At 39.7% G+C, this 52,437-nt stretch overlaps 2 protein-coding genes across 5 annotated transcripts in view; one reads left to right on the top strand and one right to left on the bottom strand.

The window, feature by feature from the left end:
• LOC117960302 (high-affinity choline transporter 1-like) overlaps window positions 1-1,618 on the bottom strand; it is a 9,977-nt gene extending 8,359 nt beyond the window's left edge. Inside the window, exons 1-2 of the mRNA XM_034898126.1 lie at window positions 1,353-1,618; window positions 1,017-1,133 (exon numbers count right to left, since the gene is read on the bottom strand). Coding sequence (XP_034754017.1) covers window positions 1,017-1,133; window positions 1,353-1,536 — 301 coding nt within the window. The 5' untranslated portion in view covers window positions 1,537-1,618. The remainder of the gene's footprint in view (window positions 1-1,016; window positions 1,134-1,352) is intronic.
• Window positions 1,619-5,138: 3,520 nt separating this feature from the next.
• On the top strand, window positions 5,139-49,578 carry LOC117960292 (kinesin-like protein KIF20B). 4 transcript variants are annotated; one of them, XM_034898105.1, is made up of 35 exons: window positions 5,139-5,275; window positions 6,656-6,764; window positions 7,409-7,498; window positions 7,779-7,901; window positions 8,189-8,327; window positions 9,220-9,404; window positions 9,636-9,687; window positions 9,878-10,084; window positions 10,740-10,851; window positions 11,320-11,391; window positions 11,592-11,738; window positions 12,202-12,364; window positions 12,563-12,712; window positions 12,840-12,920; window positions 13,263-13,402; window positions 13,479-13,599; window positions 13,869-14,040; window positions 15,201-15,385; window positions 16,843-17,319; window positions 18,191-19,359; window positions 20,429-20,567; window positions 20,791-20,913; window positions 22,178-22,232; window positions 22,740-22,865; window positions 23,069-23,202; window positions 23,735-23,890; window positions 24,808-24,984; window positions 27,527-27,652; window positions 28,776-28,883; window positions 29,250-29,459; window positions 39,259-39,300; window positions 45,047-45,121; window positions 46,841-46,958; window positions 47,959-48,113; window positions 49,257-49,578. In XM_034898105.1, exons 2-35 carry the CDS (start codon window positions 6,657-6,659, stop codon window positions 49,335-49,337), a joined length of 5,718 nt encoding a protein of 1,905 aa, XP_034753996.1. In that variant the 5' UTR covers window positions 5,139-5,275; window position 6,656; the 3' UTR covers window positions 49,338-49,578. The 4 variants fall into 4 exon arrangements, with proteins under 4 accessions (XP_034753996.1, XP_034753994.1, XP_034753993.1 ...); XM_034898103.1 differs by having other exon boundaries at window positions 12,840-12,962; window positions 27,527-27,621; window positions 28,772-28,883; XM_034898102.1 differs by having other exon boundaries at window positions 12,840-12,962.
• The last annotated feature ends 2,859 nt before the right edge of the window (window positions 49,579-52,437 follow it).

The following is a 52,437-nucleotide window of genomic DNA, read 5'->3' as shown; positions in this document are numbered from 1 at the left end:
GGAAACTGCAGCATGTTTTAGGGGGTAAAAATTTAGGCGAGAAAATCATATATTTTCCAGTGAATTTCAAGAGGCTAGCAAACAATGGAATGTTTTTTTAAGGAATATAGCTACAGGCTAACTAAGTGGTTTCTAGCTAGCTAGCAAACAATGGAATGTTTTTTTAAGGAATATAGCTACAGGCTAAGTAAGTGGTTTCTAGCTAGCTAGCAAACAATGAAATGTACAATACAACATTATTAAAGGCTCCCTCTAATATTAAAAGCATTAAAGCTGTAATTTTAAGGACTTTAATTTAATTGAAATGTCTGTTAAGTCACTATGCATGCATATTTACAACTATAGAATCAACCGGACTTAAACATTTGGCATGTGAGTGGCACGGGAGTGCCGACCAACTGGCCAACAGGCTACCATAGAAACTAAGACAAGACATTTTTGAAAGAAGGCAGACTCCTCTGCTCTTTCTCACATATATTTGACACCACAAACCACACCAACGCGTTTGTCAGAGAGCTTTTTCTTTGGTGATAACAATAAACAAGAGTATAAGGGAATGGTTTCTAACATCGCTGTGATATAAGCACTGGGATGTCCACCAAGTAGCAGGCACACTGTTGAAAAATTGTGAAATGTTGTAGTTCCATTTACTACCATTTCACATTATTTGTGTCTCCTGCTTTGCATTATAAATACAGTTTTTATTTAATTTAAAGACACACCAGTTGACACCTAAACTTGGTATTCTTATTATTATCAGGGAGACATGGAATCATTTGTGCAGGTCAGGTTGTGCTTTAACAATTTTCTTGTCTTTACAAGACACAAGTGATTTCCCTTAAACTGTTAGAACACTCTCTCACTTCACCTTATTTAATTACATACACAAACACACACACTCACACACACACACACACACACACACACACCCACACACATATACGTATATATAGTATATATACTGTATATTTACGTACATATACAGTATCCTTTCAAATGTAATTCCAAACTCTTACCAATAATAAAAGATGAGCTGTGTGCCGTGAGCATCATTATAACCCAGGTTAGTCCCAAAGAAGGTGTGTACACCAGCTCAGCTGTGCCAACAATGATGCCCCCTCCAACGAATGTAGCTGCGGGATGGAGTAACACATGTACAAGTCATTTGGTGAACAAACGGCAGCTATTTGGACCATACAGGTTTTCTTCTACACATTCAAAGATATCTCCCTGATGTCTCCCTCTGTAATACAGAGGAAGATAGTTCATTGCATACATTTGACATTTATATTTTTTTGCAAATATCTCCCTTATCCTAAAACTCTGTCCTGTGTCCGCGGTTCTCTCCTCACCTGTCATTGTGAAGATCCCCACCACCAGGCCAATGCTCCGGTTCCCCAGCAGCGCCATCTCCATTCCACTGGCTGCACTTTTCTTCCGTTCCCTTCTGGACTTGAAAGAAGCCCAGATGCCGGTCCCAAGGACCAGCAGGTAGAAAACCACCATCGCTATGACTCCTGGGATGTTAACAGCCATGATGGATGCTGACTGGCTTCTTCACTCGCTGATGTCCAACCGACTGACTGACTGTTATAGAAAAAGGGGAAAACATGAAAGCGAAAAAAAGGGCAGCTTCTCCACTTTATGTATTTGTTAACGCCCTCTGGTGAAATAGATTCTTACAGGTTTAGGTACTTGTCAGCGGTTAGAAAAGTAAAACAATGCCACGATTAAATATTTGTGTTAGCGAGCAGCCGAACCAGAGTGTATAGAACACACTGTACCGTTCGGCAGGATGTTATCCTATACTGACTGCTCTGCTCTGAAGCAATGCAAATGGCACAGGCACTCATATGGGCCCTTGAGCATTTGGCCTTCAGTCTGCAACATGGTATCTAAGGATATTCTTCTCCTGAAGAGTGTTTAATATTGCACCAACATGAAACAAATCATAAATACACATTTTAATATGTGTCGTTTACGTCCAGCATCCACACCCCTACCCCTGAAAAAGAGATGACACGGGACATCAGATTATATGTATATATCAGAATAGCTGTAGTTTTTTTTGTGGTCTTGTGTCTTTTTTTTGTGTGTGCCTTTTTAATATCTGTGCCTTTGTAACATGTGTACCTTTGTAATATGTGTGCCTTTGTAATATGTGTGTACGTTGTGGTTCTACTAGTAGATAATGGTTCTGTGATATAAAACATTCTGATGTATTTTTTTTTTGCCTGTTATTTTATTGTGCAATAAATACAGACTTTTATTAAAGAAAGTGTTTCTGAACATCAATTTCATTCACAACAGTGAAACAGATATACAACACACCATACAGTGTGTATAAAACTATTTACTCCAAACAGACCTAAGTAGTTAGACCATTTGGACTATTTGGACCGTACAATTTAATAATTAACTAAAAAAACGTTCTTCATTCATACCATGTTGTTGGTTTGGATAATGCTGTCCAAATTAATGATTCCAAGACAATTGTGTCTAATAGAAAACACAACCTATTACAGGTTTTATTTCACACATTCAAAGAGATCTGTCTAATGTAAGGAAGAAGATGTTCTCCATGTTCATGTTCATTATATACATCTGACTATTTTGTGGTTTGCAGATATCGTCCTTATCCTAATATTTATTGAGCCCTGGAGTTTTGCAGTAATTCCTACGCCTTGGAAGCTTTTGATGTTCACTTTGTCGAACCTGTTTTTATTGAACTTTAAGATCATTTTGGCGGCTGCTGTTTGCGTTGCGTGTGTTTTAATGTGTGCTATACTGAGAGGAGTTTCCAATATTTTATCCTCCCAAATCATATCAGGGAGGCCTGACTATGGACTACCTTGTTCCCTTGACTGTGTGTGCGTTGTGTATAAATGTGTATCGAAAGTATCCTTCAAGTCAGCTGGAACCTGGTTTGTAGTGTTAATTCAACACTAATGCAAAAGGCAAATATATACTGAAAATAATAAAGGTATTGGAACTCCATTTTTTTTAAAGATTATTTTGTGGGCATTTTTGGCCATTATTTTTGACAGGACAGCTGAAGACATGACAGGAGGGAGAGACGCTGTCCAAACTACATGCCATCTTGGACAATGTCTCGCACCCACTTCATGGCTTGTTGCTCAATCACAGGAGCACTTTCAGGGACAGACTCATTCTCCCAAAATGCACCACAGAGCACCACAGGAAGTCATTCCTGCCTGTGGCCATCACACTTTTTAACTCCTCCCTCAAAGTGTCTGACACACACACACTTAGAGAGGTTGAAACTGGACAATATTATCTGTATTATCCGTTTTGTGCAGTAACACTAGCCTGACATGTGTGCAATTTCAACTACTACAATTATTATTATTATTATTATTATTATTATTATTATTATTATTTTACTTTTTACCATTCCAAATCCTTAATTATGTTAATTATGTAAATAATGTATAATAACATTCCTTTATGTAAATACCGTACATATCCAATTCCTTATATTTCTTTATTTCTTTGTATTTCTACTCTTTTTATAACATTTGTGCAACTGCAACACAGAGTTTCCCTTCGGGGATCAATAAAAGCATTGGAGAAACGTGAGGAAATCATGTGAGGAGAGAGGACACAAGGAAATGTGGTTTTACTCCCTCCATGTCCACATACTCACCTACTTTCTACTTCCCTAATCAGCCTTGGAGTATACAGTATACTACTGCCCATCTCTACTCATTCCTTGCCAGATTGTCTATTCAGCACCTCAAGCTTTCCAGGCTTAGTTTCTGCCAGCTCGATTCTGCCTTCCGGACACACAGATTCATGATGTGGCCTGGCAGTCAGAAAATGTATGACTACTAATCTCTTTAAAGTGCCCATAGGATAAAAAAAAATCATATCACCCTTTGTTAAATTACCATAAAGGCAGGCAGATTTTGATTTTTAAAGGCTAGTTATTTCATGGATCCTAGATACTCTGCATCCTGATGAAGTTCCCTTGACCTTTGGAATTAAAATAGTCCCCCATCATCACTTACCCTTCACCATAGGTGCTGTCTTTTTCTTTCTTTTCTGAATTCAATATTTATGTTTTTATAGTCGGCAATCATTATCATCACATACCCTTTACCATACCATACCCAATACCCCCATTGGCATGGGGAACTTTCCATAAAATCATCTCTCAATACAAATCAAACCAGCCATTAGGCTAACTAAAAGAACACCATGCCAATCTCTAGGTTTGATTGACACCATGTTAAAGTATGGTGAAGGGAATATAAGGGTATAATGATGATGATTTCCGACCATAAAAATAAATAAATATTGAATGCAGAAAAGCATGAAAAAGACAGCATCAGACAGGAAGCTGTTGTGTGTTGTTAGGTTGTAGGAAGTTTAAGCACTGTTAGAGACAGGGGAAAACAAGTACAGGTTAAACGTGTAGTATACAAGTATTTGAATGAATATAAAATATCCCTAATATAAATACTATATTACGTTTTTATGCATTAGGGTTGGTTGCAAACATTAGACTGTATGGTTGTTTAACCCTTGTGTTGTCAGAAAATCAACACTTTTGTTGAGGCTTTTTATCGATGTTTTTAACTTTTCTTACGCTTTTGTCCCTTTTTTTGAATACTTTTAATGCTTTTTTCAATGTTAGCCTACTGTCAATTTTACATTTATTTTTAATGACAATGAAAAAAATCATACCTGATGTTTGAGTTAGAAAAGCAGAAATTAGGAATTATTTAGACTAAAATTAAAGGAATGGATGCTGATGGATAATATCTGGAATATGTCAACTTTTGATCAATACTGTTTCAAAACCACTTCAAGTTGTTTTTTCAAATGCTATAAATTGAATAGGACGCCCCAAAATTAATGAAAGTAGAGATTTGTACTTGCCAAAGAGCGTTGTGTGGAATCACTCATGTTGTTTTGGGGAATTAAAAAGAACATTGATATAGGAAAACGGGTCAATTTGACCCGAGGACAACATGAGGGTTAAAGTGTGTGTGTGTGTGTGTGTGTGTGTGTGTGTGTGTGTGTGTGTGTGTTACATACTCCGGTTCAGTAGGTGGCGGAATGCACTCACAACGTTTTGCGGCCTGAAAAGAAAAACACGGAAATGACGCATGCGCAGTTTCTGCTCGAATCCGATTGGTCCGTTTCAAACTGAGACCGCGGGTGTGTTTTTGTGTTTAACGTTAGTTAGCTATCACACAAAAGCAAATAATTCTGTCTCAGTATCTAATGTCCCAAACATAACTGCCAGGTAAGTGTTTTGTAGACTAATATCCCAGTTCGACTGTCATCCTTTTGTTCTTTTTGTACAAGTAAACCGACATTTTAAACCATGTTAACGTTAACGTTGCTAGTATCAGTTGACAGGTGCGGCTGCGCGTCAGCTGAACATTTCTAGCTAACCAGTTAGCTTGTTTGCTGGTTAAACGTTAGCAGGTGGACATTTGAAGCGAGTTAACTTTTGTAAACAAAACTTAAAACTTTAAACTTATTTATATTTTGGCTGACACAGATAACGTCAACGAAGCACCGCTAATAGCAATGCTTGGCTTTATAGTCGACACTTTCGTATCAACGTCAACTGTTGTTGACGTTAAGTAGCTGAAGTTAAATCTAATTATCTAACTAACGTTAAGTTTCACCATGGTCCGTGAACTCGCGTTGTCTCTGGTGTAACGTTAGGGAAACGTGTGGCCACTGCTTGGCTTTTTGGTGCTGCCTTGGTTACCTTTTCAGGGTTTTCAGGGTTTAGGAGCAGCACCTAAGCTGAACGAATTCAACTAAAAGACTCAGCTAGACTTGTCTTTATTAACACTCATGTTGCCCCATTTTCCTATACCAATGTTCTTTTTAATTACACAAAATAACATGGTTGATTCCGCACAACGCTCTTTGGCATGTACAAATCTCTACTTTCATTTATTTTCGGGTGTTTTATTCAATTGTATAGCATTTGAAAAAAATCATTTGGTTTTGAAATGGTGTAAAAGTTAACATATTCCAGTCTGTGATTATCCATTAACATACATTCCTTTCAATTTTAGTCAAAATAATTCCTTGTTGGTGCTTTTATAAGTCAATCATTAGGTATATTTTCCTATAAATTAAGTCAATTAAAAATTCCAAAAACTGTAACTGTAAAACTAAAGTTAATAAGTTAGTTTTACGTAGTGTTGAAAACGTCAAAAAGTGACAAATATCTGAAAAAAGAGTCAAAAGTGTTGAACAATGGGACAAAAACGTAAGAAAAAGTTAAAAACATTGATTAAAATGAGGGTTAATCATTTTGGGATGTCTTTAAACTTTTTGAGTGTTTAAAGGATCCGTTCTAGCTTTTCCAACGTCTAGACACAGATATGGTGAGGATAACGGTCCAGATTGATGGGAAAGAGAGACTCAAAACTACCAGAAAGGAATGCAAACAGAATACAAAGAGACGTCAAATGACCGATGAATACCAAAACCCCCAAAGAGACACAAAATGTAAAATAAGGAAAATTAAAATAGAAAATGTAACGTTATTTCCAGGGAAGTATTCCTTAAATCACCGCCGAATACGTGTAGTAAAGTCTTCCACAAAATGAAGAAAAACACAGCTTTTTATCCTTTTATGCTTGTTTATTTGTTGCAGGATGATGGAATCATTCCTGAACCACGAGGCTGACGAACGGGAACAGGTAGAGGTCGGCGACTTGAAGAGGGATCTCTCATCAGAGTTCAGCACCCTAGCAGACCCACAGGTGACCTGGACGGGCCCTAATCACAACAATACCCACAATTAATCTGCAATCAATCATATGTTATCTGTATACTAGGGTTCCACGATATCGACAAAATGTGATACTGTACTGTACTTAAAATTACAAAAGTTACGTGAAAAACACATAATATTCATAGATTCATAACAATGTTTTTATTAATTGTCGCTTCTATTCAATTTTAATACGTTTACTAAATTCGCAAGTACTTTTGGGACTAAATTTAGTTATACTTTTATGTCGTGATATACTGTAGGTCTTAAATTAAAGCCATAAAGGTATCAAAAGGTTTTAAAAAGTCTTAAATTTGACTTGTTGAAACCTTGTTTCCTGAGCAGAAGAACCGAAAGAAAGTATTTTTGTATTAAAAAGACTTCTGAAGGTAAATCACTCGATTTGTTTAACCCTGTGCGGACAGCTCGTGTTAACGTCAGGAAAAACTGACAAATATATTCACGCCGAACATGGAAAGATTGTTGGTTTTGTCCCCCCATGCCTTACATTAGAAGTGCATTAGGAAGGGATTTGTTAATGTCTTGTATAAACAGGAGGAACTACACCAAGAAAAACCTGACTATTGTTTTTAGATAGACTTCTGGAATAAATTGTGTGTGTGTGTTGCGCAGCATTCCAGCATGGAAGAGAAAGAACACCTTCAGGTCTACCTCCGCATCCGACCCTTCAGCTCAGCAGAGAGCGACAGCGGAGAGTCACAGGTAAAAATAATTACAAATAAAAGAATGAAAGCGGTTTGGTTTTTTCTTTTACAAAGTCAGTTTATGGGATAATTCACTCTGAATCACTTTAATACTTCAAAAACAGTCCTTGCTTTACAGCTCAAATGTTCTGCTGTCAAAAGTCAGTGACTGATAACTTAGTTGATGATGCTGCAGACCACTTAAATAAATGTTAACGGAATAATTCTTATAGAGATATGATAATATTTTGGTCTTCTGTCTCCCTCTTCTGAACCCTCTTCCCTCTTGTTTCTAACAGGACTGTGTTACCATAGAGTCCCCAGACACAGTTTTGCTGAAGCCTCCACGTTTGTCCCTCTCAGCGAGGCTTAGCTCCGACAAATCCCTTCCACAGACTGGACAGCGCTTCCAGTTCTCTCAGGTCGGTGTTTCCTGGCACATAACAAAACCAAAGTTGTTTATTGTAATGATCTTGGGCATATACATTTTAATAGGAATTCTTTTTGAAGATATTATCACTTGTATGTATGTATGTATATATGTATGTAGGAATGCATTTTGGTCTACCTCCCTTCATTTATTAACCTGAAAACAGGGCCAAAGGCCAGGAAAGGTTGAGAAATCCTGATGTAAAAGATGGGAGTGTTGTCATTATAATTTTTTTAAGTAATAAAACAGAATGTCGTACTCATTCCCTCCTTTCAATAGGTGTATGGTCCTGAAACAACACAGAGAGAGCTCTTTCAGGGCACCGTAAAGGATCTTGTGAAAGATGTTCTCGATGGGGGAAACTCTCTGGTTTTCACTTATGGAGTCACCAACGCTGGGAAGACCTTCACATTCTTAGGTGTGTTCCACACTCTCAGACATTTAGTTCGTGCTGCTATTTAAATGAAGCAAAACAATTACTGCCGCAGTTTAGAATGTATTCCTTCTTGGGAGGAAGTTTTAGATTAGATGCAGGAAAGCATCTGCCACCACATTGTGTATGTCAGATCTCATGTTGTCTGATGAGTTAAAGCCACATGGAGTTACATGATTGTCAGTTCAGGGAATCACTGATTTATGAAAACGCGTAATTCAGCTTAGTTTGTACCACATACCTAGCTCTCCCAATACCCCGGATGAAATCCCGGATTGAAACCTTGTTAATAAATACATGGTAGAAGTAGATGAACTTTTAAGGGGACTTTTAATTCTTTCCCTGCCTGTGCTGAAACTGATTGTTAGTCATTGTGTGTGCTATACTTAGTTGAAACATCTTTTCAGAACAGTACATAGCTTTTCTAAAAAAAAAAATTACAAAATCACATTGACGACAGACGTGCAGGTGGCAACGTTCTTTTTCTACTCTTGCAAAGTAGTTATTCCATTTTTCAATTCAAGAAAGCCCCCTTGTAAGCAAGTGGTTATATAATTTTTTTCTTTTTGTGCAGCTGTAGTTCTTTTATTTAAAAGACAAAAGTTTGTGACAAAATGAGCCTTGCTGCAGGCGGCCCGCACATTTATTCTTTCCATCGTTCCTTCCTTTATTCGGATCCCAGTTAGCTGCTTACAAAGTAACAGCTACTCTTCTTGGGGTCCACATCATCATTGCTTGGATGACAATGCATGCTCGCACCTGTTATCAAGGAAGCAATGACCCTGCGGTATTTCAGACATATTTCTGTCTTGAGATTTAATGATAATAGAAGCACCTTGACTCATAACGATCCAACAATGCGCTTTTGTCACCCCAGGTCCAGATGCCGATGCCGGTATCCTGCCCAGGTCTCTTGATGTTATTTTCAGCAGTATTGATGAACAGGTTTTCACTGGGATGAGCATCAAACCTCACCGCTGCCAAGAGTTCACAAGGCTCACCATGAAGCAGCAGGCTGAGGAAGTGGCGTTCAAGAGAAACTTCTTCAGACAACTTAAAGAGGTAAGCCATCCATCCACAGCTGCTGCAGACGACAACAAAAAAACTGGCAGCAGGATATCTGAGCAACAGCAGCTCTAGTCCTTCATAAGTGTCTACACAGGATTTATTCAGGCACCTACTCTTGTTATTACTCTGGTATATCTCTCCCACCTTTGCTGTCAATCCACTGTATGAATGTGTATAGTGACTGTGATTCATTTTTAACTTTTTCATCTTGACTTTGTCTCTTAGAGCGATAGGAGCAATGCCAGCGTGAACTCGACCCATAGGACCCTTCTTGAAGGTAAGATCTAGATTACCCTTTTACTTTGATTATTTTCAGATTTTTGTTTTACGCGCTTCAGTTTCTGCAAATCTGACTCTGAAACCACCGGTGAAATGTGATAATAATGGTACTAATTCTGATAGATCGCACTGTAAACTCCAGCGTTGTTCCTACAAGCAAGGATGGTAAACGTTTGTGTCCATTGCAGGCTTTTCCATGTTGGACACAACTGTTGCAGCGGAGGACAAAATCAGCCTCGGGGTGGGAGCGCACACCAAGTTCTCTGTTTGGGTTTCTTTCTGTGAAATCTACAATGAGAACATTCACGACCTCCTGGAGGTGATACCCAGCGGGGCCCTGAGGAGGGCCGCACTGCGCCTCTCACAGGACGTCAAGGGCAACGCCTTTGTCAAAGGTTTGTAGGCTCAGCGAGGGGCAGACACATGCCACAAAAGTTGACAGAAGTCAGAAGATGTTTTTATATCATTAAGGTTTCCTCGTGGGGGGCTACTTTTATTCCAAAGGCCAAGGGAACTATAAGAAGAAGCATAGTATCCTGGATCCATGAAATAACTGGCCTTTAATAAGATGCATTATTCATTCACAAAGAAAATTGGTGTCCTAAAGGTTGTATTTTTCCATTTTTTTTTTTAAGTAAGGCATTAAGATCAATTTCCAAAAGATGGTTTTTATATTCCTTTTTAGTCAACTTCAGCATGGGTTCATAAACTTATGTACAGATTATCATTACTTTTTTTTATTTGAATCCATTTAATTACTCTTTTGTGACTGCATTTCGTTGTACTTTTAATGTAAATATAAAATGTCATCAGTAAAGGTCTTAAATTTGACTCGTTGAAACCTGCAGTAACCAGATTTAAAATAATGCAGGGAAAGTATTTGCAAATAGTTTGAACAAAATGCACATCACTTTAAAGTAACTAATGCGTAGTTTTGGTTCTGCCTGTTTCCAAAAGTGTTTGAAAGTTAAGTAGGGGAAAAAATCAAAAGTTAGAGAGGGAAATTTCAAATCGGTTTGACTGTCCTGTTTTTTGTGCGTTTGTATGTAGATTTGCGTTGGGTCCAGGTAAATAGTGCAGAAGAGGCTTATAAGGTGATGAAGCTAGGAAAGAAGAACCAGAGCTTCTCCTCCACCCGACTCAACCAGCTCTCCAGCAGGAGGTGAGGGTGAAAGTCACCAGCTTTAAATATGCCTCACACATCTACTTAACGCAAGCGCAAAAGTCGAATAAGCATTGATTGCAAGATCACCAGCTTTACCTGGTACAATAAGAAACCTCGTATGTTATTCTGATAGATGAATGTTGATGTATGTTGTCATACCTCAATACTGTTCTTTAGGCAAGAGAATGTTCATATTATCCATTCCATCTTATCTTGGTTATTGATGTGGAAGGTCCCATGGCATGAAAACCTCTCTTTATGAGGAATATGAGTTCCCCCAGCCTGCCTATGGTCTCCAGTGGCTAGACATTGTGATAGGTGTAAACGGAAACGTACGTATTCTGCTCTGCCTTTGAGAAAATGAAAGCTCAGATAGGCCCATCTGGAATCTGGATACCTCCCCATTCTCTGCTTTGCCCACCCAAGCTGAAATGAATTTAATTTTTTTTGTTTGTCATTTTGCAGTCACAGTGTATTCTCCGTTCGCATATTGAGGATCGAAGATATTGGGACTCCGAGGGTCCATTCAGTCAGCGAGTGAGTGACACTTTAGATTCAGATGGCATAGATAGACATGGCTTTCTGTGTATAACTGTATGCTTGTCAAAAAAGGCAGCATTAAAGTGTGCATATGTGCAAAATAGTCTTGTCAGAAGTTTAGTAAATTCTGACATGTTGAACATGAGTATACAGATTTTGTCTGTAAGTCTTTAATGTGGATGAATATTTGTCAACAGGTTGTGTCTGTGTGACCTGGCTGGCTCAGAGAGATGCGCCAAGACCCAGAATATAGGAGAGCGCCTGAAAGAGGCCGGAAACATCAACACCTCACTGCTCATCCTGGGAAAATGCATCAACGCTCTACGACACAATCAGCAGGCCAAGTGAGATTATTACCTGTCCGTCGTCCTTTCTGTGTTCAATTCCTTTTCCATCAAAAGGCTTTATGGAATATGAAAGGATTACTGGATAGTTTGGAATTCGCAGACAGTTAACACCTAACTCTGAAATCCTTTTAGTGCCTTTTATCCTCCTTTTTAGTAAACTTGTTTTGGTTAACTATATCTAGCAAATTAAGAGACTGAAACTTCTTGCGGAGGAGTTGGCAGAGACCAAACCAGAGTTAAAAAAGACAATGTAAATTGGACTTGAATTCATCAAGTGGATACAAACCAGACTTTAATTGGATGATAAAGTTGCTTATGTGGATAAACATGTTGTTCTACCTCTTAAAAAAATATCTAGAAAAGTCTGCACAAATTCACCTTCAAGAGTGTTGCCTCAAAAAACATCTTAGAATGCAAAGTATACACACATCAATGCTAACTAAGCTGTTCCCTCCCTCAGGCTGCTTCATCATGTCCCCTTCAGGGAAAGCAAGCTAACCCACTACCTGCAGGGCTTCTTCTGCGGACGTGGTAAAGCCTGTATGATCGTCAACATCAACCAGTGTGCCTCCATGTACGATGAGACTCTCAACGTCCTCCGGTTCTCTGCTGTGGCACAGAAGGTACATACACACTTTTATTTTCTCTCTTATGTGCTTGCTCTCTGAGAGTGTTCTCTCATTTTTAATTCAGCTGCAGACCTTACAAACACACACACTCACGCTAGGGTTTTGCCGATGGACGATATCATAAAAAAACACAAACGGCAAGGAAAAAGTGTTGAAAAAGATCTTTTATTGATTTTGTTTGTCTGTTTTCAGGTTGTGGTTCTGTCCACCAGGCCCCCTCCCATCCTGCCCCAGAGGTCCGCCAGTGATGTGTCAATCAAAAACAGTGTTGACAGGAAGGCTCTGCGGGGCAGCAGGAGGAGCTCCCTGATTGGCTGGGATAGTAGCCTGGAGGATGTACAGGTGGGGTGGCGGTTGCTTTGGCTTTTCTTTATTGGTTGGTATAATATCTTACTGCTGAGGTTTGATTCTTGGCCTGAATTATCAGTAGATACATTTTGTCAACATGATGTTAAAATCCTTTGTGCAGGAGGATGAAGATGACGAGGATGAGGAAGAAAACAGCCTGATGGACACAATGGATCTGACGTGCAATGAAGAGGACAGCGATGTAAGTGATGATAAAATTCTCGCCGGTAAAAAGACGCACCAGGTCAGTTTCACCATGTCTATGTGAAGTGCTTTTAAAAAAAAAAGTTGCTTTTAACTGCTTGACTTATCAATAAAAAAGATACGTAGATATTAAAAACTAGCAGCAGGACCTGCTGGTAAATAACCGTTTTTGATGGCTTAACAGCCACACATTTAATACGTACCGCTGTAAAGTTTGCATTAGTTTCACCCTAAATGGTCTTAAAAATGTAATTTGGAGAGTCCTGGGGGTATATAGAAAGATTTAACATCTTATTTTTAATCAACAGGTACTTAACAAATTCACTGTTCCGTTCCTCAGAGGCAGGTGGTGCTGTTGAAACAGCTGCAGGTTCAGCTGAAGAAGGAGCGAGCGGAGAGCCTGCTCATGGAGGCGCGGGTCAGAGAGGAAATCAGCAGAGAGTTCTCAGAGCTCTTCTCTGAGATGCAGAATGACTACAAGTGAGTAGTTCTTTTTTTGACTGTTTTAGATAAAGAGAGAGAGAGAGAGACCTATGTAATTTGTGTGTGTTTTCAGTGACCGCTTGGCGAGGGAGAGAGAAATCTTGGAGGAGCGAGCAGAAAGGAGGATGGAGATCTTCAAGAACCTCATTGACAAAATGGCCAACGCTGGACCAAGTCAAAATGCACAAGCCATGGTAACACAATCTCTCATTTCCTTTACTTGTTGGCTAGGTACATGTCGGAACAATCTTTGAATTTATTTCCTTTCTGAAGCTCTTTTGCAGAGGCTCCATCTGGCGCTTAGCGCCACCCATGTCAATTGTGATCGCAAGAAATGTCAATAAACCAGATCACGTTTTTCTCCTATCCAGGAAGCAAAGACTAGTTGCGGTTGAACCGCCTCAGGGCAATGTGCCCACTAATCTCCCGGACTAACTTCTCTGTTGTTTCCTCCCTCCTGCAGGACACATCTTTGGACTCCTCTGAATTGGCGGGCATAAAGAAGGCCGCTGAGGCTGCTCATAAATGTCTGGGTTTGGGCCGAGCAGGGGCTCAGGGAGACAGAGGAGACTTTGTGGAGGAGCTGGAGAGAGAGGTGTTGAAACTCCAAGAGCAGATGGTTCTCAAACCCAATAGTAAGAACACACATGAATGCTTTAATGTGTCTGAATCGCAGATGGGACGAAGGAAAGACAAACTGAGCTGTGCTCCTTTCACTCGGAGTTTGGGGTCTGGAGCACTGATCCACAGATAAATGTAATCCAACAGTATGACTTCATGGCCTCCGTGGGTATTTTGTTAGACCTAGCACACATCATCAAAGATGAACTCACTCATATCACAATTGTGTTTCTCTCCTCCAACAGTTCACAATGTATCCAGAGTGACAGAGAATGTCCTTGGAAAATAGATAACATCCTTTTGAGCACCATTAATGACATTCTTTTCACCACATAGATCTGAAAACCTTCTCAAATAAACCAGAACTACTCTATGCATGGACTGGTACCAGTAATGGTAGAGCAACACTAGGTTATTTCTTTGTAGGGATCGGAATCACCGGAGGCCCAACGAGACAATATAATCACAAAACTTAAATCACAATACGCTATTAATGCAATTTCAAACATATTGTGATATTTTGCAATGTATTACCTTTTTCTACAAATGTCTAATTATATTCCCAAAAGAAAACGTTGTCAACATATTTTTTTCATCTAAAAAGGTTTATTTCTTTAAATGAAGAAACTGTAAAGAATTGAACAGTTGATCTTATTATTCTAGTACCAAAAAGCAAAATTATATTATATTATAAATTATGTGCAATTTATACAACAGAAGATCTATAGATAAATAAAAGAAGACTATTACTTAGTGTATGTATTGATACAATTTTGGCCTGGATTATCCTTAAACCATGAATAATGTGGAAAATATTTCCAAAAAATTAAAGATTTACCGTCACTGACAATAACACATTTGATATAGGAATGTCATGTTTTATAATAGAAATGTCAAAATTGTGTCAGCCTTTATCTGATTTCTCTCTCTCTCTCTCTCTCTCTCTCTCTCTCTCTCTCTCTCTCTCTATATATATATATACACATACATATATATACACATACATATATATACACATACATACATACATTTGTTTGACAGTGTAAAATGTATGTTTAAAGAGGTAAATGGCAACATGTCTGTCTTTCAAAATAGACTCTGATTCCAGCGTGACAGCTCTAACCTACTTTTCACATCCAGTTTTTGTATCTTCATTTTTTGTGTTATTTCCTAGGTGAGGCCAGTGGAGTCGATGCCGAGGAGAAAAGGAGGCTTCTCATTCATCTCCAAGAGAAGGCGTCAGAGATTGCCCGACTGGAGAAACGAGTGGGAGGCCTTCAGAGGGCGGTGGAGCCGGGCTCACAGGGCTGCTCCTTGCTGGTCGAGGAGGGGAGTCCATGTGAGAGAGAGCGGCTGCAGGTAAAAACCCTGTGGAAGTACCCTGAACAAGTTGTTAATTACTTTTCGCTGAAATGCTTTCTGCGCTGCTCTCTAATGCTAAGAGACGGACAGTAAGTGAGACATCACCACTTGCTAATGCTATTAAACCCGACACTTTGCAGCAGATAACGTTAGGCTAACGTTAGCTAGCAGCTGGATAAACACGGTTAAAATGCAGCTAAACAGTGTAGATATTTGTCTGTATTTCACTGGAGAGAATTCCAACAACAGTCTGTAGCTGCTGTTGTCTGAAAAATAACACAAACTCAGCCTCGAATTGTTCTAGAGAGAATTGAGATGCATCTAAGAATTTATTTTTTATTTTATTTTTCTTTATTATTACTATTAGTGTTGTAGCTAATTTTTAATAATACACAGTAGTATTAAAATAATACAATAGTGAAATCTAGATAAATACATTTTCCGTGATGTAGAGTGACAGACCGCCCCTACAGTTCGGCATGCATGTGAACTGCAGATTGTTGCAAATGTAACCATTATAGTGTGAAATACAGTTTACCTGCTGCTGTCCCTTCAGCAGCAGTTTCTTGAGCAACGCTTGTCCTCAGAGCAGCATGTTCACCTGGAGAGTCAGGTACACTCTGACTCTGCAAACGCTAGCTGCTGAAAAGCAGGTGTTTTGTGTTATTCCTCGGCGCTGGCTAAAACCTATTTAACGGGCGCCAAAACTTTCTGTAAGCAGTATAAACCCTTAAAAAACACTGCTAATAACTTCATAATTCTAACCATTAAACTCTGCATTGACTCTAGCCTTCTTTTCTGCGGGGATAAAGATCGATGTGAGTTGATGTCTTCTGTGTGTTAATTGGCACTTCGCAAACCAAGTTTAAGGCTCATTTCACCACCTACATTACTGTATTGGAGTGTGTAGAATATTAATGGCATTCATTAGTCTACACTTTGTGTGTTTGTTTTTGTGTGTGTGTGTGTGTGTGTGTCAGTCAACATTGATTGTGTATCAATGTATGTGAAACACTGTGTATTCATTCCCACAAATTCTCCCCCCCCCCCCACGGCTAAGTGCCCTTTAAATGTTTCCGTTTCAGTTTGTGCACTGACATTTCTATGTGTTCATGTATGTAAACCAATGACCTGTTCCTCAGCTTGTTTTTGTAGCCCCCAGGCTGTCACTGGTCTTTATAGTATTAACCTGGTTTGTTATGCCCTGCAGGTATGTCTAGGGCTCACCTAGGTTAGCAGAAAGAATATTTAACATTTATTGAATTGAATTTTGCAGTCACTGGTGTTACCAGGAAAAGAAGAATTTACCACAAACTATAAATTACCAAATGAATAAAGTGTTTATCACCCGCAAGACTTGTTAATCACTGTTTTTACTGACACTCTTCCCACCCTTACGTTATTTTTTTCCTTGAACATTAAAATAGAAATTAACGGTCACTCCTATTACGTAGGAGGCGTTGGTGGCCCTTGAGAAAGAGAAGAGAGGCAAAGAAGACGCCCTTGCTGCTTTGGAGTACCAGACTATGGGAAGAGAGGAGGCACTCACGTCCTTAGATGATGAGAGGAAAGCAAGGGAGGAGGCCCTTGCCACACTCGGAGAGCTAAAGCGAAGCAAAGGGGAATTGCTAGCATCCCTTACAGAAGAAAGAGAAAACAAAGAGAAAGCAATGGCAGCTCTTGATGCCGAGAGGAGAGCCAAGGAGGATGCCATTGCTGCCCATTTGGAAGAGAAGCAAAGCCGAGAACACATGGTTGCTGCACTTGGTCTAGAGAGGAGTGGCAAAGAGGACGCTCGGGCTGTTCTGGAGGCGGAGAGGAAGGAGATGGACCGGCTGGTTGAGGAGACGGTAAAGAGGCAACAGGAGGGTGATGCACTTCGACGAGAAGTCCAAGAGCTGACTTCTAGACTAGAAACAACAGAGCGCCAGGTAGGCCACAGTATGAGATTGATCTGTAAAACCACCACCCAAATCTTTGATTTGCGAAAACAATTATATGTATCCATAAGTGATGGTACGGTTCATGGAAAAACATCCTAAACGTTTGAAACGTGTGTGTGTCGCACAGTTTGTCAGTACACAGCTAACGTGCACTAACCAATTAGTGCCGGAGTGCCCACCATCGACACTTATGTTAAAACGCTTACTAGAAATGACGAGTGCAAGGACAAACGCATCAATTGGGTCTTGCTTCTCCCAAATTTCAAATGGCGTCTCGTTCTGAATACGATCTTGTAATTTACTAAATAGTTTACGTGCTTCTGAAAACATTTTAAGCGAGAAGTAGGCCAAGCAGTTGCTGAATCTTTCTGTTTTTCTGATCAACAAAGGTCAGTTTAAAAGATTTTCATTAGATTTTGAGAGCCACAGAGCCAACTGCTCCTCAAGTGGAGTGCATGGATGTATTAAGAGAACGACAGAGTGCTGCAGGTCACGCGTAGAAATGTCTACAGACAGACACACACACACACACACACACACACATACACACACACACACACACACATATATATAAATATATACACACACACAGTACCAGTCCAAGGTTTAGAGACACTTTCTAATTCACTTAAATAAGTGCTGCCTGCTAATGACAGCTACTGTATACTATTTTTGTTAAATGTGGATTTTTCCAGGAAATGTATTGAGTCTAATATTTGAGTTCCCTGACAAAAGCTTTGATATTTGTCTGCCAGAAAGTTGTTTGGCGTATGTCTTGGAATAATGGTTATTTATGTTTTATTAAATGTTCTGAGTGCCACATGAATACAGTAGGTGATATCCATGGAAATGATCACAGGTGTCCAGCAAGACGGAGAGAGCGGAAAAAGTGTTGGTCCAACTTCAAACTGCTCATGCACAACTGGGCTATCACTCCAAGGAACTCCAGGAGAAGACTTCGCAGATCCACACCCTGACACAGGAGGTTCAAAGCCTGAAACAGCAACTGCTGGCTTCAGCAGCGTCCGACGGTGTCAGTGAGCAGCTGGGAGTGGAAGCTTCGGAGCTTAGGAAGAACCAGGCTGTGGAAGAGGAGAAAAGTGAGAGCCAGCGCTGGCAAATGCTGGAGCTGGAGCGTGAGCTTGGACAGGCAAAAGAACAGTTGGCAGTCAAGCAGCAGATCTTCGACCAGCAGTTGGAGCGGTTAACCGAGAGGTGGAATCAACAAGAAGCAGCTTTAAAATGGCAAGTAGAAGAGCTGGAAAAGAAGCTTCAGGACGGAGTGACGTCGCAGCTAACGCTGGATGACCTCCGGTCCAAGCTCGGATGCCAAGAACGTGCTTCTGAAGAAGCAAAACAGCTGAGAGCAAAACTTGAGGAACAATCACAGGCCTCGGAAAAGCAGGAACAGGAGCTCAATGAGAAGCTGCGAGAACAAGAACTGATGTCACAACAGCAGCTGGAGGATTTAAAACACAAACTGAGTGAACAAAAAGATGCTTTAGATGATCTAAAACAAAAGCTCAGTGCGCGGGAGCAAACTGCACAGCTGCTCAAAAGCAATGTAGAAGATGCTAACTTTAAAGGTTCAGACAATTCCTCTAGGTCTTGTGCTGAAGAGGATCTCAAGAGGTTGAACTGTGATCTCCAAACTGAGATTGCATTCCTGAAGTCAACGGTTTCCAACATGGTAGAAACTGCCAGTAAAGCAGAAGCTCAGCAAGCTCCTTCAGAGATGGAGACAATGCAAAAAGAAGAGGTGGAAGAGAAGCTAGCAGAGGAGACGAAAGCATCTGCAGAGAGATCCGCGGAGCTGCAGAGAAAGCTGCTGGAGAAGGAGGCCCAGGTGACATCCCTGCAGAAGAGCCTGCAGAAGGCGCTGGAGCAGCGGGAGGAGGAGGAGAGCCAGGCGGTCCAGGAGGCCCGGCGCAGGGAGGTGGAAAGGCGCCGGGAGCTGCTGTCTGTGGCGCATGAGGCCATCGCTCAGAAGGACTCAGAGCTGGAGAAGAAAGCCGAGGAGATAAACAGGTAACCGGTCAATTCCTTTGCATGTTTGGGTGGGGACTTTCATGTCCAGCAGGGGGCGACTCCACTGGCACAAGTTTTTGACAAAATTAGTTTACTTCTCGCTTGATTCCTTACCTTAATAAACACTTTTATAATGAGTTTATGGTCACAATCGCTAGTTTCAAGTCTTCTTCAATACAGCGTGATTCTCATTTTGTAAACGTTGGTCCCATTTATTTTAAATTAAGTTTTTTTTCCTGGTCAGAGGTCCAAAGGATTGGCACTAACAAATCAACACTTAATCCCTTTAAAGTTTTAAGCTACATATATTTAAGTAAGATATTCTATTTTCCTTCTCAACTTTAGTACCGATGCACAGAACTTTTTTCCCTGCTTTTCTTTTAAATTTCTTTGTGTATATTCAACATTACTTCTATGATGTAATGTATTTGTTAAACAAGGTATGGGCTGGGTCCAGATTGACTTGCTGTTTGGTCCGGACTTTAAGAAGCCCTGCTTTAGGGCCTGTCAGGACAGAGGCTTAGCAATGGTAACCATGGCACTGTGGACATTAAAATAGACCCAAACTTGTTTTTAGTGTTGTCTTTGTTTTTGTCTTCAACTTTGACCCTCTCACCGTGTGTTTTACTTTATCAAAGTTGATTGGAACATTTTTGTCGGCTAAATGTCAAATATCTAAATACCATTATAATGGACTCTATTTATTCTATTTATAAGGTGTGTTGTCCTGTTATGCTGTTATAGAGTTATTCATTATCCTTCCCTGACTCAGACTATTTCCCCTGGGCTGCAGAGAAAACTAAGAAATGGTGAGATGCGGTAATACCTCGTCTTATTGTTGTGTACTAGACAATTGCTCTGTGATTGTGGAAAAACATTTTCTCTGTATTATCTTGTCTTTCATCTCCAAGAACCTTGGTGTCCAGGGAGAGTTACATCATCCTCCATCCACCCACTGTATTAAAGAGTCAGAGGAGCGATGTTGTTGTTGTGGACCAAAATGTAATCCCTTGTCTTTTTTTAAGTAATTGGTTGCAGTTCATTTTTTTATCTTGTCTCATTTTCCCAGACTAAAAGAGAATGCTATGCGGGACTTGGACACTGTCAAGAGCCTCAGGCTCGACCTTCAGAGAAAAGAAGACGACACTTCGGACCTCAGAGAGAAACTAGCCGACTATAAGAAGCAGATCCAGCAGGTCCAGAAAGAGGTTAACATGTTTTAAAACCTATGCATTCTTTAAAGTAGTGTTAAAGTCTTGTCTCGTTCTTGTGAATCCTGTATCTTCACACCTCTATTGTTCAGTTTAAGAAAGTTAAATTCAGGGAAACTTTAACCCAAACATTGGATCACTGTGTAGCGATATTATTTGGATGCAAACAGCAGACAGCTTAAATCCAACTTTAAGCTTCCAACTTTTTTAAATATTATAGATCTCAGCCATGAGGGAAGAAGAACTGGCTTTGAGACAGAAGCTGGCTGACGCGGAGAAAGTCAAGAAGCAGCTTCAGTCCGACGTTGCCAACAGAGACAGAGCTATTAAGCAACTCAAAGTGGTGAGCTAGTCTGGCTGTCTTTCACTTTTCCATTTGCCAAACCCAGGGTGCTTGATCGGTCCGCGTTCAGTGAAGTTAATTAGTCTGTTTCCTTATTTGACAGAAATATATGCATTTACCTGTGATTTCTGTCAATTTGATGAACAAAAATGGGAAACCCTTTACTTGAAGGTATCTACATAAGATTGACATGACTGTGTCATGAACACATGACACAGTCATGTCATGTGAACCCTAACTCAAACCCTAACTTGTCACGACAAAACTGAATCACACTTAGTAAAAGAAGCGTTATGTCATAATTGTTTATGACATGTTAATGTTTAGGACACGTGCAGTGTTATGTCATTTATGTAGATACCTTCAAGTAAAGTGTAACCCCAAAATGTATATTATGCTTGAGTAAATTAAACTCCAATTAACAAAACTGCCTAAAGATATAATTTTTGAATTGTCACTGGGAGTGTCCGGTACAGGCTTACTCTAGAGATAATATTGAGATTAGTTCTCATATACAAGTTCTTGTTCTGCTTGTTCAACAATTTGGTAAATTGCTCTTAAAGGTGCTCTAAGCTATGTGGCACCTTTTTTAGGCTACACATTTTTTTTTCACACAAAGCCAACATCTTCTCACTATCCTCTAACTGCCTGTCCCCTGAACACACTGTAAAACAGCGCGGTCTCTGTAGACAGCCAAGGCTCCCCAAACGGCAACAAACTGCGCCAACGTGCACCACGTAACATACACAATCCAGCCTATAATTGACTAGAAGGAGTTGGTTGAACGTGCCTTGTGGAAATAGCCTACATGCTAACGCTGCTGCTGTAATGGCTCAACAAACTCCTTTTTGGCAGTTATAGGCTGGAACATTGTTTGTGTATGTTTTTGTGGTGCTGGCTGGCGCAATTTATTTTTGTTGCCGTTTGTAGAGCTCGGGCTGTCTACAGAGACTGCGTTGTTTTTTTAGTGTGTTCAGGTGATAGACAACTGTTGATGATGATAGACAAAAAAAATGTTTTAATGCAGATAAACCCTGCAAATCTTTGCCTAAAAGAGCAATGATCTCTTCCTGTTGGTGTGCCAGTATCTTCTGGGTATCACTAGACCAAGCCTTGCTCAATAAATCTGAGATTGAGCATTGAGCTTACCCAGTCTAGTGCCAGTACACAATCAAACAGATTTCCCTTTGGCTGGTTCCATACTGATATACTGCTTTGCCATCTTCATGCTCAAATCATGTCCTCATCCCATCCTTTCCTTTAGGAACAATCGTCTGACGCCAAGTCTGACCAGACGCGCTACCAGAACGCCTGTACAGGTAAACAATGTGTGTCTTTGTGCGTGCTTCATTCGAGGTAAAGCATTTTTGTCATGTTTGTTGAGGAGATCTGCCTTCAAAATCCTCATGGCCAGTCTTTTTTTTTTTAGGGCTGCAACTGATGGCTATTGTCAAACTGATCTGTTATTCCCATCACAAGTTTCCAGAGCCGAATGATAATATATTGATATATTTCTCAGATTGCTTGTGAACAATTTTCAATTTATGATCAGATAAAATGGAAAAGCAGCAAAACCTCACTTGTGAGATCTTGTCACAGCCTTCATCAGGTACGGTATTTCCTGTGCCCAAAGTGAATCTCCCGAGCAGCTTTTCGGTTTAAGGGGTCTTTGGGTAAAACTGTAAACACGCTCTGTGGCTGACCTTTGACCTGTTTTGTGAAAGGCCCTCCACCAGGAGATTGACATATGTTTTTTTTAGGTTGAATCTGGCTTCCTGCGTGTAAACCTGGACTGTCCGTGTGTGTCTGTGTGTGTTGATTCGTAGACCTTGAAGCCAAAGAGCGTGTGATAGAGGCCATGCGTTTGGCTCTGACAGAGCAGGAGGAGACGCAGGACCAGATGGAGCAGGTCTTGGGGGAGAAATTTAACGTCATCCAGGAGCTCTCCAGCGGTAAAGATCTAAAAAAAATTATTATAATAATCCAAGTAAGAAGATGTAGTCTGTAACTTAAATCTATAGTTGCAAAAAACAACAACTTGATAAGTGAATATTAAAGTTATACTAAAAGTACTTAGTTTGTCTCTTTGAATGTACATATGCCTTCTTTAAACAGTTTCCTTCAGTGTCTTGTTCCCTGGTTTCAACCATTTCAGAATTGGAGAAATTGAAAGGGATGTTGTTGAAGCAGGACCGACGTGGAAAGGACACCCACTCCTTCGTCGACAGCCCATCGGATGACCTCAAACTGGCCAAACAGGAAACTGCCCAGACTCAGGAAAGCTTGAAGGTAATGAGGGGAAGTAACATTCAAATATTGTTTTAGATGCAAGGACCAGAAATGTTCTCAAAGTGATGGAAACTTTAAAAAGATAACATTCCAGTAGGAACACGGACTATTAATAGATATTCGTGGTTAAAAATAAAAACTAATGGGTCTGTAAGGATCCTTAATCATCCACAAAGTTGTCCCAACAGTATTTGTACATCTCTCCTTTCGATTCCTACCTTTTGAAATACTTCAAGCAGATCCTTCAATAAAAGAAGACTGACACATGTTCAGAGCGGAGACCACTTTTTTCATTGAAGTAAACTAACAGCTTACCCTGGTCACATATACATGTGCTGAGGTTCTTTAATAACAACTTGTAAGACTGATGCCTATCGTTGATTGAGCGTAGCTTGTCTTATATTTCTGCCTACAATTGCCTTGTTGTAGGCAATTGTAGGCACCACCCTTGTGGTTGATATATTTCATCTAAAAGATTACTTAATAACTTAACACAGACATCCTCATTACAAAAACAACGCTTTTTGTTCAGCTGTGTGCAGAGAAACACCAGGCCGAACGCAAAAAGTGGCTGGAGGAGAAGCTGTCACTGATTGGCCAAGCTAAAGAGGCGGAGGACAAGAGGAACCAGGAAATGAGGAAGTTTGCTGAAGACAGAGAGCGCTACACTCGTCAGCAGAGCCAGCTGGTAGGGAGAGGGTGACATGCAAAACACACATAAGGCCATTTTATGTCAGTTTCGGTCCGAGTAGCGGTGGCTTGGTAGTGTCACATTTCACCCTACTCACTCTCTTTCTCCATAGTCTATTTCTACAACTTTCCCCTTCCGTGATTGCGGAAATTCTGTATATGCCATTTTTTCCCCCTGGAAATCAGTTACCTTCCGCTTTCTTTTTTGTTGGAATTTTATTTTCCGGTGGATTTCTGAGGACTATGGTCAACTGCTCCTCAGATGTCTGCAGGGTAAATCCAGACAGATAGACTGTCTGTCCAATCTGAGTTTTCTGTTGTACAACTAAAACAACCTCTGAACGTACACACGTTCCACCAAAACGTCCTTCCGGAGGCTATTTTGCAGAGGCAGAGGAAATGCCATTAAGCACGTTATTCTCCCATCCCGTAATGCTGTGTGGACTAGCCAGACCTTCTTCCGCAGCGCTGTGGAGGACGGTCAGGCAATGTAAGACTACCTACATATTTCCCATCGTGGTCAGAAAGCACAGGCGAGACACTTTGTTTCCCCGACTATGCCTCTACAGTCGGTTCTCGCTCCGAAGATAGTCACCATCACTCTCTCACTCGCTATTCCACACACTCCACACACACGCCGGCCCTGCCGTCCTCTTATTTTCGCAGAACCAATAATCCCTCTAAAACACGAGATAAATACGTAAACAGTGTTTGAATTCATCTCAAAGGTCCTGTAAAGACTGATAACAGTTGAACCAAGTCTGACACTATAAAGCTGAGCTTGAGAAGCTGATTCTGAAATGTCCACCAAACAGAGGAAAAAAACATTTTAAATAATGTTCCTTTTATTTTCTTATACTTATAATCATTTCTCTTTCTGCATCTGTTTTTGGTGTACATTTCCCTCTTCTTCAGGAGTCCTTGTCATCCCAGCTGGCTGAAAAGGAGCAGATCATGGAGAAGTGGAGGACGGAGAGAGACACTCTGGTAGCGGCTTTGGAGGTACAGCTACAGAAGCTTCTCTCGAGCCAAGCAGACAAAGACAAACTCATCCAGCAGCTTCGCCAAAGTACCTCACAGCCACCACAGGAGGTCAGTATAACATAAAGATGATAACAGAAACAGAGGCCACAACATTGAAGATGCTGCACGCTGAACTGTAAGAATTTAAAAAAGCAGCAAGAAAGATTACTGTCACACTTTGATGAATAAGGTCTTGAGGCTTTTATTAGATTAATTAACCTTAAGTAACAAATAAAAAGACAAAAGAGAAACAAAAAACTAGCTGCTCTCCTCTATGTAAGGCATCCTAGTAGTTTGTTTCACCACGACTACACACTCCAATCAACGATATCAGATAAATTAATTCGTATCATCCGTCAAGGCAAAACACCTGCTGTGAAATCATCATTTTTTGTTGATTTACCCTTTAGATAGGAGTGATGTTTGAAAGGAGGGAGCTTAAACTGCAGAGGAGTGTACATCCAGTTTTGTCACACTTCTGCAGGCTTCGGGACACTAATTTGACTCGTTCTATTTTTTCTGTCCTTCTCTGGTAAATCACAGAAGGTTTGGTAAGTGAATCCGCATTGACATGGCGATGTATCTCTGTTTCACATGTTACATTTTGGTAATTTTTCACTTTGCTCTCTTACATTTCTTCCTCGCTGAGCTTTTGTTTGAAATAAATTATGTTATTTCGAAAAACCAATGTGGCAAGACAGCCTTCCCAGGATAACTACAGAACACATTGTGAAGAGCAGGCTGTAATGATTCTCCAAATCAAATTGACGCTTGTCTGGCAGAGCTGTATTGATTAAAACATTTGGGAGAGAGTTGCAGCTAATTTAATGCAGGCGTCTCTTGGTATCTAAAAAACAAAAATTATATGAAGGAAACTCTATCCGTGTGACAGAGCAGTAAAATAGCCAAGTTTATAATCATACAAGGGTTATTGAAAGCAATAAGGGGGGCAGTTGGATGGCTAGCTAATATTTAAAAGACAAGTTTTTTAAACAGTCTGATGCAGTCACTCGACATTCACATTTACTTCCAGCTTACTGCACTGAGAACAGGCCAGCACGATTTATGGAAAAATATGAATCACAATTTAACAATTTTTTAGACTAGAATTGATATCATGACTTCTCTACCAAGATTTTTTTTTTCTCACAAATTGTAATGTTGATTGCACACATGAACCATGACAAAACAAATTGGCAGTACTAGACAGATATTTTTTTGGCACCTATAGCACATCCCCACAAGCCTGTAAAAATAGAGGCTTCAATGAAGAGAAGGGAGAGCATGGCAGCACTTAAACACCTATTTTATACAGTCTATGTTCAAAACTCGAAAGTTTGTGATGGAGTCGGCTCGTAAAATTAAGAAAATCAAAGTCATAAAAAAAAATGTTATTTAAAAATTAAGTCGTGAACAGGGTAAGTCAAGACCTAGATTGGCCTACTAAGAACCATGAGGACAAAACAGCATCACTAATTTAGTTTAACTAAATATTGTCTGTCTAGCTCAGCTAAAAATACCAGATCTTTAGACGTGTAACTCAATATTATCCATTATATTGTTCAAGGCTAGAAGGAAAAGTGCAATGAAAAGCATCCAGTGTTGGTGATGACCACATCCGAGGAGGGTTAATGCTTGGAAACCATTTGAAGATTGATAGCAACTACAGTGGAGTGGTTTGTTCATACATTTAATGGATATGTCTTGTTTTGTTTCCCTTCATTTTATCCATATGTCGATCCATGCAAACACTATGTTCTGCTCCAGGACGACACTGCTGTCCGTCACGGCTAATGCATGTCAGGTTTTCAGGGTGAGATGAGAGCTAGGGACCAGAGTCATGGTGCATTTGGAACAGTTTCATCACTTTATTCACTTACAGCACAATCTTTCTAGAGCTTTCCATTGACTGTGATGTGGTGTACATTTGCCCAAGGATGTTGGCCATGCCTGTATACTTTAGGTTTCCATGGTCCAGTGCTTGTCAAAATGTTCTCTAGTTTTATTTATTCCTGACTTTGAGATGGATAAATATGTATTTGTCATCATAAATGGCTACCTCAGCTTTGTTTAGGAAAGCAATATTTGATTTGAATGTTCTTGTAAATCTTATATGTAAGACTAACTAGTGCCTTTCATTTAAGTCCATATTTGCATAAAAAGGTTCAGATGCAAATCATATTTCAGCAAAGTGTGATATCTTTTTTTTTTTATGCTGACTACAGAATTTTGAAATAAAAATGTAATTTACTTTTGTTGATGTTTACTGGTTAACAGTTTTGTGGCCTGCTTCCTAGTACAAAAACAATGCTGTGGCTCAGGCGTGCAATATTGAAGTGTTCTGAACCCAGAATTTCTCCCGGCGTGTGCGTGTAGTGAGCAAGTGGCACCTTGTATGGCAATCTCGGCCACCAGTGTACGGATGTGTGGGAGTGGTTCCTGTACTATGTTAAAGTACTTTGAGTAGCACTTTACTTGGTTGTTAAATTGTGGTTATACATTTTCCCATTGCAATAACGGTTCCAAGCTCTGGATTACATTTTTTTTAGTACAAAGCATATCTCTGCAGCAACAAGAAACCTCCTCAGTGTCCATAAACCTTCTGTTACAGAGTGGTGATGGTGGTGTCGGCGTGGCAGAGCTGCGGGCCGCTCTGTCTGAAAGAGAGGCAGAAGTCCTACGACTGAAGGAAGAGCTCAAGGCCACAACAGCCCAACAGGGGGTCACAATCACACAGGTGAAGCTTGACCCCATATATCTTATTAATATCCTATAACCACCACTGCTTAAAGGAGAATTATGGTCGATTTCAACACGTAGCTGTCAGGAAAGAGGAAAATGAAACCAATCTGTGCCGTCTACACCGTGTTATCCTCCTGCTAGAGTTAGCACCCAACAGGCTCAAACAGGGCAAGTTATAAACGTGTTTTTAGCCTCTAAACATGTTCAAAATGTCATTAAAAGGGCCTACCCATGTGCAATGATTCCTTCTGAGGAATTAAATCTGTTTATATTTCCTGTTTTCCAGTGAAGTCCACACTAGTTGATTGTCGAACTCAATCCAATATTCCAAAAATAATTTTTTTTCCACCAAAAAACGATTTGTTGTGTCCTTAGTAAAGAATATGTAGAAACTTGCTGTATGTACTCTGCTGTAACATGACGCCACAGTGGAGCCAGCAGAGCAGAACTTCCGGATGCAGAATGTCAAAAGTTCAAGAGCTCACTTATGCGTGGTAACCTATGAGCATGCACGATTGCTCTTGAACTCTTGAACTGCTGCTGCAGACATTGCTGTTGTTAATCTGTTGTTAACACCCTGTCTGATGGATTTAACAGCATCTGTATGTGAGAAACCCTCAGCTTCAGAAACAAAAGAGGCACTTTTGTTATCTGTAGAGCTTTGTCAATCTAAAATTACCCATAGTGGCTGTGGTCGTACTTAGCAATTATTATAGGAGCCATTTTTTGGCAGCCAACGTGTGACGCTCGGGGTGGAAAATTTTGATTTAAATTTGGCCTAATTGGTTCAGCTCTGTTGCGCACAGCAAGTTCACCATTTTTTTCAACCGTGGTTAGGTGTATGATAATGTGGTAGGACTAAAAGAACTATTATCTTGTTTGTTTAGTTTATTTATTTACTTTTTTTAAAACTCATTGTAATATCCAACTTTAAGTTTGAACTCTTGGACAACAAGTTATTGATTGGCAATTGTTTAAAAACACACATCTACACCAATGCCACGCCAACAGTTATGGTAGACTGAACGTAATATTGAACTGACCATGAAAGCATTGAATGTATTGACATATTTTGGATGTTATAATCACTTTGAATGTCTTTTTTCGGCCTATGACAGACTAAAGGCAATGTGAGCCCTGTTCCATTGGTTGGGAATCCCCAGAGTGAAACCATTAACAGGAAGTCAGGAGGAAGGAGGGATACCAGAGCGTCAGTCAGCAGCCAGGTAACCTCAGTGACATGACATGAATTCTTGACTCAATCCAATACTTTGGAAACGTATTTTAGAACATTACATTGGATTAGAAGTAGGGTAGTTATAGTCCGTAAAATACGATATATTGTGCCAGTTCATAATCCCATGACGATAGAAAAAATATATATTTTGCAGGCCCAGTAGTCGGTCCACATTTTACCAGCTTGAAACTTTTTGGATGCCATCTTGCCCAGTAACCTGTGGGGATACTTTGTAGCAGCTGACCTCAACACCTTGTTGTAACCTACAGACCTGTCTGTATCCTCAGATCTAGACACAAGTCTCACTTGAGTGACCATGAAATGACCTTCATGTCAATCATGTGTGTTCCCACAGAGCTCAGCTGGCTATCCTTCAGTGCTAGAATCCTCTGAGATTTCCACAGAGAACGGCAGGACGAGCCGCTTCCCCCGTCCGGAGCTGGAGATCTCCTTCAGCCCTCTGCAGCCGAACCGCATGGCTCTGCGACGCCAGGGAGAGGAAAACGCCGTCACTGTCAAAATCCCCCGCCCAGCACGCAAAAGGAAGAGCGGAGAGATGGAGAAGGTAAGATCCAGTCAAACAAGCAGGTCGTCCACACACTTATCAGGCATGAAGCATGTTTCATTTCAAAGTAAGAGATACCTGATAATTATAAATTAGCTAATTTCATCAGTGTGGTGGTTTAAGTTTGACAGTGTCACGTTGTTTGCCCATTTGTGGATACAATTAATATTATCTGTGTCCAACTACAAAAGATGGTGCACGTGAAAACATCCCTCTGTGCTGTATAAACCTTCATATGTACACCATGTTTGCCTACATTTCCTAAAAGTAAATCCTCACTAGATAATTAAAAAATAACTGCCTCATAGATTGACTTTTTGATTTTCAGAGATGAGTTAATTTTTCACATGTTATGTAAATTAAACCCTTCTAAGTATGGGGCAACAACAGTTGTATGCAATAACATGAGCTATAATACTATGACAATGTCATAATCTCAACAACTGCGTAGGCAATATGTGACTTGTACAAAAATAAGACCAAAGAAGACTCCATGGAAACAAGACCAGACTGTGAGACTGGGTAAAGGTTGTTTTCAGGACACCTTCTCACTGGAATTTGATTAAATGCAGCGAGGAGCTACACTTATGTTAATTAGTTTTGTTCTGTTCTGACTAATGCAAGAGAAGTAGGCTAACTCCTTTGTTACAGTTGGCTCCTTGCATTTGATTACAAGACACTATAAAACAATATAATGATAGTAGTAATAATAATAATAATTCAGATCTAGTAAACCAATGAATGTTATTTTCACAACTGCAACACAATTTGTAAATACGTTTTGTTCTCTAATTTATGTTATGGTATACATTTTATCAAAGACAAATGTCCACTTATCAGCCATCTAGCATTATTTAGCTAACCTAGTTTTGTTGAATCATTTCATTAAGAATTGACACTTACAGAAAATAATCATAGATAGAAAAGAAAATGCGACTTTTGCCAAATTATAACCTGGCGTGCCAGTTGGTTTGTTAACACAGAACCATCTGAGAAGCCTTCATTGGGAACTGTTTTGAAAAGGCCGGGCTCTTTTAAGAAACACCTAACAGGCACTTGAACCCATTGTCTGTAACAGCTGCTACACGCACGCACGCACACACACACACACACACACACCAAATCCATACCCATGACTGGCAGGTGCTCCTCAGTGGACGCTGACCAATTGGGTAAGCTACTTCAGACACAAATGCATCAAATCTAACCTGACGAGTTGCATTGGGATCTGCTGTGTGATCCCACTGTTGCCGCATAATGTCGTGATATCGCAATCCATCTGAAGACAATTTAATTCTGATTAATTGTGCAACTAAATACCATTTGCATAAAAAAAACAAGAAATTACATCCTTCCTTTGTCCTTTGTTTTCTGTAGTGAATTGATTGTGAAAACACTCACATGCATGTACCATCCACATATGGTTGAGAAAAGCAATGTCATTAATCATAAATACCAATTACAAGGAAAAACAAAGTAACTTCAGTGGTAGCACACACACATTGTCTCCCCAGAGAACATACTAAAGAAGCATCCCACTCTAAGAAACAGGGTCGGTACAGTTCACTTGTCACATCACTTTGTCACTGTGTGCAAAGGTTAACGCTGGTTGCAGCTGGTACAGAATCACTCATGTTTTTTCTTTTCTCCCTTTGGCAAACATCTTGAAAACAACATGTCTGCATTTGGAAAAATTCCAAAATAACATTTGTGTTGACAGATGTAAAGTACAAGATTGTACAAAGACAGTGGAGGTTTCACACCATAATTTCTGCTCATTATTTCTTCTTATTAAAAATGAAAAACAAGGTCTCTCTGAACAAATCAAGTCAGTCAATGTTTCCCTAAACCCTATTGTGGATATTTACTCAACTCCATGGTTCAATAGATAGCTACGTAGTAAGGCCCAATAATATCATGCGTCCTCATTATTGTAATTTCAGTGTTGGCTGCTTTTAAAACTGAATTATTAAATCTGAATGATCCATATTTCACCATAATGCTCCCAGGCAGTGTGCTTGGGAGCTGCTGAGTCCATTAACACACCTTATGCCAGTAATTCATATTTATAAGTTTACTACTGATAAAGTTACATTAATAGCAACTGCAAATCAAGCCATCAAAGACAATTTCGTGCATGGCAAACCAGAATGATGAAATGATAACCTCAACATATTAGCAAAAGGACAAAAAAGAACCCCTGTTTTGTGTGATCGTCATGGTTGAGATGAACTCTGAGTGGAGCTGCTTTTAAGTGGCGGTATGACTAGGATTGCACGTTATTGACAAATTGTGATATGGAGATATTGAAAATTAATTTTGCGATATTTATACTAATTACGATATGTTTTAAACGTATGTAAAATTAGAAAAGTTAGCGAAAACACCAAAAGAGATTCATAACAAATGAAACAAGTTTTATGACAACAAAATGTTCATTTCAACTGACTGTCATATTGGACTGGTTCAACATGATTAAATAAGGAACAATCATGTCTCAAGAACAAGACATGTTGTAATGGTTGGACAGTATGAAATAAATAAAAGAACAGGACATGTACTGGTTGGACGGTCTAAATATAAATGCAGAGAACAACACACACCTTTTCTTTCTCTTCTCTGATTCGTTCTGTTTTGTCTCTATTTCTTCACTTAAATTGTCACTTTGTTGAAATATGCACACACGTCACGTGGTACGCTCCACAGTGTTTGTTGCGTAGTGGACCCGTGTGCTGACCATGGCACAGTAACTGGCCAATGAAACATGGTCGTTATAAATCAAACACAACTAAGCCACACAGCCAACAGACGGGACGCAGCACTCCACAAAATAAACAAAGTATTGCATACTTTAGATATATTGCAATAACGATATTGAGTTGCTGTATCCTGCACCCCTAGACATGATAAAAGTTGCAATGTTCATGTGGGGCTATTCATTTCATGTGCTCTGTCACTGCAAGACAACACGGTAGCAACAATTTTATTATTGGCAAACAAAACATACTGCTGTATTCATTTTTGTCAGTTGAATAGTTTTATCAACCTCCAGCCAGTTCACATTGCGAGGATATATATTGTGTTAATCCTCTTACAACATAACCTAAAACTCACCAAAGCTGTCTCAGTTGGTTTCTGCAATTTCGTCAACTCTTGTTTTCGCGGACAAAACCCTCACTGAGTTAGATGTGAAACAAACGCTTTTATTTGCTCTTCTCAAAGCCACCAGACTCCACTGACAGAAACCGTAATGTGACCTCGCTGATCATCGTAAAACCGCATTCATTCAAATTTGACATACAAAATAAATTTCCCAAACACCACTCCTCCAACAATCAGCAACTCTGGTTTGGTCAAAATAAACCCTTAATTTACTGATTTATGTGTAAATTTGTCAGCTCCACACGCTGTTTTCCCCCCACTGTCTCTCTGCTGTTGAAGAAATGACAAAATACCCCCAACAAATAACAACTGCCGATGTATTGCCAATCATAAATTTATTCCCCCAGACGCCGAAGCCTATCCAACCATGGGGCAGAATTAGGAATTTATTGTAGGTGTCATTTTCACTAAATCCTTTTACTGTCCTGTGCAGGGCCTAATTTGCATTTTAAAGTAAAAGACAAACCTAAAGAAGACCATTGGTAGAAAAAATATAATCATACAAAAACAGGAAAACTGGAAAACATTTAACCTAGCACCCCATGATTTTATTTTTACTTAGCAGAGGATTATTTAATCTATCTTCACAAATTGCGTTCAGTGCTGCCCTGTGGAGCAGTTGATTATCTTTGACTAATGAAAGATGGACATTTTAATTGCAAAACATGCACTGTGGACAAACATTATACTCGAGTTTGAAAGTCAATGTTTTTTTTTTCTTTCTTTTTTTTTTTCTCCTCAAACTCGAGATCTCGACTTTCATCGTGGGGGGGGGAAATAAATATTATAATGTGTGTGTGTGTGTGTGTGTGTGTGTGTGTGTGTGTGTGTGTATTCCCATCCATGTCACCTCCGGTGCTCCGTACAGCAATCTGCTAATGTTACCTTGTTTTTTTTAATACCTTAGAGTATCTGGTTGTAATTATAATATTCTAAGGGCTGTTTTCCCAGATGCATCTTGACATTGCATCTTCACTTCACGGAAAGTGAACGTCGCTGAGCAAAAGATGATAAATCGCTTTGAGATGGCATCAAGAGGAAAGCTATTTAGAAACTGAATGAGTCAACTTTGCGATGCAGCCAATTTAAACATTTTTCACATTTAAGTGTTTTTGAAAAACATTTTGAAAAGTAGTGGTGAAAAAGTTTCCACAGAAACAACAATACTAGAGCCGAGACCACACCAAAGTTTCAAAGAGTTTTTTAACTTGATACCTTACTTTAAAGTGCTTGTGTTATGCTCATTTTCAGGTTCATAATTGTGTTCAGAGGTTGTACCAGAATAGGTTTATGCAGTTACATTATCAGAAAACACCATATTTTTGTTGTACTTGCTGCAGCTTCTCTTTTCACCCTGTGTGTTGAGCTCTTTGTTTTAACTACAGAGTGAAGCATCTCACTTCTGTTTCTTCTTCTTTGCACATGCACAGTAAGTACTGCTAGCTAGTCAGACGCAGAGTATGAGGGCGTGCCACGCTAGCAGCTAGGCAAGCATTTTAACGTGTGTTATAAAGTGATTCACATTCGTCACGGAAGTAAAGGCTGGACTACAATAGAGCTGTTTGTGAACCGAGTTTTCTGTTGGATTTTGGGGGGGACTTTGGGCTCTTTCACTTTGTAAACCTATACCTGCACAGGAATGATATATAACACCGTAAAGGAAAGGGGGAAAAGCATAACATGGGCACTTTAAGGACTACAACATGTTTTTGTAATAAACCCCTTTTTCTTTTAACAAACAAAGCCAGACATCTCAAGTCCTAAATATTTAAGAGTAATAAAACATGGGGATAAGAAAACACTGCTCGGTTTGAGTTAACTATTCAGTACATTTTTACGTGCCAAAGCTACAGTGGAGAAAATGTTCACTTGTAGTTATGATTTGCTTTTTTTTTTACAGAATACTTCTTTTGTTTTTAAATGATTCATTGGAAAATGACAGTAATTAAAACAATGTTGTGTGTGCGCCAAACCTGTAGTTTTATGTATTCTATAATTTTGACAGCTCCCAAAGAGACTTAGAGCAACAAGAAGAAGGAGCCCCGATGCTCTACATCTTTCCTTCTCGATATTTTTTTAACCGTCACAACTAAGAACTATGTGACGGCGTGTTAGCAATGTGCCAACATACTCCGGCAAAAGCTCATTAGCTGGAACATTTTAGGCCACGTTAACGTAACAAGTATTCCTCCCAATCTAACTCAGCTCCTTTAACTCCGTCTCGTTGTGCTCTTCTCATACGACGACATCTTCCCTTTTGAAACCAGCAGTGGGAGTATTTACACTGGGGTTTCATCGCAGAGCTTTAACCCCTAAGTAATTCCACTGATGACTGCAGTTATGCTGACTCACCTGGGTTCTAGAGGGAGAATGGGAAGAGGAGGGGGGGGGGGGGGGGGGGGGGGGGTTGTTCAATAAAAAAGCCCATAAAAATATGTAGGTATTTGTGATGAGGATGGCTTCTACAGCACATCCAAAGGGATGCGACGTTACATAAGATTTTATTCTGGGGATCTGGGGCAAGCCAGTCAACATTTATGAACAAGAACACATCTCTTTCATAAAGGCAGTAAAGGCAAAATCGGAAGAGAAGACGTGAGACCCAGACAAATTCTCTGGGTATAAAGATGTTTTCATGCACACTTTAAAAAAAAATAATTTCAGCTTCATAGACATTATTTCTTTGTACACTTTGTTCTTTAACTAGTACCTCTATTCATGCTGCTGCGATGACCCAGTTTCCACTTGGAAAGCCTTTCTCATCTGAACATGTGAAAAAAAAAAAAAAGGGTTGGTGTATGTCGTCGGCCTTCATACTTTAGCAGTCCAATAAAGGAGGATGAAGTAAAATTTAGTACCCAACAGAAAACGGGAGGGAATAAGATTTGAAACAAAGATTTCCTTGAGCTTTACAACCAAGAGAGGAATGGGCCAAAATGAATAAAGGAGGGATGTGGAGGGTGCAACACAGAAAGAATAAATTGAGAGAGATTGGTTAAGGGGGAGAGACGGAGGAAATGCCAGCCAGGAAGGAGGAAAGTATAATGAAACAATGCTCGGAGGAAGTACATATAGAGGAAGACAGCAGAGGGAAAACAGTAGAGATGAGAGAAGGATGGAAAGAAGAGATGGGGAAGATGAAAGTGGCTGGCAAGCAGAGATGGGTGGTTGAGAGATTAGGGAGGTTAGATGTCAAGATGAAAGAGGAGGGATTGTGGGTAGAGTTGTTGAAAAGGAGCAGAAACAATAATGGATGATAGTGAAAAGTTGGAGAAGCTGTCACAGCGGTGACAGTTGGCTGTTGAGAGATTTTAGATCTGCACAGTCTAACTGCACAGCATGTACTTAATGGACACATCTTTTAGCATCGCATATCTTCCATGTTCTCGCTTTATCACAGTCACATTTTGTGTTGTATGTATCACGAAACCCAGCAAGTCAGACAATATAGCCTGTATTGAACTGTCAGACACATGATGCAAGGGTTTGTTACCTTAGGAATAATACAAAGAATGCACTAATTATCTTGTAAAAGGCTCAGGTGCAAACCCAACAAACACGATGCGCTTAAACGTATTGCTTATTTCCGCACTATAGAAAACCTTAAATCTAAATTTTACGTGTGCATCTTTGCATGCATAAAAAACTGTAAATGATCACAGCTAGCTGTCCCTGTCCCCCCTCCCACTTCAGTTACACAGCCTGTAATAGAAACCTTCTAGTTCCATCACAAAACTCCTACCAACTGTGTCAATCATCGTCTCAGTGTCATGGCAAGAAATTTGCCTTTAGTACCAGGACATTTTGAAATCTCCATTAAGTGATATTGTTAATATTAGGATAGAATTGACTGTGATGTGTGAGGGTTATTCAGACTCCACAAAACCCTGATGAAGAGTTTAACTGGTAAAGGAGTAACAGCTAGCAGCTAAATAGTCCGATATTTTCCCGGGAGTTGGCGGAAACCAAACCAGAGCTAAGAGGAGAGTAAATGTTAGACTTGGGTTGATCATATGTACACAAACATAATTCCAAACTAATGATAATGCAACTTTAAGTCTACTGGAGGTGTAATTAGTCAGTTGTTAGCAGGTAAATAAATACAGCTTGATAGGACGATGGTGTACTAGGGCTGTGTGTCTGCATTTGTATTTTTGCCCCCTAGCTTAAGGCAGCTGTAGGATTAGCAAATGTCAGAATGTGCATACTATTACAAATATTGTGTTTGTGGAAGACCCTGAGTTTACTAAAACACGGATTTTCCCCCACTATGTAAAAAAACAACCATGGCTTGGATTGGGAACCACAGGAATTATTCCCCCTCCTCTTTAATAATAAATAATTAAATGGCATTTTTATTTAGTTATTTTGAAAACCAGAATTTGTACAGCGTGTTTGTTTTACAAGCTATTTAAAGTCAATGTCGCTTTAGGGTAAGAGACATGCAGTGTGTTTGCCAGTGGGGGCTTTTAGATCATCTGAAAATGACTGGTACAGAATATCTCATGCCTCTCTCTCTCTCTCTCTCTCTCTCTCTCTCTTTCTCTTTCTCTTTCTCTTTCTCTCTCTCTCTCTCTCTCTCTCTCTGTGTTTGTCTGTCTGGATCTGTCTGTCTGCAGGATCTTGGCCTATCCTTGATCCTGCCGAGAGTCAGCAGGAGCACAGGCAGAGAGCAGGTTCACCGATGATTAATGGGGCAACATAATAGGGCCTCACAGATGTCAGGGAGAGAGGGAGAGTCAGAGAACACACACAAACAGTGAAGTCCTCAAAACCTTTAGCCAGTTTTGTGGAATAGTCTGTTTTTTTTTTTTTTTTCTTTTAAAGTGCAGCCACCTTTAAAAGCAGCAACCCATCCATCTCACTCAGCTTCGCTCTTTACCCATCATTAATTGGATAAAGTAGCTGAGTATTTATGGTGCTTGAGTTTCTGTTTGGCTGTGCTTGTGATGCATCAACGCAAATGTGGAAAGGGGAAAGTCATGAGAGCATAACACATTAAATAAACTTGTCTTAATCAGATTTTCTTCAGTACCTTTGACTAAGCAAGTTACACCTGGAAATAGTTGGTTTTGTGTGCTGCTGCATTAGTGATTCTTCATAGATTATCGGAGTATAAATTCATATGTCCTAGACAGTGGGTCATCATTCATTAATTAAGCAGAACTTTGAAAAAAAGAAAATAATCCATGTGAGATATGTAAAGGAAAAATTTAATCTGCTGCAGATAAATGCGCTTTCCCATCCAAACAATTTATTCTTGACATTCTCATATACGTACTGTATGAATGTAAATTTGTAGGATAGCTCTCTTAAATTTTAGTACTTGGATTCAGACATGCCATTCTGCTCTGTCTAGTGACGCTAACTCAGTAGGGGTTTGACATTTGACAGAGGCAATTTATCCCGTTGTTTTGAGGTCACAAGTGTCTCATGACATTGACCCTGTTCAGCACTTTGGTCAACTGTTGTTTTTAAATGAGCTATAGAAATAAAATTGACATTGACATTTTCAGTAAAAATGGGAACTAAAAGGTGTCTGACACAGTTGCCATTTTTTTCCCCCTGAAAAATATAGTAGGTTAAATTTCTACACCTGCTGGCGAGTTCCAATGTTCTGTATGTGCAGGTCTACACGTATGGATAGACAGAACATTAGTTCCACATCACAACTGGCAATTGGTTGATTTCTATGATGGGGCGGTTCCTGGGAGTCCAAACATTGCTGGTACAGATAAGCATAAGGAAATGTGGGAAAACGTAGAGTTTTGTGGTTATCCAACAATGGTGTTCCATAAGATATTAATGGTCAGTTGTTGTTTGGACTTATTCATTTATGGTTTTAGGTTTACGTTTTAATCTCTTGATAGCTTTTCAGCAAGTAGTTATCGTTAGAATGAGGCTTTTGTATTGGATAACATCACATTGGAAGGTGTTTTCATTGTGTCCACTCCATGGGTGCACAATATAATCATAGACTCAACACTACAATACAGAATATGACCTCATAGTCAACTGCTGTACTTTTTTTGTACAAATACTCTCTTCAGCACTTTTGTATAATATGTGCAAAAGTCTTGTGACCTTAGAAGCCACGTACCTTAATGCTTCTGGATCCCACACCAGCACTTTAAAACTTAAAAAAAAAAAAATTTAGGCAATTCAAACGATGCTCCCACTGCTTCCATTTGGGTTATATATGGGTTTCATTCTTTCGGTATGTTCCTCTTAAACCTTTTAGTGGCTTTCCCACAGAAGGGAAGTCTGTGATTTCAAAATATACCCTCTGTGAACAACACAAAATATATACAGTAATATGGATCTTCAAACACACACATTCTATTGGTTTTAAACATTGAACACGAATGCAGCAGGGAGTCGTGGGGCTCTTGGCGTCTAACAGATAAATAGACTCTGCTGTACACCATGGTGGCACCAGTGGCACTATGTAGCCAATCCCATCAGGACCTGAACTCTATTAATGTTGAATGATTTCTTTCCTGTTCCATTCCAGCTTATTGTCTCACTATTTCACGACAAACTCAAAATCGAACTGAAAAGATAGTTATTGTTTAATTAGTGTGTACCATGTGTATACATTACAGTTTTTTTTAACCAAGTTCTTTCTTTTCTAAAGTCTCACATTTTCAGAAGGAGTAAACGACGACCAACACACAAGGTACATGTTTTTCTTTCACAGAACCGCATCATGTTTTACCCCTTCCATACTCATAAGCATACAACCACAACATTCCTCATTACTCATCATCATTATCCACATCAGTATGGTTTAAACCGCATGGCTTACCCATCATGAGTAAGTCACATTATTTGGTAAAGGATTTTATACAGAAAGTTCAGGTATAGCAGCAGTGTAGTATAAGCATTAAAAAAGTGCCTATGATCAAAAGGCTGCAGGCCTGAAGCCCTAATTTTCCTTACAAATCCAGCAGAGAATACTTGGAAAACCTTTCACGCAGGATAGTTGTTGTCCTTTAACAGTGTTTTCACCTCCAGTTCCTCCATTGGCTGCTAGCCAACAGTAGATGCAAGAATGAATAAAGGTGAGGATATGATCCATAAAACTGCATTTGTTTATCCAACCTTCATCCAACCACTGCAACAGTAGAGATTTGAAAAAAGATGGTGTAACTACCGTGTTCTCTCTCTTTGTAGTCGAGAGAGAGAGACTAAATTTAGGTGCACATAATTTGATTATGGCCAATAAGGCATCACAGCAATGGGAATGTTTATATTGGTTGCTTGTTAGTGTGCCATTAATTTACTCATTTCCATGTTAAAGAGCAGAGTGATTTATGCCTGACGACGCCCCCTTCACATTTTTCCTCAATGTCAAAGTTTTCCTTCAGCATTCACCCTCAAAAACAGACCTCTTCCATGATGCTTCTGTGGTACAGTGTAGAGCTGGTCTCAGTCTTATTTGTCTACTATAGGATGGGGGAAATTACTTTTGAAGAGAATGTTGGAGAACTTTGAATCCATTTTTTCAGCTTATAGATTGATTTGGGTTGCAAAACATAAACAGTTGGTTAGTGTTATAGTGTTATAATGACATTCAGTCATGCAACTTCATTAGGAATATGTTACTCATTAACCCTCTACCGGCAATTGGATTTGGCCCTGCAGCTCGGTCTGGAAACCTACACGTTTAATTCTCTGTAAACGGATTTTCTTTCTTTATTTTCACCAAGTGGACTAGAGGGTATTTGGGCGGGGGAAGTGGAGCTTTGGTCTGCGTGCTGCTGTTGCCACTGACTCTTGATGTCTTTGAGGGAGGATACAATCAAGCCGTAGCCTGTTCCTCCCTTCTACAGGGAGGTCAGAGTGTGAGGCTGAGCAACAGGGCTGCGCTCCTGGAAATTGGTTGGATTCAGTTCCTTGTTCAAGGACACTTCAGCGGATAACTCTGTGGCGAAGTTCGGAATTATTATTACGGGGTCGCTTGTATGACCACAGGCCCACACTGCTCGCAGCTGAGTGCCAGTTGCTACTTGAATCACTTCATCCTGTACTACTGCATTTACAGAAAGTTTCCCTGCCGAGAACAACTTAATCAAATGTATTAATTTTGGGGCATCACAGTCCAAGCTAAACACCACTGTATATAACGGCAAAGATTCTCTATAACTTAAGATAATAAGAAAGCATTACACGCTGCCCCAATCGGAATGTTGGTAGTTTGATCCCTGGCCCCGCAGTCCCATGTCGAAGTGTCCGTGAGCAAGTCACTGAACCACAAGATGCCCCCGATGCTGCGCCATCGGAGTGTAGATGTGTGTGAGTGTTTATCTGATGAGCAGGTGGCACCTTGTACGGCAGCTTCGGCCACAGTGTGATATGTAACCAACTAGGTAAATGCGCTTTGAGTTGTCGTTAAGACTAGAAAATAGCTATATAAAACAGCCCGTTTACATATTCAAGATTTTCTTTGTGTATTATTTATACACAAATAATGTTAATTTCCCCTAGCATTAGATATTTACACAGCTAAAAGCCATATTTAGCATTAAAAAAAAATGAGGACGTTGGTTGATGTTGGCTTATCTGTGTGAAGATCTTGTGAAATTTGATGTTTGCCTAATTTGTCCGAAAAATGCAATTTTAGTGTTGTTATGTTCTGGAGAGATGTGCCTGATGAAAAATGGGTGCAATATTTACTTTGGTGACTACGGTGCAAAAGAATCGGTCATAATATGTGTTCATGTTACCACTCCTATTGGAATCAAAACAGTCAGGACCTGCCTCTAGTTTCCAAAAGTGAAAGAAAGGCCGTGATTGCTCGCAGGGTCGCGGAGCATCCGGACCGCAGAGGTGCTTGGTGGAAAATCGGGGTTAGACTGGTAGCTTTCTCAGGGAGAAAACTGGGACCTTCACAGCTTTTGCCTTATAACATTGTTGATATCATAATTGCATTTACCCAAGTGTCCCATGTCATGGTGTTAGTGTTACAGTGAGTGATGCATAGCCATTACAAATGGATATGCATCATATTTATCTATTTGTTTTTTCTTATTTCAAGATTAATTTTGTACTTGTTTTTCCTTTGAAATAATCATAAATTACGAGGATATTTATCATTATTTTTCATGCTTGTCACATAAGTGTTTCTCATTCTGCTTCCTGCTTCTAAAACATTGTTACAGTAAATGTGAAGTAGATAAGTTCAATCTCCTTGCCACACTTGTCTGGTTTTTGGAACTAATTATACGTCAGAATCAATGGATTAATGTAAATATAATTTGCTCCCTCTTAAATAGAGTGCTTGTACTTCATCTATGTGACAACCAGGCAGGGCGTTGAATGGTAAAGTGGATTCTTATCAGAGGAGTTTGACATCTGTAGGCAGCGACCCAGCAGTGATACAGCCTGTCATCCATCATCCACACTTCTGCACCATTCAATTTTTCTTCGAGATAATAGTTTTGGCAGGCTGGAATATGTAAACTGGCAAAATGTGAACACACACAAGCAAATAAAGTTCTTCAGATTTTACTCTTGGCACACAATCATTTTCTCTTCAGCCCTGATTATTTATCTCTCTTTTGCTCTTCTTGTCTCTCTGTCCTTGAACTTCTTTCATTCATTCCTCTACTCTTGGTCTCTCATGATGCTTCATCTCTCCCAGCCAGCCACGTCTGTCTATTCAGAAGATGAGTTCTTAATGATTTATGGATGATGTTATGCCTCTTATTTAGAGGAGACGTCACCCCTGCTCCAGAAAATCTTTCAGAATTTTTAGAAAGACATTTGAAGGTATTGGATGATCGTTAGTGTGGCCCTGTCACCGGAGGAGCACCGTGTTGTGGATCAGTTATACACACTGATATACTGTTTACTATATAAATGTTTCTTAGCGTACAGCTTGTAGTCTTCCTTCCCCCCCCCCCCCCCCCCCCCCCCCCCCCCTTTCTATTCTGTTCTCACCGCCTGTATTCTAGTCCTATAAATCAGTGTTTAATGATTCAGTCCTCAAAGTCTATTCCTAGTTGTTTCAGTGTATCCTTAAAGATGCATGTATATATGGAGGATTGTATGAATGCAACAGCTCATATTTAGGCTGGTTTTTGTTTGACATTTTTGGAATCAAAAATGCGCGATCATGGAAGGGCTTGTGTCATGTGGACGTGCCGACAGTTTTGTTGTAATTACTTAGAATTCTTCAAGGAGGAGACAGAAACTACGCACTATAGCTTTAACATAAAGCCAAACTTCTCACATGTCAAATACAGACACGTTATAACTTACACTACAATTTCCTATTGATAGGATTTGAGGGGGGAAGTTAATGTATATAATTGTGTAGTCATTCAATTTAAATACACATACATGTATTTCCTTTATATATTAAACACCCTTTTTTTCTAATTTTGGGAAACGCTGGGGAGTTACAATAGAATCTGCTCTTCCAAATCTGGCAAGAAAACGATCTATTTGCAGCACATCTCTGCTTCCCACTATCTTCTCTGCATCTTTTTTTTGTCCCCAGTCTGGATTCATATTATCTCACGTCTCATTTACTTTCTTCACATGCTCCCTCTATTATCTCATCTCTCTCTCTCTCTCTCACACAAATGCTTAATCTTGTTTACTTTATCCCCTACGGTTTATCGCTATCACTTATCACTGCACTACTAATCTGTTTCTTTCCACTTATTTCTTTCTCACGCTCTCACATGTGCACACACACACATACATTTTTCAATTTATTTTATCTCTACTTTCATACTTTCTCTCTCCCTATCCGTTCTTCCTTTCTTCCTCAGATTATTTTTAAAAGCGTACTCTGAGTCACTGATGTTTTCATGTGTTTCAACCCTTTTTTTTTTGCTTTTCAAAGTGGAGCATTTGTATGGCTTCCACCACATTGAGCCACCCTCTCAGGTCAGCATGTCCCCGGCTAGTTGTGAGTCAGAATTGCATTTCCTAGTACCAAAATATATCCAAGGATTTGTTGTACTGATGCAGGAATATACTGACATATCACATCTTATCACACCTGAGTACCGCTAGGGGTGAATACGACTGGGTGAAATGGTCGATGAACCACAAAAAGAAATATTTCTTTTTTGGCAGGCTATTGACTGAAGCGATAAGACCCAGGAATCAGACAAATAAACTAGAAGCCTAAGATCGTCAAGAAAATACCAAAAGGTTAAACACATTCATTTGAGTCTTGTGTCAAGAAATAGATTAACTGTTAGCTGTGTAAGTAGAAAAATACGTTTTTTTCAGTAGTTTCCTGGTAGATTTTGACAAGATATGTTAGGGCTTTTTTGTGTAATTTAACCATGTTTGTCCAGTTTAATTTGAGGCTTTAACCTTATCACGTTATCCAGCAAATGTGAAGGTTAAATCGTGTTTAGAGTTTCTACTGGGTACTGAATGTTTTAATTGACACCACAGTAGACAGAAAAAACAGTGGTTGCCATAAAAAGGTTCACTTATCAGCGAAAGAATGTCCTTCGTCGAGCCAGTGCAGTGCAGTGAAGGGTCACAAAACTCATACCTTTTTTTTGACAAATCCTTCTTTGTACTTCACAAGGGCTGGAAACAAAATAAAGGGTGCAGTTGTGTAATAGTCCCATTTTATTGGTGGAATAACACTTAAGCTTCAGCAGAGCACTCTCATTCAAACTGACACATAAGACACAATCTGCAAAGCTCCAAAATTAGGCTTTTATGCAATCCTTCTCCTTGAACTCATATGCTATCATGTCATTCAACTCATTACCTCTCCGACAGCAGAACAGGGAGAAAATGGTCTCACGCTTCACTTGATGAAAAAGAAAAACCCTGTAGGCAACATAGTTATCCTTGGCATACCTGGGATATAAATAGAAAGAAGAAGAAAATGTTAAAGGTTGTCCTTTACTTTCTTCCTGAAAGCGAAAGTCTTCTCTCTGAACTTGTGTTCAATTGCAGAATACATCATCGACCCACGTATTTGTTTTCTTCTAGTCTTAATGAAAGGTTTTCTACGTAAGGTGGACAGTAGTGCCTGTCACTGACATCAAAATCTTGTTTGTAAGGGAACTGAAGATCGATCGTTTCTGAGACTCTTCAAGCCCCTGTGGCAGGTAAAGGAAACTAAATTGGAGCACATTTTCACTCTTTTAAAAATGATTGCGGACAGTAAAATGCTATAAGTGCATTTGAACTTTGACGACCGCTGAGACTGGTGCACAAAGTGTCTGAATGTTTTTCTGCTGACGTCTACCTCATATTACCGTCTGGCCCCATCTCAACCAGTCAGTCATCTCACGTCATTATGAAACATTTTGTGGTTGTTATTTTTTTTCAAACCCTCTCTGCTCATCAACCGCTTACTATTCCTCTGCTACAGATGACTCCGTACACACTCTTGATTGTTTGTCTAAATTGTGTATTGCCTTGTGTGTTTACAGGAGGAGTTGGAGGCTGAGAACAGAAGGAACACGCGGACCAAACTGATGCCAAAGCTGACCCCACACAAAGAGGAGGTGCAAACAAACACAAACGCATACACACACATGCATAACCATGACGTGTTCATGTGAATGTATTAAAAAAATTACAGGTAACACCTCAATGTAGAGAATTTGGTAGAGTACTAATTTATCACACAGCAGCTCATTGTACTCAGAAGGATGTCACACTTGTTTTGCATGAGGTCTTCTGTTTTTGTCGGCTGGCTGTCATTGTGATTCCATCCATCCATCCATCTTCATCCGCTTATTTGTGAATTGTGATTCATACTTTAATATTTCATTTACTACCCTAATTGCTTAGAGGGTTGCTAAGGTCCAAGGTATTATGGTGAACAACAAATGGCCTTTGCTTTGTAGGGTTGGGTACCAAAACCTGGTGCCAATATGGCATCTCTTCCTAAATGACCGGTATCTACCGGATGAGACCACAGATTTTGGTGGCAGGTAAATGCCTGCGCTACTCTCAGCTGCTCCAAAACCGACAATACAGGCAACAGAAGCATGACTGCACGCAGCGCTTGTTAAGGTTGCCCGTGGCAGCAAGTAACTTGAGCCTACCGTAGCTAGCAGCTGGCTTTAAAACTCATGTTGCCCGTTATTAATGTTCTTTTTAACTACCCAATTTTAATTAGCCAAAGTAACATGATTGATTCCACAGAACGCTCTCTGGCAAGTACAAATCTCTACTGTCATTTATTTTGGGGTGTCGTATTCAGTTTTATAGCATTTGAAAAAATTTGAAGAGGTTTCAAAATAGTATTGAGTAAAAGTTGACATATTCCAGTCTGTGATTATGCATCAACATCCATTCCTTTGATTTTAGTCTAAATAATTTCTGACATCGCCTTTTCTAACTCAAACATAAGGTTTAATTTCCTACAAATTAGGTTTATTGACCATAAATTCCAAAAATAACTGTAAAACTAAAGTTAATAAGTTCGTGTTACATAGTGTTGAAAACATAAAAAAGTGACAAACATTGAAAAAAAGCGTCAAGTGTTGAAAAAAAGGTCAAAAACAAAACAAAAAAACATTAGGACTCTGGGGAGTAAACTCTCCAGCGCTAGGTACCAGATTCCAACACCGGGACGTACAGCAGTCGGCAGCTAAGGACCGAGTGTAGCCTTGCGTCACTCTTCCAGTTACCATGGCCACTGGCGGATCTGTGACTCTCTAGAAACTCATCCTGCTTTTGTACCCTTCTGCCATTTAATTTGTTTTTCTTTTTTGTTGTTCAACATTAATTTCCTGGAGAAGTAAGTTATTACATTTTAAATTAATCATTAAAATCATTATTTAAATTGGACCATGTGTCCTTAATAGCAATCAACAAGCTGTTCTTTAATGACAGTAGTTGTCATTTTGTGCTTTTTTTTTTCCCTCTTTCTGAATTATCGGTTCAGACACCGTTTTTTAAAGTATCGTTTTAGCACTGTTATTGAGAAAAGAAAACAAATATATAAATATAAACTTACATAAATATAGTGATATCCAACCCTACTGCTTTGTTTCACAAGTGCGGTAGTTCAAAGGTGAACCATGAGGTAGTTCCACTAATAGATGTTTACAAGGGACAGTTTGTCATTAGGTGATCTGCGGTTTAGATCATTGGGTTACACCGGACTCCCTCACCAGTTGTGTTGTCTGTACTCTTGTTCCGTAAGCAACATGGAGCTTTTCCCGCTGTACACGCTGACAGACTAACCACTGTTCACTGTCACCTGTGATCAGATCTCCTCTCCATCGAGCCGCAGTGACTCCCAGAGCAGCATCCGCACCAGGAAGGAAGGAACTCTGCAGAAGATCGGAGACTTCCTGCAAAGCTCCCCCACGCTGTTTGGCTCTAAAGGTCAGTGTGTTAATATGTATATATGTATATACACAGTATATGTCCTCTCCAGTGCATTGTGCTGCATAATACTCATTCACCTTCACTCACTTACTGATCAAAGACACTCACCCGGCCCAAGGGAGTTTTTAGAATTTTTAAATTTCACAGATGAAAACTTGCATGCAGCAACCCAACGTAGGACACACCAACAAACCTCAGAGTTCCTGCCGGAGTCATTTGGAAGGATAAAGCAGGTTCGACACAGCAGCCGGGCAAGGGCGGCCGAGTCTGAGACATAATGACGGCTTAGAGGAGGAAGCAAAGACATTGAACACATTGGAATTAGAGTCCTCTACGAGTTTTATCCCCGGGGATTGGCAGTTTCACTCGGTCAATTGATTATGCCCCTCCCTCGGGTTCCATCTCATCCTCTCTCTCTCTCTCTCTCGCTCTCTCTCGCTCTCTCTCTCGCTCTCTCTCTCTCTCTCTCTCTCTCTCTGCCTGCTGCTCATCATCTTTTGTTGTTATTTATTGCTCCAACACATCACTCTTTTCTTTCTCATTTGTTCTCCATTTCTCTCATTGGTCATTCCTTCTCTCCCTCCACTGTTCCCGATCTTCCCCACCTCCAGCCCCCATCTCTTTCTCTTCCTCACATCCTTTCTTTCCTACTGCATACCCTTCAGTCTCTCCCAGTGATTGTTTTCTCTTCTTTCTTTTTTATAACTTGAACAATAAATAACAACCATTCCAGTGTTGACTTTACAGATTTTTTTCAAGATGATTATCATTGACTATATTTCATATTTTTTTTGTATTTCCCTGATGAGACTAAAAAATAACAACTTTTCCTGCCAATGAGTTTTACTTGTGAATCAGAGTGAAATGAACATGCAGAACACATCAAATATGATTAAATGGTTTGCCAACATAAATTTAACTAATCAGTTAAACTAGATCTTAATCTCTCTAAGGATCTAATTCAGCAGGTTTCTCTAAACCTCTTCTGTCTCTGCAGCCAAGAAGATGATGAGTCTGGTGAGCGGCCGGGGCGATGCAGACTCTTCAGCCCCCTCCGCCTCCTCTTCATCCCTCACTCTGAGAGCCAAGAAGAACAAAAAGAAGCTCTACCGGCCTGAGATCTCCTCCCCCATGGACATGCCCTCACACCCAGTAAGTGTCATTATTAGGTCTGTAACATGAAACCGAAATTGCGATCCAGAAGGCAGAATCCAGACTCGAGTCTGAATAGAACCCTTCATTTTACTGTAATGACTGTAAAAGTGTTACACTTCAACTCAGTTGTTTGAATGACAGAACTGTGGTCAGGCTGCGGCGTAGCGTTAGCGTGCCGAGTTGATGCTTTCTCTGCGGGGTGCAGACTGATTTGCTCTCGCCAGTCACATGACCAGATTGCAGCCTTTGCGTTTAGGAAATAGCGTTGTAACATGTCGCGATATTATTGCAGATGCATATAACTGTTGAGCCCTAATATGTAATATTACTCTGTTGCTTTTATTCAATTTATATATTTTTTCCACTTTGCAGTACTTTCCTACTCGGCATTTCCTTGTACCTTTATGTCATGACATAAGTCTCAGAATAGAATTCCTAATGGTCTTTTAAAAAGTCTTAAATGTGACTTGTTGAAACCTGCAGAAACCCTTTGTATATATATACACACACACACACACACACACACACACACACACACACACACACACACACACGGTAAGCCTGCAGTACAGCTCAATACTTTACTTTGGTACATGCATGTCAGCAGGGTACGGAAGGACTCATTTTCTGATCAAATTGTTGCGGATTTTTTTCACAATTTCTCGGGCCATTTTCACACATGTAGCTCATTTACTTTAAGATTCTGTGGGTAAAATGATACAGCTGATGCATGTTACCCTCAGTTGTTTTTTTGTTCACACAGCAATGTTCTGCCCAAAGTTATGATCAAAGAGAAAACTGTTCTGTCATTGGTCAGAAATCTTACCAAAAGAATTCGCCCAAGGCCAGATTTCTAAGAAAAAACGAGAAAAGAAAATGCATTTCACTTGGCGGCTCCAGGTCAACTCGCAACTCATTTTGATAGTTTTCTGGCCAAAACGGTGGGCTGTCAATCAACTCTGTCCTCACGGAGGTGTGGTATGTCTCGATAAGCACTCGGATCAGTTGATCAGCCACTAACCTAAATTGTCGATCTTCTGATTGGTTGTTAAAAGATGGATCTGGGCCTCTCTAAGGACAAGCCTACAGTCATACACAAAAACACACATTTTTAACTCTTTGTTGTTTTCTCGTTTGTAGATGATCAGCAGAGAGCCAGAGGAGAGAGAGAGTGACCATTCGATCATTAAGAGGCGCCTTCGCTCCAGACTGGTGAAATAGTGAACCTACTTACGTTAACACTATTTTCACAAGATGAAGGATAATTTAGCTGCCCAACACCATTTTTTTTCTTCTATTTCATAGTGGCTGGAAAGTCTTAAAACATGCCTTCTAAGTTATCTTATTTAATCTAAAAATCTGTAGTTGAATTCTGTTTTCCGAATAGAGCAAAGTCACAAATGTACAGCTGACTGCGTGGCGAAGTGGCAGTTCTAGAAATGGGTCAACATTTTGGATAAGTGATTCGAGGGTCGCCACCACCTACATCTGTGTGTTTAGTGCGGCCCTTCATTGTATTTTTTTGTTAGTTTAATGTTGGTACCCAAAATGTAGACGTTTCCAAAAATGTTGAACTATTCCGTCACAACACTAATCAACGTTTGGCTGCTAGAGTATTTCTTCTCTGATATTTCGTCCACATTTATCATCAAATGATTCCTGCCTCTGCGGATACTCTTATTAAATAGTAAGCACTCTGAAGCTGTACATCTTTACACTTAATAGTCAAAAAGATGCTGACTTTATCTACTTTAAAGTGCAATTTTCTATCGGCATGTTTGGGCTGTGCTGGAGAATGGTTATTGTATTTTTTTTAAAAATATATATAATGTGAGGAAGCTGCAACAGTTAAAATGTGTCATTTTTCAGACGTTTCAATGTTGTCCTGTTTGTAAAGCGCCAGCTCGTTGATATCAAAGCTGCTTTTAGAGCCTTTTTGAATTGTCTCACGTTGTTCTGAGCAACTTATTCATTTCATTTTCATAAATGTTTGGATAGGAAGTCAAGTATCTTAATGTCTCCGTTGTTCACTTTGTATTCACTTTTCACTCTCTACTGCACTTTATCTCTTTCCTTGGAACAAACCTGTGATTACACACTAAAGCTAGATAAACAGAATAAAAGTAGGAATGGTTCTACCGAGTACTTGTTAGCGAAACACCACCACGCAGCCTTCTGATAATCAGGGCTGGTGCTCTGAGTGCTAGAAGAGAAGACCGTAGGCCTGGTGGGGGGGGGGGGGGGGGGGGGGGGGGGGGGGGGGGGGGGGGGGGGGGGGGTGATCTTTGTACATCGTTATATTCTGTTCACACTGCTGAGAGTTCTCTATTGTTCCTTTTTTTTTTTTAAAGCTGCCTGAGTTAAAAAAAAAGAAAAGAAAAGTTTGTTTCATTCTTGACGTTTATTTTCTGAAATTGTGCACTTTTCAGTATTTTCACTTTTTTATAAAAACCTATTGAATACTTTTCTGTCATACCATCATGTATTTTCTCTACTTTCTTTCTATAGCCTTGGTCTTATTTACCAATTAAAAATATAAAACTGTTTCTCAAATGTGGAGATCTGCTTATTTCTTAGATTTTTCAGGTTGATGTTTTTACGTTGGCTAAAGAAAAGTTGCATTTTAAAGTCATCCTTTTGGGGCTACGGCTAAAAAGTCAAACAATTTCGAATTAATATGTTAGGCCTTAATAAGTATTGTGTTCTAGGTCTTGAATCAATTTTAACAAGTTTTAATTTTCCTACATCAATTTAACGCAACCTTTAATTCCTTAAAAGTTTAAGCAACACTTTAGATTTTTAAATTTGCTGACCATACTAACCAACAATGTGACCAGCATGCAGCTGATATTTCAGCCAGTCCAGACACCAGTCCTGCGATGGCAATGACGAAATCGGGGAATTGTTTCAGAAAATGTTTCGGAGTCTGGAATCTGACTTTGATGTCGTGATATAGCGCTTTCATTTCCTCCATTAAAATCTTAAAAAGTCACAAATTTGACTTGTGAAACCTGAAGAAATTTGTAGTCGATGTAACACTAACACACGAACACTGGATACTAATGATCCCCTCAGGGAAATTATTTTAGAAACTATTGTACAGATCTGTGAAAACTGAGATTCTCCACAAAGAATCCTACAAAGCACCACTTCAAATCTTGTGTTTAGCAGAGATGTTCTCGGAAGTGTTTTGGAAATAAGTCATTCAACAGGAAAAAAGCATAAAAAAGGAATAATCCGAATAAGACAGATTAGTCCTACTCTGGGCGTTTTGTGAATGCTGTAATTTATTAGTATTATGACCTTTTATACCCTAAATATTAGTATTGATGATGAAGATAAGTAGTAGCAGTTCTGCATGTTGCGTAGTGCATTCACACTCACACATTTGTCTTTGCTTGATAAACTGCTTCAACGCCTGCACTTTAATGTTGAAAACATGTTGCTACTGTAAAGTAGGCCAGCCTCAGTGGGACGCTGTCACTCTGAAAGCCTGCTGACACTAATCGTTCCCATAGTGTACTAAAATTAGGAAATATATCAATCACCTGCACAACCCCACAAGTACGTGACTTTGCTTTCTGCGCCTTGATGTTTGCAATTAAAGACTGTGACGCGGTGGGAAAGCTTGTTGCTTACGGCGACCGCCCCAGGGGGCTTGTGTTTCACAGTCTGGGCACAAAAACATAAGTTTGCATTGACAATTGTTCAGGGCAAGCCACTAAACCATAATCTAGAAATATAGTTGTAGAAGACATTCGGAGAGGGCTTGGTACCGGTTGGTGGTGTTGGGTACGGTGCCAACAAATTCCTGCAGACTATCTCGCAATAAATCATTTATTTGCAACATTTTGGTGCAATAACTTCAACAATATACTAGGGTTGTCCTTTCTTAGTCGATTAGTTGACTAATCTGTGGTTTTGGTATCCGTCGACTAAGATTTCTTTAAGTTATTTTTTATTCTTAATTACTAATTTCCAAGTAACTAATGAGCACATTTCTAGTGAACACGAGATTTAAAGTGGTGCTTTTACAGGATTAATTGTGTTGAAACTCAGTTTTTCAGATGGTTAATTAACTACATTTATATTGTGCTTTTCTAGTCTTAACCTCTCAAAGCGCACAGCTCTGTCAATAAAATCAACTGATCGATTAGTCATCAAAATCAAGTAAGTGTTAGTCAACTAAGAATTTCTTAAGTGGAGGACAGCCGAACGTTTGAACGGCTTTGTTCACCACTGAGCAACTTTCATAGGAATGAATGGAGCTCTGCTTCAGACGCTGTATCCATGTTGCTTATTTTTAATTTTTTGTTTATAC

Source organism: Etheostoma cragini, chromosome 17 (assembly GCF_013103735.1).
Source record: "Etheostoma cragini isolate CJK2018 chromosome 17, CSU_Ecrag_1.0, whole genome shotgun sequence".
NCBI lineage: Eukaryota > Metazoa > Chordata > Actinopteri > Perciformes > Percidae > Etheostoma > Etheostoma cragini.
The sequence above is the reverse complement of the archived record's forward strand: the minus strand, read 5'-3'. Positions and strand labels throughout refer to the sequence as shown.

Excerpts from the sequence above, each read along its gene's own strand:
- LOC117960292 (XM_034898102.1), top strand. The coding sequence starts at position 6,657 with ATGATGGAATCATTCCTGAACCACGAGGCTGACGAACGGGAACAGGTA. Across the intron at positions 7,902-8,188 it reads AGCGCTTCCAGTTCTCTCAG|GTGTATGGTCCTGAAACAAC; the intron begins GTCGGTGTTTCC and ends TCCTTTCAATAG. Across the intron at positions 10,852-11,319 it reads AACCAGCTCTCCAGCAGGAG|TCACAGTGTATTCTCCGTTC; the intron begins GTGAGGGTGAAA and ends GTCATTTTGCAG.